This window comes from Pteronotus mesoamericanus, unplaced genomic scaffold, assembly GCF_021234165.1.
Source record: "Pteronotus mesoamericanus isolate MK-2021 breed Mesoamerican mustached bat unplaced genomic scaffold, CSHL_Meso_final contig_46, whole genome shotgun sequence".
NCBI lineage: Eukaryota > Metazoa > Chordata > Mammalia > Chiroptera > Mormoopidae > Pteronotus > Pteronotus mesoamericanus.
Genome location: NW_026555170.1, coordinates 2,222,257 through 2,288,245, shown reverse-complemented (window position 1 = coordinate 2,288,245; position 65,989 = coordinate 2,222,257). Strand labels below are relative to the sequence as shown.

Sequence of the window (65,989 nt, the reverse complement as noted above, 5' to 3'; positions counted from 1 at the left end):
AATGAATTTGGCAAAACTGCGGGATGCAAAGTTAATATTCAGAAATCAAAGGCATTTTTGTACACCAACCGTGAAATATCAAATCAGAAATCAGGAAACAAGTCTCATTTGCTATAGCAACAAGAGACATAAACTACCTAGGAATAAACTTAACCAAGGAGATAAAAGACCTGTACTCAGACAACTACACAATGCTGAAGAAAGAAATTAAGGGAGATGCAAATAATGGAAGCATATACCGCATTAATGGATTGGAAGAGAATTAACACCATCAAAATGTCCATACTACTCAAAACAATTTATACGTTCAACACAATCCCTTAATCGTTATTACAACACCAATGACGTACTACAGAGTTATAGAACAAACATTTCAAAAATGTATATGGAACCATAAACGACCTTGAATAGGTGCAGCAATTTTGAGAAAGAACAAAGGAATAGGGATCACAATACCTGACATCAAACTACACTACAAGGCCACTGTAACCACAAGGGCCTGGTACTGGCATAAGAATAGACACATAGATCGATGGAACAGAATAAAGAGCCCAGAAAGTAACCCATGTCTCTATGGTCAATCAGTATTTGCCAAAGGGAGCAGCACGAGCATACAATGGAGTAAAAATAGCCTCTTCAACAAATGGTGTCGGGCTATCTGGACAGCTACATGCACAAAAATGAAATTCAACCACCAACTTCCACCATACACAAAAATACAGTCAAGGTGCATAAATGACTAACATATAATCGTGACACCATAAAAGCCCTAGAGGAGAACCTAGGCAGGAAACTCTCAGATATTCCACACAGCCAGATTTTCACCAATATGTGCCCTAGAGCAAGGGACATAAAGGAAAGAATACACAAATGAGACTGCATCAAAATAAGAAGCTTCGGCATGACTAAACACCAGCAAAATGAAAAGGGAACAAACCGTATGGGAAAATATAATTGCCAATGATACCTCAGACAAAGGTTTCATCTCCAAAATATATAAAGAACTCACACAACTCCACTCCAGGAAGACAAACAATCCAATTAAAAATTGGGCAACGGACGGACCAGACACTTCTCCAAGGAGGACATACACAGGGTCCAGAGGCAGATGAAAGGATGCTCAGCATCACTAGCCATCAGAGAGGTGCAAATGCAAATTAAAACCACAATGACATCCCACTTCACACCAGTCAGAATGGCCATCATAAACAAATCAACAAACAACAAGTGCTGGCGAGGTTGGGGAGAAAAGGGAACCCTAGTACACTGTTGGTCGGGAATGCGGACTGCTGCGGCCACTCCGGAAAACAGCATGGCATTTCCTCAGAAAACTAAAAATGGGACCGCCTTTTGACCCAGCGATTCCACTGCTCTGATAATATGCTAAGAATCCTGAAACCCCAATTCACAAGAACCTATGCACCCCAAAGTTCATAGCAGCGTCATTTACAATAGCCAAGTGCTGCAAACAACCGAAGTGCCCATCAGTAAATGACTGGATCAAAACATAGTGGTACATTTTCACAATGGAATACTACGCAGCAGAGAGAAAGAAAGAGCTGCTACCTTGCGTGACAGCATGGATGGAACTGGAGAGCATTATGCTAAGCAAAATAAACCAGGGGGTGAAAGACAAATGCCGAATGATCTCACCTATAAGTGGGACGTAATCAACAAAACAAACAGGAGAACCAGAGACATGGAACTAAAGAACAAACTGACAGTGACCAGAGGGGACTAGGAAGTGGGCTAATGGGGGAAATACCAAAAAGGGTCAAGTCTTGGAACTTGTATAAAGGACCCTTGAACAAAGACTGGGGCGGGGGTGAGGCTTGAACATGGGAGGTGGATGGTGGGTACGGCAGGTCAGAATAATATGGGAATAATGCGGACAACTACAACTGAACAGCAATGAAAAATTTTATTAGCGTTGTGCACACTTTAAAAAAGAAACAGTATTCCTTTTACCTAGTCATCAGCCACACCAAGAAATTTGGACCAGATTATTTTTTATAAGTTTGTTACACAAGACAAATCTCAGAAACAATACCGATTCGTAGCACTATTTGCGGATTAGCTTTTAAAATCGTGCATATGATTGAACAGTATGGAACCTTTAAAGCTAGCACATAGAATTACAATTTGCCACTGGAAGAATATTCTCCGGGTATATTTAAGTCAAAAGCAGGTTGGAGAGCAGTACACAGTCACGTGCAACTGAACGTCAGGGATATCTTCTGAGAAATGTGTCACGAGGCGGTGGAGCCTACTCTACACCCGGGCTATACGGTATAGCCTATTGCTCGTAGGCTGTACGCCTGTCCAGTATGTTACTTACAAAACAACACAGGGAAAATCGAGCACAAGGGAAAGTGATGCAACCAAGAGACACGGTAACAAGAGATGTATGAGGCCGCTGTTGGTGTAACACATGTACTGTTGTACAGCAAAATTTTGTTTTCATAAGTATAAAGAGTACATTCTAAACTAAAAGTAAGAAGTATAGTATAGTAAATACATAAACCAGTAACATTGTTGCTTCTTATTATTATCCAATATTGTGTACTGTACATAACGCCGTGCGCTATACTTTTATTCAACTGGTAGCTTTGTTTACACCAGCATCACCACGAACATGTGAATAACGCCTTGAGCAAGGATGACTAAGTCGGCACTAGGCAATAGGGATTTTTCAGCTCCATTACAATCTTATGGGACCACCAATGCATATACAGCCTGTTGTTCACCGAAACATTAGGGGTCTCATGATGTAAACAGACATCAAATTTTTATCATCCACTTATATTTTAGGCCACTTCCTTTTTCCTATGTGTCCATTTTCCTAATTTTTCTACCTTATTTATGTATTACTTATATATATGAAAAGCCTGTTTATAAATATGAATAAGATCCTAAAATGATATTAACAAATGGATTTTAATTAAAGGAGGGAAAGATTCATGTGGAACAACGTAAAATGTAGGGTTCAAAACTATATTATAAACACATCTATGTAAAAATGGGCATAGAAGAAAACTAATATGGGAATGCATGTGTTAACAGTAATCATTTGGGTAGTGGGATTCAGGCGGACATTTTCTTCTGCATTTTAATTCATTCAATACTCCATATTTTATAATAATAAAATAATTTTATTTATAAAAGTACTCCATGCCACAAAAAAGTAGACTTAAGTAAGTTCATACACATATTAGTTAAGATAACCCTAATGATTTTAGCACATGAAGTTTAGCATTTCCATGACTAATACAATAAAAGTCTATTCTTGCTCACACACAGTCCAAAATGAGTTTTCCTGTGAGTAGTCCCCGATTTACTCCAAGTGTCCCAGTTTGGACAATAAGTTACATGGTCAGTCCATGCAAAGGGACCCAGGATCAGTCCCCTAAAATAGCATCCAAGTTCCCCAGGTTCACCTGCATCAAAAACTGGAAGGGGGAAAACCGAGATGGTCACTAGAAGGTGCTCGTCTCATATCCACTCGCATCCCATTTGCTACGACAGTCACACAGCCACACTTGGCTTTAAGTGATGCTGGATAATGTAGTTCACCTGTGTCCCCTAGTAGAAGGAGGAAACTGTTTTTGCCAAACTGTAACTCCTGCTCTACCACAATGCTAATAGCGTTTGCTGCCTATAAGAAGCATGAGCCCTAAATAGTTTTCTGCTTATAAAACTAACGTGTCCATTATAGGAAAAAATTGGTAATATAACGGTGAAGAATAAGAGTCACATAAAATAGTTTTCCTCGGTGCTGTCCTTTCCAAATAGATTAGTATTCACTGGTACACACTATTTTACATTTAACTTTTTCCACAGGACATGAGATGATACAAGCTGCTGCGTGCCACAAACCAGCCTTCTAAAACTTGATGTTTTTAAGTAGCTGGATGACATTTCATCCCATGAATACCTCATGACTTCTGTCACCATCTCCTACTGTTGAGTGTTTCGGTAATCTGAGCATCTTTGGAAGGAAGTCTCAGGGAATGTGTCCACCTCCACCTCTTTCTCACATTTACCCAGGGCCCCAGGGTCAGCTGCTCGGTCTCAAAAGGAAACTTTTCTGCCAGGAACACTGAGGGCCTTGAACCTTTTGTTAAGTCTTCCTCTGCCACCTCCAGAGTTTGCAGTTCCCTCTTTCCCCCTAAGTGCGCTGATGGCAAGGTTGTACGCAGATCCCACTCAACTCCCTTTGCCACCTGCTCCTCCCTACCAGGAAGACAGCACAGGCCAGTTCTTGGCAAGATAGTGTCTCAGTGGCGCTGGCACAGCCTTCTCCCAGTACTGACGCTCCATGAAGTAATCACAAACTTATCAGTAGAGACAGACTTCCCAAGGAGCTTCCAAAAGTCCTTCGAAGAGTGACATTAAAGCTGCCTGAAGATGTCCTGGACCCCTCAGTAGTACGTGGCTTCCCACAGAGCCAAGAGCAACTGGACTGGTGACTGACTCCAGCAGCATGAAAGGGGGAAGTGGCTCAGCACGGGCTTGGCAGCTGCCTGCCCAGAGCAGCTGCATCGTTGGTGGCTTATGGGGCCCAGGGAAGAGGTGGCAAACGGCCTGCTTCTGTGTCCCAATATCCCAGAGGAGCAAAGAGCTGTAACTGACGGATATGTAATAAAGCGGTCCAAAGCAGATGTAACCAGCTATGGATATTGTGAAACATACCGTTGTCTTATTAGAACAAATATTAAACTTTTTATTAAAATTGAAAATAAAAGCGTTAAAAACTTGCATGACCTAACAACTCTCATGTTCCCCTATTTGTCCAAATGTGCTCTCTAGTCCACACCGTCTGGCAAATAGGCTACAAAAAAAATTTGTTGCAAAATATATAGACATGAATAGCGTGAATAGCCCTATTTTTGTACCTTTCAATTTATGCTTCTTAACCCTGCCCCATTTCCCCCAATCTCTGCCTTCCCTTACCTCCCACCCCGATAACCCTCCAAATGATCTCCATATCTATGATTCTAATCCTGTTCTAGTCATTTGCTTAGTTGAGTGTGGTTTTGTTTTTCAGAATCACTTGTTGATAGTTGTTAGTTTGTTGTCATTTTAATGTTCATAGTTTTGATCTTCTTTTTCCTACATAAATCCCTTTAACATTTCATATAATAAGGGCTTGGTGGTAACGAACTCCTTTAGCTTACCTTGTCTGGGAAGCACTTTATGTCCTTCAGTTCAAAATGACAGCTTTGCCGGATACAGTAGTCTTGGTTGTAGGCCCTTGGTATTCATCACTTTGCATAATTCTTGCCAGTCCCTTCTTGCCTGTAAAGTTTCTTTTGAGAAATCAGCTGATAGTCTAATGGGAACTCCTTTGGATGAAACTCTCTGGCTTTCTCTTGCTGCTTTTAGGATTCTCTCTTTATCTGTAATCTTTGACATTTTAATTATGATGTGCCTTGGTGTGGCCCTCTTTGGGCCCAACTTGTTTGGGACTTTCTCTGCTTCCTGTGCTTGTATGTCTATTTCCTTCACCAACTTAGGGAAGAGTTCTTTCCGATAAAGTTTTCAATTTCTTGCTCTTCCGCTTCTCCTTCTGAAATCCCTATGATTCTGATGTCGGTGCGTTTGGCGATGTCCCAGAGTCTTCTTCAACTCTGCTCATTTCTTTTGAATTCTTGTTTCTTCATTTTGTCCTCGTTGAATGTTTATTTCTTCCTTACGTTCCAAATCATTGATTTGAGTCCTGGATTCCATCCATCACTGTTTGTTTCTTATGAATTTTCCTTTATACCCCTCAGTAAACCCTTCATTCTTTCCTTATGCTTTTGCTGTATTCGGTGAGATCTTTGAGCATTCTGACCACCGGTGTTTTGAACTCTGCATCTGATAGGTTGGCTATCTCACCATCGCTTAGTTCTATTTCTGGGCTTCTGTTCTCTTTCTTCGTTTGGTCCGTATTTCTTTGTCTCATGATTTTGGCAGGCTCCTTCTGTCTGTGTACTAGGTACAGCTGCTTTGATTACGTTTTAGTGCACCTGTGACGTTGTATGGGGCCGAGCGTCGGGTTCTTGCCAGGACTTGGTAACCATGGCTCCACGTTTGGGGGAGGGGTCAAAGAGGTGACAATGCCACTGTTTGCTGACCTCTGGGAACTTTCCTGTCCCTTGCCCCATTTCCAGTCACTTCACCCACTTTCCGTGAGTGACTTGCGCCCGTCCAGCAACTGTTCCGGTTGTGGTTCCCAGGGTAGGCGGATATACGAATGTTCTGGGACCTCCTGAGAGACTAGCAGTTTCTTCTGATGCCCCAACACCCACAGGGTTGACAGCCAGAAGTTAAGGCTTTCCTTTTCCTGGAGCTGGAGCTATGGGCTCATGGTGGAGCGTAGTACTGGGCTCGCTTGCTCAAAGGCTTATCCCAGGCTCACAAGGTGTCTCCCTGATTTTTATCCACCACACATGAATGTGGGGCTCCCTGTTCCACCAGCCGCCATTGCCTGGTTGCCACTGACTGGCCGCCTCTCAGCTTCTGGCCCACCACCACCACACCAAGTCCTCTCTACCCTGATACCCAGTCTCCGCCCCGACTCCCCGTCTCCACCCCTCCTACCCGTCTGGATGAATATAGCTTCTTTAATTCCTTGGTTGTCAGACTTAACGTACAGTCCTGGGTGTTTTGCTAGGTGATTTTCTGGCAGTTCTGGGTGTTTTTCATGTTTAAGTCAGTTGTGTTCCTTCGTATGGTAATGCAAATAGGTAAGGTGTGTCTACCTATACCGCCATCTTGACTGGAAGCCTGGTATGTCTCGTTTTAAAATGTCATCTTCCCTGCAGCCCTTTTAAACATTCTTTTTATTCCATCATACTTGTTTTGTAATACATGTGACATCATCCCTATAATATATCCCATGGTTTCTTACTCATGGTGTCATTTTTTTCCTTTGCTTGTTAATCTTGTTTACCTTCGACAATTTAATTGTTATTATAAACAAATATAATTTTTATTTTTTTTACTTTGGCTTCCCCATCTCCTAGTACACAAGCCCACAGACACAAGAGGGCTGCCAAAATCATGACACAGAGAAATATGGACCAAACAAAGAAAGAGAACAGAACACCAGAAAAATAATTTTTAGGTGTGATTCAAATCTGGACTTAAGTGAATTTCCCCTGGAATTGCCTCGGATTCTGCCAGCTCCTTAGGGACACATCCATACTCACGATAGTGCAAGTTTAAGGTCTCAGATTCCATGAAAAGTTCAACTACTTCAGATCCTTCATGAATTGCTTGCAAGGACTAGGCCCTTACTTTTCTTTGTTCATTTGAGGGTGCTGACTTTTCAGGGCCCAGCTTCCTGTAGGGACCGGCTCTAAGTGGACCTTGGGTGAATTTCGTTTTGTTTTCTCCTGTTATTGCTTTATTTGGTCATCAAACCAGGGGCTCCAGTTTTCTGGGTTCAGCAGTGCCCTCAGTGAAGTAGCTTCCTAGCTGGACTCCCATTGTCCTTTCAGTTTTGGCCTGATAATCACTCCTGTAGTGGCAGTTATTTAAGGCTCTGAGGGTTTTCAGACACTTAAACGGCTTTGTTTTCTGCTGTGTGTAGTGGGAAGGTGGCATGCAATCCTAGGTCGCTGTTAGTGAAATCACCGCCCCACTTCTCTATTCAGATCATTGGGCGCATAGGCTTGACTCCCCTCTTTCACAGGTGAAAGCTCTCTTTATCCTTCTGTTTTTAAGTTAGACTAACGTTTTTAAAACAAAATTAAGTGTTGAGAAAAACGAAGTAGCAATAAATTAAAATTACTGGAAATAAGGCACCAATAAATCTATTACAGTATTTTATCTTTCTACTCTATTTTCTGCATATCGCTTCTGAGATGTTTTAAAAAATTCCATGATGCTGCAGTCATAGAGCAAGTATTAGAGGAGGGATTGAATTTCTTACCAGTTTAAAAACAAGTGAAAGCATGTGTATATTTATATATAAGGAGAGGATTTTAACTTACACAAGATTTTCAAGGGGGCTTATCACGAGCCTTAAAAGTTTAAGAATTGCATTACTTTTCAATTCTGATATAGCTTTGCAAACATTATGCACGCTTATAATGTCTTCCCGAGTATACACAAGTGTTCCAAATAGATTTAAGTGTGTCTCACAACCCACTGTGTGATTGTGCAGTGTTCTGCCTGGTCTTACTATCAATAATGAATGAATAGTTCCAGTTCCCTCCACCCTGGGCAGAGAAAGGGGATTTGGCTGACAGGTCTCTTAAATCCTGGATGAAATGGGAGCTTATACATTTTCCAGCCGGGCTATGACAGTCTCCACAAAATCAACTCACAAGGCCTTTTCTGCTTGCAGGAACCTTCTGCGACACAAGGGACTTCATCCTGAGTATGCAGCAGGCATATAGAAGTCCACAACCGTGTGATAACTTGTAGTGCAAGCTTCCCTGGGATCAAGTGACCTCAGGAAGTCACCATCAGAGGAATAACCATGTTCTCCCATTTTCCTTCTCTCTCAGCGCCTTCGCTCGTTCAGGAGCGAGACCTACTCAACCTGCCTGCAGAAAGCTTCTAGAAAGAGGCGGGAACAGCCAGGGTTTTGGCAGGTATCCAGGGCCCAAACACTGAGCACGGGCAGGCTTCTATCGCCGAGCAATAAAAAATGGAAGCTGTGGGGAGCTAGCAGCGTTCATGCCTTGTTGACACAATCTTGAATTGCGTGGGTTTGGGCTTCTGAAACACCAGCCCCAAAGCTCCTCTCCTTGCGCCCTGGTTCCCACTTCCCCGGACAGCACTGACTCAGCAGCTGAGGGAGACGCGCTGTGGGCTTGGATCGCTCGCTCTTTGCCCAGGCCACTGGCAGTTGGTGGGCCAGCCTCCTGGCCAGCCAGGGGTGATGAAACCTATCACACCCAGTGAAGAATGGGACTGCGAACCCCCTAGTCCCCACCCCACCCTTCCTTCCTCTCTCGGGGGGCTAAAAGTCTGCCACGAGGAAACCCCAGCAGCAACGGCCGGACCTGGCAGCCTTCCCTGGGAGATGCAGCTCCTCCTCGTCCTGGTGGCCCTTCTCCTGCCCCCTGCGGCCAGAGCAGGTAAGTGACCGGCCAAACCTTCAGAGGCCCAACCCCATCCCACAGACTCTGGACACAGGCTGCCTGGTCACTTCCAAACTCTATGTCGTTGGGTACATCATTTGAATTCACACTTCTCAGGTTCCTCATCTGTAAATAGAAATAATAACAACACCTACGCCATAGAGTTGCTATGACAGTTACATTAGTTAATGTACATGAAACTCTTGGATTGGCCCCTGGCATGCAGTATGTGCTCTGTAACTCTGCTCTTTGAGTTCATTCTGCAGCCCGTGTATCAAAACCTAGGAGACAAGGAGACAGCAATAACAGTCCCATCAACTCATGTCTAGGTCTTAAAAACAGTCCATGCTGCTCATGCTCTGGTCATGAGTTGGTCAAACAGGGAAATGGAAGCTCCTTGAAAAAGGAAGTTTAGGTAGAAGCAACTCAAGAAGGCTCTGGATCCGAAAAGAGACGTCTCCATATGTGAGAGGCTTAAGCTGGCGTTGCCTGCAGCAAGGGTTGTTCTCCTTTGGGGTAGATTAGGGGCCTGGGCTGGGGAGCCAGCACTGTTCCCTGCGGAACCCTGGAGTCCTCTCCCATAACGTGGTACCTTGCACACCCCAATTCTCAACACCAATCCTCCCCTCCCTGCGTCATCTCTGTAGCCTCCCTATCTTCTAGCCTTTCTGGAGCCACCAAGCTGTGAGTTCAGTGAGCACGGTAATGACTGCTGAATACTTCTTTCTAGCGGAGATCATCGGGGGCCGAGAGGCCATACCCCACTCCCACCCCTACATGGCATATCTTCTCGTTGAAACACCACCACGTCAGAGCTTTTGTGGGGGGTTCCTGGTGCAAGACGACTTTGTGATGACGGCAGCTCACTGCTGGGGAAGGTGAGGAATTAAGAAACTAAAGGCGGTCAATAAGGCAGGTCCAGAAGTATTCATGAGAGCATTCTCCTCAAAGTATGGTTCCAGCAATGAAGGGGTGAAGAGAGACTAGATAAGTCTTTCAGAGCAGGGACCAGGCCAGTGTAAATGAGGACAAAAGGAGGAAATGAAAGGCATACATTAGTGCTCAAAGGACGAATTCAAGCTATTTCTCAATTTTTTCTAGAGGAAACAAAACTAGGGTCACTTAAGCAGACGGCACAGAGATCACTGTCCCCGAGCCCTCCTGTCCCCTTACTTCCCTCAGCTGCTGTCTTGCTGTCCTGGGCTCTGCACCCACCCTGCAGACCTGATGAATTTTACCTCATCTGGCTCATATCTACCTCTAGATCTCATTCCTTTGCAGCACTATAAGAGTCACCCTGGGGGCCCACAACATCAGGGATTTTGAAAGCACCCAGCAGCGCCTGTCTGTGCTCAGAGCCATCCGCCACCCTGGGTATAATGAGCAGAACAACCTGAATGACATCATGTTACTGCAGGTACCACTTGTTTGACCCCTTGGTTGTCCACCTGAGCTGACTCCTTTCCAGGTCGGGGCTTCACCTTGTTCTGGGACCATGGAGAAGGGGTGGTGGGTGGAGTGCTGCAGAGACTTCCTCTGAGTGCCCACACTCTTCCTGACAGCTGCAAAATAGAGCCAGACAGAATCGATTCGTGAGGCCAGTGGCTCTGCCTCAGTCTCGGACCAGGCTGAGACCTGGGTCCCAGTGCACTGTGGCTGGCTGGGGCCTGATCAGCGAGAACTGGCGAACAGACACACTCCATGATGTGCAGCTGAGGGTGCAGAGGGGTCAGGTGTGCAGCAATCTCTTTGATGACTACAACGACCAAAGGCAGATTTGTGTGGGGAACCAGACCGATGAGAAGACCACATTCCGGGTAAGGCCACAGGCATCTGCCACACTACCTGAGACAGAGGGGTCTGGGCAGAGCTGGACAGTGGGAACAGACTACATCTCCATGGTCTCAGCCTGGGGGCCAGACCAGAGCAAAGTGGGGGCTTTCACCCATCAATCCAGTCTCTGACGAGGGGAGGAGTGCCCAACACTCAGCATGCATATGCAGTGTTTCCATGGGAAAGGGGAAGGTTGAGTTAGAGACAGTACCCACAGCCAGGGTTGAAGACAACAAAATAAACGATGCTAGAGCTTGACTTCTACACTCGCATCACCTTCCCATTTCACAGAGAGGGCCAGGCCTTAGGACAAAAAGAATGGGGAGGTGCAGAGTGCCAAGGCCTGGCTTAGTGTTTCTTTCTCTCATCACCTACAGGGAGACACCGGTGGCCCCCTTGTGTGTAACAATGTGGCTCAGGGCATTGTTTCCTATGGAAGAAGCACTGGGGCTCCTCCAACAGTCTTCACCAGAATTGCTCGCTTTCTGCCCTGGATAAATAATACACTGAGACAATTTGAACCTATGGGATCACACTGAGACTCCCCTACTGAGACTCGCGGGTACTGGAGTCTAGGTAGCAGGTGACTGTTTTTTATGATGGAAGCCAACTCCAGTGGGGTTGCCAGAGCCTTAATAAATGTCCATGTCTAGAGTGCAAAAAATCAATTTCTCATGTTATAAACATCATTCTGCAAATGTATCCAGGACTGAGCCTGAGCTCCTCCCGGAATATGGGGTCTTTTCTTTCCCCAGAACAAATGAACCTCCCACAATCTATCTATGGGGACAGAATGCGCTACTTCCCTTCTCAAAGTCATCCATTCACCATTTCCTCTCCCCACACAGCTTTGGGGGTTGATAGAAGGCCACCTGTCTCCCCAGGGCAAGTCTCTCTGCCTCCACCCTACCAGCTGTTAAGGTACACCCTAAACTCTGTGCCACTGGTGTGTGTAGCACAGACCTACCAAAGAGAAAAAATTGAAATTCCATTCAAGGTTCAATTTTTTTAATGTTTTTATTGTTGTTCAATTACAGTTTTCCCCATTTCCCCCCCATTACTCTCCCCTGCCCTACCCACCCCCACCTCCCACATTCAATCCTCACCCCTGTTGTCTTTGTCTATGGGTCTTTTATACATATTCCTTGACTTGGTGCTTCCCCTTGTTTTCCCCATTATCACTCTCCCTCCTCCCCTATAGTTGCTGTCAGTTTATTTTTTAATTTTTTCATTTTAATATTTTTATTAATTAATTTTTTATTGTTCAAATACATTTGTCTCTGTATTCCCGCCACCACTCTCCCCTGCACTACCCATCTCCAACTCCCACCCTCAATCCTTCCCCACTTTGGCTTTGTCCATGAGTCCTTTATACATGTTCCTTGACTTGATCTTTCTCCTTCTTTTCTCCGTTACCCTCCTCACTCCTCCCCTCTGATTACTGTCGGTTTGTTTTTTCTTTTATTGTTGCTGGTTATATTTTTTCTTGCTTATTTGTTTTGTTGATTAGGTTCCACTTATAGGTGAGACCATATGGTATTTGTCTTTCACCACCTGGCTTATTTAGCTTAGCATAATGCTCTCCAGTTCCATCCATGCTGTTGCAAAGAGTAGTAACTCTTTCTGTCTTCTACTGCGTAGTATTCCATTGTGTAAATGCTCCATAGTTTTTTGATCCACCCATTTGTTGATGCGCACTTAGGTTGCTTCCAGCACTTGGCTATTGTAAATTGTGTTGCTATGAATATTGGGGTGCATAGGTTCTTTTGAATTGGTGTTTTGGGATTCTTAGCACTTCGGGATTCTAATCACAGCAGTGGAATTGCTGGGTCAAAAGGCAGTTCCATTTTTAGCTTTTTGAGGAAATTCCAAACTGTTTTCCACACTGGCTGCACCAGTCTGCATTCCCACTAACAGTGTACTAGAGTTCCCTTTTCTCCACAACCTCACCAGCACTAGTTGTTTGTTGATTTGTTTATAATGGCCATCGTGACTGATGTTAAGTGATATCTCATTGTTGTTTTAATTTGCACCTCTCTGATGGCTAGTGATGCTGAGCATCCTTTCATATGTCTCTGGGCCCTCTGCATATCCTTGGAGAAGTGTCTGTTCAGGTCCTTTGCCCATTTTTTAATTGGATTGTTTGTCTTCCAGGAGTGGAGTTGTGTGAGTTCTTTATATATTTTGAAGATCAAACCCTTGTCTGAGGTATCAATGGCAATTATATTTTTCCATACGGTTGGTTCTCTTTCCATTTTGCTGATGTTTTCTTTAGCTGTGCAGAAACTTCTTACCTTGATGAAGTCCCATTTGTCTTTTCTTTCCTTGCCTTGCTCTGGGGGACATATTGGTAAAAATATTGCTGCATGGAATGTCTAAGAGTTTCCTGCCTATGTTCTCTTCTAGAACTTTTGTGGTGTTGCAAATTATATTTAAGTCTTTTATCCATCTTGAGTTTATTTTTGTGTATGATGTAAAATGGTGGTCAAGTTTCATTTTTGTGCATGTAACTGTCCAGTTCTCCCAACACCATTTGTTCAAGAGGTTATTTTTTCTCCATTTTATGCTTCTGATCCCTTTGTCAAATATTAATTGATCATAGAGACATGGGTTTACTTCTGGACTCTCTATTCTGTCCAGTTGATCCATGTGCCTGTTCTTATGCCAGTACCAGACTGTTTTGATAACAGTGGCCTTGTAATATAGTTTGATGTCAGATATTGTGATCCCTATTACTTTGTTCTACTTTCTCAAAATTGCTACAGTTTGGGGTCATTTATGGTTCCATATAAATTTTTTAAATGTTTCTTCTATATTTGTTTAGTACGTCATTGGTATTTTAATAGGGATTATGTTGAATGTATAAATTGCTTTGTGTAGTATGGACATTTTGATGATGTTAATTCTTCCAATCCATGGACACAGTATATGCTTCCATTTATTTGTGTCTTCCTTAATTTCTTTCTTCAGTGCTGTATAGTTTTCTGAGTACAGGTCTTTTACCTCCTTGGTTAAGTTTATTCCTAGGTACTTTATTTTTCTTATTGCTATAGAAAATGGGATTTTTTTCCTGATCTCTGATTCTGATATTTCATTGTTGGTATACAGAAATGCCTCCAATTTCTGAATATTAACTTTATATCCCACCGTTTTGCCAACTTTGTTTATTAGGTTGAGTAGTTTTTTGGTGGAGTCTATAGGATTTTCTATGTACATTATCATGTGACCTGCAAACAATGTAAGTTTTACTTCCTCCCTTACAATTTGGATGCCTTTTATTTGTTTTTCTTGTTTGTTTGTTTTTTGTCTGGTTGCTGTTGCTAGGACTACCAATACTACGTTGAATAGAAGTAGTGAAAGCAGACATCCTTGTCTTGTTCCCGATCTTAGTGGGAAAGCTCTTAGTTTTTGCCTATTGAGTATGATGTTGGCTGTATATTTTTCACATATGGCCTTTATTATTTTGAGGTATGCCCCCTTTACTCCCACTTTGCTGAGTGTTTTTATCATAAATGGGTTCTGTATCTTATCAAGTGCTTTTTCCACATCTATTGATATGATCATGTGATTTTTGTTTTTCCTTTTGTTTATGTGATGTATTACATTTATTGATTTGTGAATATAGAACCATCCTTGCATTCCTGGAATGAATCTCACTTGATTATGGTGGATGATAATTTTAATGAATTGCTGGATGCTGTTTGCCAATATTTTGTTGAGGATGTTAGCATCTATGTTCATCAGCGATATTGGCCTGTAGTTTTCTTTCTTTGTCATGTCTTTTTTTTTTTTTTAATTAATTTATTTACTTTTTAAATACATTTGTCTCTGCCTTCCCCCCACCACTTTCCCTTGCCCCCTCCCTCCTTCCCTCCCTCAGCTCTTCCCCTTTGGTTTTGTCCATGAGTCCTTGCTATATGTTCCTTGACTTTCCCCTTCCCTACCCTTTCCCTGCCCCCCCCCTTCCCTCTTGTCTCTGTTGATTTCTTTTCCTTTCAGTGTTGCTGGTCGTATTTTCCTTGCTTCTTTGCATTGTTGGTTAGGTTCCGCTTATAGGTGAGATCATATGGTATTTGTCTTTCACCCCCTGGCTTATTTCGCTTAGCATGATGCTCTCCAGTTCCATCCATGCTGTCGCAAAGTTTAGTACTTCTTTTTTTCTTTCTGCTGCGTAGTATTCCATTTTGTATATGTACCATAATTTTTTGATCCAGTCATCTACGGATGGGCATTTAGGTTGCTTCCAACACTTGGCTATTGTAAATTGTGCTGCTATGAACATTGGGGTGCATAGGTTCTTTTGTATTGGCGTTTTGGTGTTCTCAGGGTATAGTCCCAGCAGGGGAATCACTGGATCAAAAGGCAGTTCCATTTTCAGCTTTTGGAGGAAATTCCACACTGCTTTCCATAGTGGCTGCACCAGTCTGCATTCCCACCAACAGTGGACTAGGGTTCCCTTTTCTCCACAGCCTCGCCAGCACCTGTTGTTTGTGGATCTGTTTATGATGGCCATTCTCACCGGTGTGAGGTGGTACCTCATGGTGGTTTTGATCTGCATTTCTCTGATGGCTAGTGATGCAGAGCATCCTTTCAAATGCCTCTGGGCCCTCTGTGTCTCCTCCTTAGAAAAGCATCTGCCCAGGTCCTTTGCCCATTTTTTGATTGGATCGTTTGTCTTCTTGGAGTAAAGTCGAGTGAGTTCTTTGTATATCTTGGAGATCAAACCTCTATCTGATGTATCATTAGCAAATATATTTTCCCAAATGGTTGGCTCCCTTTTCATTTTGCTGATGTTTTCTTTAGCCGTGCAGAAGCTTCTTATTTTGATGAGGTCCCACTTGTTTATTCTTTCCTTTATGTCCCTTGCTTTAGGAGACATATCAGTGAAAAAATTGCTGCGTGGGACATCTGAGAGTTTCCTGCCAATGTTCTCCTCTAGGACTTTGATGGTGTTGCGACTTATATTTAAGTCTTTTATCCATCTTGAGTTTATTTTTGTGTATGGTGTCAGCTGAGGATCCAATTTCAATTTTTTGCATGTAGCCATCCAGCTCTCCCAACACCATTTGTTGAAGAGGCTGTTATTGCCCCATTTTATGCTTCTGCCCCCTTTGTCGAATATTAGATGTCCATAGAGACCTGGGCTTATTTCTGGGCTTTCTATTCTGTTCCACTGGTCTATGGGTCTGTTCTTGTGCCAGTACCAGATTGTTTTGAGTATAGTGGCTTTGTAGTAGAGTTTGATGTCCGGTATTGTGATCCCTCCTACTTTGTGTTTCTTTCTCAAAATTGCTGCGGCTATTCGAGGTCGTTTATGGTTCCATATAAATTTTTGAAATGTCTGTTCTATTTCTGTGAAATACGTCATTGGTATCTTAATAGGGATTGCGTTGAATCTATAAATTGCTTTTGGTAGTATGGACATTTTAAGGATATTAATTCTTCCAATCCATGCGCACGGTATATGCTTCCATTTATTTGTGTCTTCCTTAATTTCTTTTTTCAATGTTGCATAGTTTTCTGCATACAGGTCTTTTGTGTCTTTGGTTAAATTTATCCCTAGGTACTTTATCTTTTTTCGTGCTATATCGAATGGTATATTTTTCCTGATTTCTTCTTCTTCTATTGCATTACTGGTGTACAGAAACGCCTTTGATTTCTGAATGTTGACTTTGTATCCTGCTGTTTTGCCAAATTCACTTATTAGGTTGAGGAGTTTTTTGGTAGAGTCTACAGGGTTCTCTATGTACACTATCATGTCATCTGCAAACAATGATAGTTTTACTTCCTCCTTTCCTATTTGGATGCCTTTTATCTCTTTCTCTTGTCTGACCGCTGTGGCTAGGACTTCCAATACGATGTTGAAAAGAAGCGGTGAGAGCGGACATCCTTGTCGTGTTCCCGATCTTAGTGGGAAAGCTTTCAGTTTTTGCCCGTTGAGTATGATATTGGCTGTAGGTTTTTCATATATGGCCTTTATTACATTGAGGAATGCCCCATTGATTCCCATTTTGCTGAGTGTTTTGATCATAAATGGGTGCTGTACCTTGTCAAATGCTTTTTCTGCATCTATCGAGATGATCATGTGGTTTTTGTCTTTTCTTTGATTTATGTGGTGTATCACGTTTACTGATTTGCGTATATTGAACCATCCCTGCATCCCTGGGATGAATCCCACTTGATCGTGATGGATAATCTTTTGAATGTATTGCTGGATGCGGTTTGCCAATATTTTGTTGAGGATTTTAGCATCTATGTTCATCAGCGAAATTGGCCTGTAGTTTTCTTTCTTTGTAGGGTCTTTATCTGGTTTTGGGATCAGGGTGATGCTGGCCTCATAGAAGGAGTCTGGCAGTCTTCCCTCCTCTTGGATTTTTTGGAATAGTCTGAGAAGGACAGGGGTTAGCTCTTCCTTAAATGTTTTGTAAAATTCTCCTGGGAAACCGTCTGGCCCTGGGCTTTTGTGTGCTGGGAGTTTCTTGATTACTGCTTCAATTTCCACAACTGTTATCGGTCTGTTCAAGCTTTCTGTTTCTTCCTCCTTCAGTGTTGGAAGATTATACTTTTCTAAAAATTTGTCCATTTCATCAAGATTTTCAAATTTCTTGGCATATAATTGTTCATAATAGTTTCTGATAATCATTTGTATTTCTGTGGTATCAGTTGTTATTTCTCCTCTTTCATTTCTGATATTATTAATTTGGGTCCTCTCCCTTTTTTTCTTGATGAGTCTGCTTAAAGGTTTGTCCACTTTATGAATCTTTTCAAAGAACCAGCTTCTGGATTGGTTGATCCTTTGAATTGTTCTTTTTGTCTCTATGTCATTCAGTTCTGCTCTAATCTTGACTATTTCCTTCCTTCTACTTGCTCTGGGATTTATTTGTTGTTGTTTCTCCAGTTCTTCAAGTTGTAGTGTTAGGTCTTTTATTTGAAATGTTTCTATCTTTTTAAGGTAAGCCTGTATTGCTATGAACTTCCCTCTCAGGACCGCCTTTGCTGTGTCCCATAGGTTTTGGACAGTTGTCTGTTCATTTTCATTTGTTTCCAGAAATTTTTTGATTTCTTCTCTTATCTCATTATTGACCCATTCATTGTTTAATAGTGTACTGTTCAGTCTCCATGAGTTTCCAAGTTTTTGAAGTTTCTCTTTGAGTTTGATTTCGAGTTTCAAGGCCTTGTGGTCTGAGAAAAAGTTTGGTATTATTTCAATTTTCCTGAATTTACTGAGGCTTGCTTTGTGTCCTATCATGTGGTCTATCTTTGAAAAACTGCCATGAGCATTTGAAAAGAATGTGTATTTTTCTTCTTTGGGATGTAAGATTCTATATATGTCAGTTAAGTCTCTTTGATTCAGTGTTTCATTCAGCGCCACAATATGTTTATTAATGTTTTGTTTGGAAGATCTGTCCATTTTTGACAGTGGGGTGTTGAAATCCCCTACTATCAGTGTGTTGCTATCTATATCTTTTTTGAAGTCATCCAACAATTTCCTTATAAACTTGGGGGCTCCTATATTGGGAGCATATAAGTTTACAATGTTGATGTCTTCTTGATAGATTCTTCCTTTAAGTATGATAAAGTGCCCCTCTGGGTCTCTCTTTATGGCCTTTGCTTTGAAATCGACTTTGTCTGATACAAGTATGGCAACGCCAGCCTTTTTCTCATGTCCATTTGCTTGGAATATTGTTTTCCATCCCTTTACTTTCAATCTGTGTAGGTCTTTTGCTCTGAGGTGGATCTCTTGTAGGCAGCATATGTGTGGGTCATGTTTTCTTATCCATTCAGCTACCCTGTGTCTTTTGATTGGGGCATTTAGTCCATTCACATTGAGAGATATTACTGATAGAAACTTACTCATCTTTTCTCTTTGTACTTGTGTTCCTCTCTGTCTCATTCTTTTCCTTCATCTGCTTAAACCAGTCCCCTTAGCATATCTTGGAGTGCTGGTTTGGTAGAGATGTATTCTTTTAGCTTTCTTTTGTCTGGGAAACTCCGTATTTCTCCTTCTATTTTAATGGAGAGCCTAGCTGGGTAGAGCAGCCTTGGCTGTAGGCCCTTGCTTTTCATGGCTTGGAATATTTGTTGCCATTCCCTTCTGGCTTGTAGTGTTTCTGTTGAGAAGTCAGCTCCTAGGCGTATCGGGGCCCCCTTGTATGTTACTTTCTCCTTCTCCCTTGCTGCCTTGAGGATTCTCTCTTTGTCTTTGACATTTGCCATTTTAATGATGATGTGTCTTGGAGTGGACCTCCTTGGGTCCTTCTTGAGTGGGGTCCTCTGTGCCTCCTGGATCCATGAGAGTCTTTCTCTCCTCAAATTAGGGAAATTTTCCATCATTACTTTTTCGAGGAGGTTCTCTATTCCTTGCTCCTCTTCTTCTCCTTCTGGTATCCCTATTATACGGATATTATTGCGTTTCAGGTTGTCCTGCATTTCCCTAAATGCTTCTTCATTCTTTTTGAGCCGTTTTTCCATTTCTTGTTCTTTCTGGGAGCTTTTTTCTACCTTGTCCTCCATCTCACTGATTCGATCCTCAGCTTCATCCAGCCTGCTTTGGATTCCTTCTACTGTGTTCTTCAATTCAGAAATGGTATTCTTCATATCCTCTTGTGTCTTCTTGATAGTTTCTATGTCCTTTTCCAGGCTGATATAGTTTGCTGTAAGATCCTGATAGTTTCTCTGCAGTTTCTCATAGTTCTCTTTGAGCTGGCTGAGCTCATTGAGCTTCCTTAGAACCATTGTTTTAAATTCCATATCTGATAGTTCCCTTGCCTCTATTTCATTGAGCTCTCTCTGTGGGGAGTCCCCTTTTCCACTCATTTGAGGGGAACTTCTTTTTCTTCCCATTTTTGTGAGAGTCTGTTAAGTATTTTTGTCCTTTACTTTTCTTTCTGGGCTTGCCTCTGATGATGTCAGTTGTTGACCCTATAGGGCCTTGGGTTGTTTGTTTGAGCCTTTCAGGAGTCTAATGCCTGTGTCTGACTCCTGCTTGGAGCAGCTCTGTGACCCTTTTGGTCAGGGCTGGGCTATTTTTTGGGATCTCTCTGCGCTCTCACGAGAGCTCCTTGAGCGCGTTCCCAGCGCGGCAGGGTCCCCCACCTGCCTGGGCTCGCATGTGTTTGCCCCAGACCAGGGGGCTTATTCGCGACCTCCCGTGCTCATCTGGCCTCCCTGGCACGCGAGCTTCGCGGCACTGGTCAGTTTAGGGTCTTCTATTGTGTGTTTTCCCCGCTTTTGGCTCTTTGGGTGCGTTGCTTGCCCTCGCCAAATGGGGACTACGGAAATGGGAGGAAATCAGTTCTAGGACTCTCCGGTTAATCCTGTTTCTGGTCTCTCCTCCAGGGACTCTGGGCAGCTCTACTTATTTTGTGGGCTGCTCCGCAATTGCGGCGGGTAGGTCAATTTACGCCTGCCCTTGCCCCTCTGTGCAATCCCTCGCCGGCCGTATGGGTGCCAGTCTGTGTGAGGCCTTGCGGGTAGGTCCAAGCGTTCGCCAGCCCGCGTGGGTCACACACACGCTCGCCAACCCTCGCCGGTCACTCGGCGCAAGTGTGCGCGCCTGCTCTGGGTGTTTTGGGGGTGTCTATGTTTGCTTTTCGGCTTTTGGCTCTTTGGGGGTGTGGCCTCTTCCCGCGCAATGGAGACTACGGCAAGGAGAAGGAGTCGGGACTCCCCGTTCCTCCTCCCGTTCTTTCCCCAATGCCTCCGTTTCTAGTCTCCCCTTAGGGGCCTCTGGGCAGTTCTGTGACCCCTTCGGCCGAGGATCCAACCCCTGTGCGGACTGCGTTTCAATCGCAGGCAGTCTGGTTCATGCGCGCCCTGCTTCTGCCTCTTTGGGGTCGCGCCTTTCCAGCCCACAATGGAGACTACCGAACGGGGAGGGAGTCGGGACTCCCCGGTTCCTCCTCCCGTTCTTTCCCCAACGCCACTGTCTCCAGTCTCTCCTCAAGGCTCTCCCAGCCAGTCTGCACTCAGCCCCGTAGCTCAGGCGCGTACAAGCTGTGTGCGGAGCGCACAAAAGGCAGGTTAATTGATTCCCTTTTGCCTGAGCGAGATGGTAGCTGCAGAGTGGGAAGTGCGTTATCACCCGGGCTCCACCGGCCGCAGTGTCAGTTCTCTTCACAAAGTTTTCCTCACCGGTCTTTTCCCAGGCGCCAGCCCACCCTGCTGCCGCCTGTACCCAGCGATCAAGGAGGGTGGCTGCCGCTGCAACTTTTGCGTTTGCCCTTTAAATGTCTTTTTGCATCCCCAGCCACCTGTCTCTGGCAGAGAGCGCCCCTAAGCTTTTTGGGGTTGCGTTTTGTCTGTATTTTCTCGGCTTTAGCTGCTGTAGTTTAGGGGTTCCTGTTTATGATTCAGACCCCTTTCTTCTCGGGGGACGCTAACTGGCTGTTTCAATGTCCCTCTGGTGCCAGTGCCCGTGCGCACCCAGTCCACCCTCTCGAGCCTCCACCGCAATTCTCACCCGTTGGGATGTGTGAGAGTCGAATCCACTGTCCGCGGCACCCAGGCTCCTCTCCCACTATCGCTCCACTGCTTTCCAGGTGATTACTCCATTATTTAGTTGCAATTCCAGTTTGGTTTTGGGAGGAGGTCAGCGCGACTCCCTTTCACTCCTCTGCCATCTTTTCCTCACCTCCTCTTTGTCATGTCTTTATCTGGTTTTGGGATTAGGATGATGCTGGTCTCCTAAAAAGAGTTTGGGAGTCTTCCCTCCTCTTGTATTTTTTGGAATAGTCTGAGAAGGACAGGGGTTAAAGCTCTTCCTTAAATGTTTTGTAAATTCTCCTGTGACACCATCCTGTCCAGGGCTTCTGTGTGCCAAGAGTTTTTTTATTAATACTTTAATTTCACGGGCTGTTATTGGTCTGTTCAGACTTTCTGCTTCATTCAGTGTTAAAAGGTTATATTTTTCTAGAAATGTATCCATTTCATCAAGGTTTTCCATTTTTTTTGGCATGTAATTGTTCATAGTAATTTCTTACAATTCTTTGTATGTCTATGGTATCAGTTGCAATTTCTCATCTTTCATTTCTGGTATTATTTATTTGGGTCCTCTCTCTTTTTTTCTTGATGAATCTGCTTAAAGACTTGTCCATTTTGTTGATCTTTTCAAAGAACCAGCTCCTGGATTTATTGATCCTTTGAATTGTTCTTTTAGTCTCGATGTCATTCAGTTCTGCTCTGATCTTGATTATTTCCTTCCTTCTACTTGCTCTGGGCTTTATTTGTTGTTGTTTCTCCAGTTATTGTAGATGTAGCATTAGGTTGTTCATTTGAAATGTTTCTATCTTTTTTTAGGTAGACCTGTATTGCTATGAACTTCCCTCTTAGGACCTCATTCGCTGTGTCCCATAGGTTTTGGACTCTTCTGTGTTCATTTCCACTTGTTCCCAGAAACATTTTGATTTCTTCCTTGATCTCATTATTGATACATTCATTGTTTATTAGCATGCTATTCAGTCTCCATGAGTCTGAATGTTTTTGAGTTTTTTTCCTTGAAGTTTGTTTCTAGTTTCAAGCACTTGTGTTCCGAGAAAATGCTTGATGTGATTTAAATTTTCTTGAATTTGTTGAGGCTTGTTTTGTGTCCTATCATGTGGTCTACTTTTGAAAATATCCATAAGTATTTGAAAAGAATGTGTATTTTCCTTCTTTGGGATGAAAGGTTCTATATACGTCAGTTAGGTCCATTTGATCTAATGCGTTGTTCAGTTTCACAGAATCTTTCTTAGTGTTTTGTTTGGAAGATCTATCCATTATTGACAGTGGGGTGTTAAAATCCCCTACTATTAGTGTGTTGCTGTCTAAATCTTTCTTGAAGTCCTCCAAGATTTTCCTTATATATTTGTGTACTCCTAAGTTGGGTTCATATAAGTTTACAATGTTTATGCCTTCTTGGTGGAGTATTCTTTTGAGTATTATGAAATGTCCTTCTGGGTCTCTTTTTATGGTCTTTGTTTTGAAGTCTATTTTGTCTGATATAAGTATTGCTACCCCTGCTTTTTTTTTTTTTTTTCCTGTCCATTTGCTTGGAATATTTTTTCCATCCCTTTACTTTCAGTGTGTGTAGGTCCTTTGTTCTGAGGTGGGTCTCTCAGAGGCAGCATATGTGCAGGTCATGCTTTCTTAATCCATTAAGCTACCCTAGGTCTTTTGATTGGAGCATTTAATCCATTTACATTTAAAGTTATTACTGATAGGTACTTATTCATTCTTCCCTGTGTACCGGTGTTCCTCTCTTTCTCACTCTTTTTCTTCATCTTCTTAAAGCTATCCCTTTAGCATATCTTGCAATGCTGGTTTGGTGGAGGTGTATTCTTTTAGCCTTCCTTTGTCTAGGAAACTCTTTTTGTCACCTTCCATTTTAATTGAGAGCCTTGCTGGGTAGAACAGTCTTGGTTTCAGGCCATTAGTTTTCATTCCTTGGAATATTTCTTGCCATTCCCTTTTGGCTTATAGTGTTTCTGTTGAGAAGTCAGCTGCTAGCCATATCGGGGCTCCCTTGTATGTTACTACCTCTTTCTCCCTTGCTTGCTTTCAGATTCTCTGTCTTTGATATTTGCCATTTTAATGATGATGTGTCTTGGAGTGGGCCTCACTGGCTTCCTCTTGAATGGGACCCTCTGTGCTTCATGGACTTGTGTGACTTCTTCTCTCCTCCATCATTACTTTTTCAAACAGGTTTTCTATCCCTTGCTCCTCTTCTTCTTCTGGTATCCCTCTTATATGGATATTATTATGTTTCAGGTTGTCCTGCATTTCCCTAAACACCTTTTCATTCTTTTTGAGTCTTTTTTCATTTTCTTGCTCTTTCTGGGAGCTTCTTTCTACCTTGTCCTCCAGCTCGCTGATTCAATCCATGCTTCATCGAGCCTCTTTTGATTACTTCCACGGTGTTCTTCAATTCAGAAATTGCATTCTTCAATTCCTCTTGCCTCTTGCTGATAGTTTCTATATCCTTTTTCATGCTGATATAGTTTGCAGTAAGTTCCTCATAGTTTCCCTGGAGTTCTTTGTAGTTCTCTCTGAGCTCACTGAACTCATTGGGCTTCCTTAGAACCATTGTTTGGAACTCAATATCTGATAGTTTACTTGCCTCTATTTCATTTAGTTCACTTTCTGGGGATTCCTCCTTTCCCTTCAGTTGGGGGAGGAGGGTGTTTCTTTGTCTTCCCATTATTTATGAGACTCTCCTTTTTTGCTTCTGCTTCTTAAATTGATCTGTCTAGACTTCCTGACTTTGTGGTGTGAACTTCTATGGTAGGAGACCTGTGAGATTCAGTGATGCTATCTCCTTGATCTCCTGAACTTGATGCTCTTGGGATGCCTTTCATGCTGTTTATGTTAGTTCTCTGTAAGTAAATGTTTTTTGATTGTTGTTTGGTCATTCTTTAGTAGGTCCTACCCTCCAGCTTGTTGACAGAGGGTCACTCTGCCCACCAAGTCTTGTGTGTTTTTATGCCAGTGCTGCCATAATGAAACCACAAAGCCCAGGAAACAAACCCACATCTGCAAATATAACTTCCCCTGTCCTACTGTCAACAGTAAATAAACCAGAATTAGTAAGGCTGTAAAGAAATTAGTACTATTATAAGAAAAGTGAGAAATAAACTATTATTATAAAATCTAATGACTTAATATGCACAAACTGGATTGACCTGAAATGAATATTAAAAAGCTATGTAGTAAAGAAAATATCACAAGTCATGGAGAAGACCACAACGGATTTCATCACAGTAGCCTCTAGTATTTACCACTGTTTTTTCTTTCTGGGCCTGTCTCTGATAATGTCAGATGTTGACCCCATCTAGCCTTAGGCAGTCTGTTCAAGACTTCCAGAAATCTACTGTCTGTGGCTGTCTCCTTCAGTTGTTAATCCAGTCACTCTGTACTCAGAAGTCAGGTATAAACACCACAGGGTGGAGCAGAGTCCCTCCTGGGGGTGGGGCTATTGTGTCCTCTCACACTATTGCCACTCAGGGGAGTGATCTGCCTGATCAAGGTAGCTACTGCCATTTGGGGGATGACCCAGCACTGGGATCCCACCAGCTATTCCCTCAGTTCTCTCCCGAAAGCTTCCTTCCCCAGTCTCTCCTCAGGCATCTCGAGCCCACTCTGCCCTCACCTTTGCCAGATCCCAGGGTAAGTGCCTGCAAATAAAAATTTATGCATTTGCCCTTTAAACGGCTCTTTACATCTCCAGCCTCCCAACTCTGATAGAGAGCAACCCTGCCATTTTTTGCAGCTGGCTGTTATCTGTGTACTTTTTGAGCTCTGGTGCTGTAGGCTGGAGACCCCCGCTCTTCTAAGGGGGATCCAACTGGCTGTTTAAATACCCCTCTGGTGCTGCTGTCTGTGGGCACCCAGCCAGCCTTCTTGAGTCTCTACTGTACTCTTTACCACTCATGTTATGCTAAAGCTGCTTATTCTGTCTGTCTGAGGTTATAAGTCTTCTCTGTCATTATTGTTCAGTTTGTTTCAGGTAATTTCTCCACAGTTTAATTGTAATTCCAGATTGGTCCTGGAAGGAGGTCTTCCCTTCACTCCGCCATCTTGCCGTCCTCTATTCTTTATTTCCATGTCTCTGGTTCTATTTTGCTTGCTTGTTTTTTTTCTTGATTAGATTCCACTTATAGGTGAGATCATATGGTATTTGTCTTTCACCACCTGACTCATTTCACTTAACACAATACTCTCTAGTTCCATCCATGGTGTTGCAAAGGGTAGGAGTTCCTTCTTTCTTTCTGCTACATAGTATTCCATTTTATAATTGTACCACAGTTTTTTGATCCACTCATTTACTGATGGGCACTTAGGTTGCCTCCAGCACTTGGCTATTGTAAATAATGCTGCTATGAACGTTGGCGTGCATAGGTTCTAATATGTAGCAAGGTGGCATCTCAAATCATTGGGAAACAATGAACTTTTAATACATGATTTTAAAACAACTCAATAGTTTTTGGGGGGAATGGGGAAGTAAAAATAGGCATACCCCTCACACCATAATCCAAAATAACTCTCAAATGGATCAGAGATATAAATGTAAAATATTAGCTCTGGCCAGGTAGTTCTATTGGTGGGAGAATCATTCCAATGTGCCAAAGTTGCATGTTTGTCTCACATTAAGGCACATACAGAAACCAACCAATGAGTGCATAAATACTCATTGTGCAACAATGAGTGAAACAACAAAATCAGTGTCTCCCTGTCCCTTTCTCTCTCTCTCTCTTAAACCCAATATATAAAAATGTCATGTAAAAAAAAAAAATAAACCATACAAGTCCTAGAAAAAAAGAAAAAAGATCTACTTGCTTAATGAACACCCATATTCACCACAGCACTATTCACATACCAAGATATTGAAGCAACCCCAGTGGGCATCGATAGCCAGAGTCCTTCTCCCAAACCCCCATGCCACCAACCCCAACTTGGGTTCCGTAGACCAATGTCCTCATTTTCAATGTATAAGGGATCTGCTTCCTGTTTTCATCTCTAAACTTACACCAAACTCAACCCAAATGTTGACTAAAATAGCATGACTTTTACCCTAAATGTGAGCCCAGGACTATCTACATCAACATTATATTCAAACAAAAGATTACTGAAATCACATAACTTAAAATCATGCTTTAAACACATACTTAAGATGACTCTACAGAACGAGCTGGGAGGTTCTTCTACTCCCAACAAAATGTCAATGTTAAAGTGTGACATTTACCATCTGAACTCTGCATTTTCTGTGTTCTAATTGGAATTATCACTGAACACATATCAAATATAACTGGCTACAAACAGAAATGCTGTGGTAAATTAGACCTTCATTTTATTGGAATTTCTTATCAGAAAGTAATTTGTCTAATATTCAATGTAGGCCATTTATCAACAAAATTTTAACCAACAATGCATCTTAGACAATATTCAGTCATTCTCTCTGTACTGGCTACCACCTAACCACAGGAATTCTACTGTTGCATGTTCTGGGAGATAGCAGTCTCATTATTAATAGTTTGCATTGGCAAAAGGGAAGACTACTTGATGGTGGGCCTGGGGAAGATAGCGGTGGAAGAGTCCCCATCCAGCCCTTACTCTCTGTGACAAGTACTGAGAATCCAAGAGCACAACCCAGTCTCAGGGCCAGTCCCCAGGAAATACCCAGGGCAGACTCATCTCACTTCCATGTCTTTCCCGGACATTCATCATTTCCAAGGCAGCCTTCAGCTTCCCTACTGGAAAGGTTTCTACAGACCTCACAGTGCTCACTTCCAGAAGACAATACCTTTTCTGACCATCTCAGAGCCAACTGCACCAGTTCCCACAGCTCTGCACTCCTCCTTACTCAATAGCCTTCAGCAGCAGAGATTTGTCAAGAAAGTGTTTTCAAGACACATTTAAACTAGTGCAAAACGACACAATTCCTCCCACTTTCTTTCTCCAGGTTCTGACTCTGTGCATTAGAGGCCTTATGACTTGACTGGAAAGTCATAAAACCACATAACAAGCTCTGGTGCAGGAAGCTCATGAGGAACCTCTCTCTCAACCCAACAGCCAAGGCAGACTTCCAGTCTACAGAGGCTACTGCCTCTGGTCCTGGGACAGAGCACCAAGGTCATGAGAAACTAAATCCTGGCTGTTTGTCACACTGTAGCAGAGTTGCAAAGATGATTAGCAGTGACATTGGTAATGGTGTCTGAATTTGTCTGGGGAAAATGTGGGTGGCCCTGGAGAAAGCCATCTGAACCTTGAGTGGAGCAACAGGGGGCAGCACAGGCCAGCCTCAAAAGCTCATAGAAACCATCTCCATTACAGAAATGGGAAAAAAACTATCAGAAGTGTATGGAATCTGCTAAACAAATTTTAAATGATTTCAAGATTTTAGGCAGAAAGACCCCCAGAACAATTAAGAACTCCATTAGCCTCATACCCTAACATGACTGCTTTTTCAAATTTCCACTGAATTTTCTGAAGTACAATTTTCCAAAGCTACTTTATGATCCTCTGTACAGCAAATTATTAAACCATTTCTATTAAACCCAGAAATTTTACAGTTTTAGGAGCTACTGCTACAACTTTGACTATTAGAATGGGCTTCAGAGGTAGCCAGCCTCTAATATGGCCTGAATGACCCCAACCTCCTGGTATTCACACGGGAGAGTGAAGGTTTTGCTGGCATGACAGTAGTCACTGAGACCTCAAATTCCCAGTGCAAGGTAGACCAGAATGACAAGAGAACATCAGGATAAACTGCACTGTCTTCATCTTTCTTACCCTGGGTCAACAGATGTTACCCATGGTGCCCACAACATCACTGAGGGGGAAACCACCCAGCAGCAGATCTCTGTGGGCAGAGCCATCCCAAATCCTGATTGAAACAAGAAACATGGACCAGATACAATGTAAGTGCCACATGCCTGCTTTTCTGGGTCAGCAGTTGGTCAGGCCCCAGCTCCACCCTGTCCTCCAGCCTGACTCATCTGCTAGATCTCAGGTCACTCAGGAGCAGGTACAGGTGCTGCAGGAGGGCTCAGTAAACATAGCTCCTCCCTAGCTGTAGAACCTAATAGAGAAAAGCAGATCATTTGCCATCTCTTGCCTCTTTCCAGCCATCTGACCACAAGGCTGAACAACTTCTGCTTGGAGGTCCTTCTTCTTGAACCAGAGCTGGAGCTAAGTGATTCAGGCGATGAAGTGCAGGGAGGCAGGCTGGAGATATCTGGATGAAGGCAACCCTCCAGACACACTCCAGGAAGTGGAAATGGAGGGACAGCAGGAACACAGAGCATCATCACTACAATGGCTCTGATCAATTGTGTGCGAGATGTTGCATGTGGGAAAGCCAGAAGGAAAGAAAGCTGTTGCAGATGTAAGGTGATAGATGTATGCCAGCAGCAACCCAAAGGCAAAAATGTCCTAGGGGCATCTGGGAAGACTATTGTTGCATAGGTGACACCTCAGGAGAATGCACCTGGAAGACCAGTTGAGCAGCATGAGGGACTTGCATGGGGCCAAAGAATATTTCCACCTCAGGAGAATGCACCTGGAAGACCAGTTGAGCAGCATGAGGGACTTGCATGGGGCCAGTGAGCTGGACTAAGGGACACCAGAGCCTAAGAGACCACCATCCCACCAGGACCACTTTTCTTAGAAAATCACCCACATATCTCTGGCCCAGGTTCCAACAGCTGGCCATTTCATACCCTATGGGAATCACCTGGATTCCTCTTTGTGGTGCCAAAACTCCTGGCAGGTCACCTGGGCTCTGGTCTGGTGCTGGAGGACAAGGTGGAAGCATCTGCCCCAACCTCAGAGTTGATCACTCAACAGCCACAGGACATTTTGGTCCAACACTTCTGGTCGCAACTGGCATTTTGGCTCTGCTCCTGCCATCCATCAATATATAAAAGATTAGTGAGGATCAGTCAACTGCTAGACAGGGTGCAGGGACCTGGAGATACAATGGTAAAAATGGCAAATGCCTAATGACCCAGTATCAAAGTGACCAGCATAGCCATTCAGCAAGAGGTGCACAGGAACAGGGCTTCCTTGTATCTCCACTAACAGGTCACACAGGAGATTTTACTCCTCACACTCCCTTCTCTCCAAAACTCTGGCCACATGGCTGTAGAGGATACTCTGACACCTCCTGGAGAGGATGCCTCATGTGGTACCATGCAGTACATCCCATCTCCTGTCTATAAGCTTGAATCAACCCCTCTGGGTTTCTAGACAACAGTATTTCTCAAGTAAGTGGTAGAATCTAAGTTACCTGAGTATCTTCTCAACTCCCTCTATTAGTGTCACTCATCAGGTTATTTAACCATCAGACCTGGATACTCAAGAAGAAAGTCTCACCAAGGCCTACATGACGGTCCTTAATTTAAGAAAGCAATCATGCATATCATCCTTTTAGCCCAACCATACTCTCTTCCAAGCTAATCACCTCCAGTTCCTTACCAATCCTCTTGAGGAAGTGAGAACCCATTCAACTCCCAGGATCCTCTCTAGTGCAAATTCTCCTTAGAGGATAAAGGTAGTATCTCCAATGCCAGATTCTCTTGAATTCTCTCCACTGTGCTGAGCTAACCTCTTACACAATGAATGAAGCTGGCCAATTTTGAGAAGACCCCATCCTCCACCACACTAAACTGTTTTGGCCTGGGAATGTGTTCTCAGGAGGGAAAGTGGACAGTATTTCCATTACACCCTCCATTCCTCTCAGGACACTAAGTGGAAAGAAAGGCAGGAAACAACACCCAGGTTTGGCCAGTCTCCTATAACTGGGACTGTTTCTTCTTTCCTTGGAAATTAAATGATACATACAACCAGGAATGGAGAGTAATTAGCTGCATAAATAATTGTCTCTATAACAGTCTTCAACGGGGCCCTATGACATGGATCTATGAAACAGGAGAGGTCAGACACAGGGAGGATTAGTGACAAAATCTGGTTTCACTTCATAGTTCTGCTTACATGTCCAAATTATATTGGCTTTGGAAACTGTGACTCCTTTCCAAGCATCATGATACTGAGAATAACACTGTCTTTATCAGGGCAACCTCAGACCACAGAGTGAACTCAAGAACATTTGTTTGGGATCCCTCCTCTGAAAACTACTCTTCTGGCCTGTCTTTATCTTCCTGGCACTCTTTAACATCTCATGTCTACTTCCCCCCCAAACTCCACACTGCACCTGCACCCCCAGGAATATACAATTGACTGGAACTACCAAGAAGTTGGATGACTGGACTCTTAACTAGCATGTTGCAGGTGAGACCAGTGCTTGGCACTTTTACACATAAACAAAAAAGCAGTTGGGTTGTTGAACAATGAAAGACTAAAAGGACAAGGATTGGGTCAGGTGTTGATATTTTAAGAAGTATGCAGGTGCTAATCACAAATGCAAGGCAATGTGGGATGATATTCAGGCTCTCTGACCACCAAGAATTCAACCAAGGAAGAGAATGACTCTCTTGGCTCATGTCAAAGTCCCCCAAAATCTTTTGAGAGCCTGGGGTTTCCCCCTGGTAGATAGTGTCATGCTATCTCAGCAACTGCCTAAGATGCAGTGCTTGGAACACCTTCACCACTTCCAGAGAACCCTAGCCAAACTATGTCTGTGACCCATCCTTGCCTCAGTCCCATCTAGGAATTTGCTAAACCAGATCTATTGTTGAAAACAATTTACTGAAAGGACAGAAATGAAAACTTCTCCCAACGGACAATGGAGGGCCCACTCACCTTTCACCAGGATGACTTTCTAGAAGTTTATTAGAATGCTGAAAATAGGGATAAAACTTTCCATTCTCTAAAGCTAAGAGTGGTTCTATATCCCAGGAGCTATCATCTAGGTCCAGAATGGAAGAGCTAGCTAATACTATACAAAACATTACAGCCAAACCTGCAGAATCTACATTCCTTTCAAGTATGTAGAACACTAATCAGTATTGAATATCTTGTACACCAAAGAATAAGTTGCAACACATTTTTAAGTATTGGATTCATACAGTATTGCTCTGACCCACAATGGATAAGCTATAAATAAAACAAAAAGTATAAGTAAAAATTAACCAATATTTTGGAAATAAACTCTAAATAATCCTTGGGCCAAAGAAAAAAACCAGTAAGAGGCATAGATACATGGGACAGAAAGCTGCCAGAGGGGAGGGGGAAAGGGAAGACTGAATTAAAGAAGGTGAAGAGCTCTGGCTGGTGTGGCTAAGAGGACTGAGAGCCGGCCTGTGAAACAAAGGGTCGCTGGTTCAATTCCCAGTCAGGGCACATGCCTGGGTTGCAAGCCAGGTCCCCAGTAGGGAGTACATGAGAGGCAACTACACATTGATGTTTCTCTCCTTCTCTCCTTCCCTTCCCATCTCTCTATAAATAAATAAATAAAACCTTTTCAAAAAATTTAAGAAAGAAGTGAAGAGATCAACCAAAGAATATATATGCATAACCCAGAGATACAGACAACACTGTGGTTTTGGCCAGAGAGTGGTTGGAGGGGGCAAGGGTGAAAGGAAGGTTGGCAAAGTGGAGGAAAGCAGGGACATTTGTAACAGTGTAAACAATAAAAATAAAGTAAAAAATAAATAAATAAAATGCACAAGGAAATTTTGTAAATATACAAGAAAAAACAAGAAATTAATAGAAAAAAGCAAAGAATGTGAATTTGTAATTCACAGCATGAAAACCACAAGTGGCTAAACAGTATGTGAGGAATGCTCAGTTATCAGAAGAAAATAAAATTAAAATAATCAGATACTATTTTACATCCATGGAGTTTTCATTCGTGTGTGTGTGTGTGTGTGTGTGTATGTGTGTAAATGTTATTACAGTTGTCCCATTTTTTCCTCCCCTTTATTCCCCTCTGCCCTGCATCCACCCTTAGTTCACGTACATGGGTCATACATATAAGTTCTTTGGCTTCTCTGTTTCCTATACTATTCTTAACCTCCCCCTGTCTATTTTTTATCTACTACTTATGCTTCTTATTCCCTGTACATTACCCCTCACCTCTCATCTCAATTTCTGTGATCCTATTCCTGTTCTAGTTATTTGCTTAATTTGTTGGGGGTTTTTTAGGTTCAGTTGTTGATAGTTGTGAGCTTATTGTCATTTTACTGTTCATAGTTTTTTATTTTCTTTTTGTTAGATAAGTCCCTTTAACATTTCCTATAATATGGTGATGATGAACTCCTTTAACTTTACCTTGTCTGGGAAGCACTTTATCTGCTCTTCCATTCTAAATGATAGCTTTGCTGGATAGAGTACTCTTGGATATAGGTTCTTGCCTCTCATGACTTTGAATACTTCTTGCCAGCCCCTTCTTGCCTGCAAGATTTCTTTTAAGAAATCACCTGATAGTCTCATGGAAACTCCTTTGTAGGTAACTGTCTCCTTTTCTCTTGCTGCCTTTAAGATTCTCTCCTTTTCTTTAATCTTGGGTAATGTCATTATGATGTGCCCTGGTGTGTGCTTCCTTGGGTCCAACTTCTTTGGGACTCTCTGAGTTTCCTGGATCTCCTGGAAGCCTATTTCCTTGGCCAGACTGGGGAAGTTCTCCTTCATTGTTTTTTCAGATAAGTTTCAATCCCTTGCTCTTCCTCTTCTCCTTCTGGCACCCCTATGATTTGGATGTTGGAATGTTTAAAGTTGCCCCCGAGGTTCCTATGCCTCTCCTCATTTTTCTGAATTCTTGTTTCTTCATTCTGTTCTGGTTGAATGTTTATCTCTTCCTTCTGCTCCAAATTGTTGATTTGAGTCCTGGTTTCCTTCCCTTTATTGTGGGTTTCCTGTATATTTTTCTTTATTTCACTTTGCATAGCCTTCACTTTTTCTTCCATTTTGCAATCATACTTGACCAATTCAGTGAGCATCCACATTACCAGTGTTTTGAACTGCACCTCTGATAGGTCGGCTATCTGTTCATCACTTTGTTCTGTTTTTGGAGTTTTGATCTTTTCTTTCATTTGGGCCATATTTCTTTGTCTCAGCATACCTGATATGTCAGAAGGGACAGAGCCTTAGGTATTCTCCAGGGCAGGGCAACCCACTTCACCGCATTGTGATGCTGTATGTGGGGGAGGGGCCAGAGAGGGAACAATGCTGCTTGACGTCTCTCAGCCAGCTTTCAGTCACTTCCCCTGTTACCCTCAAGCAAATTGAGCCATGCTAGGGCTGATTCCTGGGTGGGTGGGTATGTGTACGTTCTAGGACCCTGTAGATCTCTCCCAACAAACTCTTCTATGAGGCTGAGAGTTTCTCCCACTGCCACATCCCCCACAGTTTTTTACAGCCAGAGGTTTTGAGGTTTTCTTTTCCCACACTATAACCCTGGGTTGTTGGTCTGTCTCATTCCACAGCTGTTCCTTCCAGTTTATCTGCACACAAATGTGGGACCCCCCAGTCTGCCAGCTGCCACCTTGCTGCGCATCCTCTCTGCCCTGGCTGCCTGTCTCTGTCCCGCCTACCAGTCTGGATGAATGTTTTTTCTCTAACTCCTTGGTTGTCAAACTTCCATACAGTTCAATTTTGTGGCACTTCTGGTTATTTTTTGTTTTTAAATTTGTTGTTGTTTCTTTTGGTTGTGCAAAGAGGTAAAATGTATGCCTTCATCAACGCCAGAAGTCTGGAGTTTTCTTTTAAAAAAAATCATCAAGTGGTATACAGAATGTGAAAAATAAAAGAACTTTTTTGGGAAAAAAAGAATTTTTTTAATCAAAATACAAGAGGGTGAGGAGACAAATCACAAAGTAGGATAAAACATTTGCAATGCATATATTTGGCAAAGGACTCATATCCAGAATATATAAAAAACTTTTACAAACCAGTAAGCTAAATATGGACAATGCAACTTTTTTAATGAGCAAAATCTTAAACACACCCTTTACAAACCAGATATTAAATGGCCAATAAGCAAGTACAACATTTTTCAACAGTGTTAGTTCAAAGAAATACAAATTGAAAATCCATTAAGATACCACTACACAGCCACCAAAGTGGTTAAAATAAAAAGTTCTGACAATACCAAGCATTAACAAGTTATGCCATCAATGCCAAAATTTTCATAAACTACTGACGGAATTGGGACAATTATTTTGGACCATATGCTTACGTTGAGCACAGCAATGGCATTTTAAGCATACATACAACAGAAATGCATAAATTTGTGTACCAAATGTATGAATATGAAAGTTCATAGCAAACTTATTCCCAATAGCAAAAACTAGAAATAACACAAATTCTAGTATCTAGCAAAATACACGTATAAATTGTGGAATAACAACAGAACACTAATCAGCAATAAGAATGAAGGAGCAACATGCCACACAACAACACAGATGAGTCTTTGAAAACTTCAATGAAAGAAGCCAGACACTAAAAAGTATATACTGATTGACTCTATTTATATAAAGTTTTAAATAAATAGGCAAAATTAATCTAACATGATGGAAGTTACATTTACATAAATGCAAAGGTTACATTTAGGGAAAAGAAAGGTAGTCTCTGGAAAGGTCACAAAGAAGCTTCTGGGACACTGGCAACAGTCAATATTTATGCCAGTACCATACGGTTTTGATTACTGTATCTCCTAAGATACTTTCAAGTCAGAAATTGTGGTGCCTTCAACTCTGTTCTTTCTCAGAATTTCTTTAGCTATTTGGGATGTTTTGTAGTTCCATACAAACTTTAGGATTGTTTGTTCTATTTCTATGAAAAAAATAATTGGAGTTTTGAGAAAAATGCCTTGAATCTATAGAAAGCTTTAAGTAATATGGCCATTCTAACAATATTAAATCTTCAAATCCATTAACATGGGATAATTTTTCATTTGTTTGTCTTACTTTCCTATAAGTCTTGTTTTCATTGTAAGGATATTTCACTACCCTGGTTAAATATATTTCTAATAAACAATAAAAAAAGATTTTATTGTTTTTATGCTATTGTGAATGGATAGTTTTCTTTATTTCTTTTTCAGATATTTCATTAGCATACAGGAATTTATGATAATGTGAGTGAGTGAGTGAGCGAGTGAGTGAGTGACATTTTATCTAGACACCCAGGGGCTGAGAGGAATGCAGAATTTTGATATCTAGGCTGACACAAGTGTTGTCATTGAAAGAACTCATATGATAGTAGGTGAGAAGGAATAAAAGCTTGAGACTGGGAAAGATAGTGCCATTCATGTTTCATGTCATTATCAAGAATTCAGAATAAATTAAAAAGGGGGAGGGAGGGGACCATAAAATCAGGGAGGAGTTGAACAACTGGAAGGACACACAGAAATAATTGCACATGAGGTCCCAGAACACAAAATGTGGATGCAATTAACCACCCCAGCCCTCAGTTTCCTGAGTATAACACAAACTGCAGCATAGCATTCAACAAAGCTGGGAAACTGAGGGCTCAGACCCACTGCTCCTCTGGAAACAAAGTGGAGGGCCTCAGAATCTCTCACATATTATAATAGGATTGGGGTAGGTGGGAGTCTGTTCTGGAAGTGCTGGGAGGTGCTCTTTAGTTCCTTTGGCTATTTAGAGTGCTAGCACCACTTAAAGGAAGACAATTCTGGTTAACAAACTTCTGGAAGAAGTAAGTGATCTTGGGGGCTAATAATACTAATAGTAATTAACCTTCAGTACTTATTACGCCTGACGCTCTACATAAATAATTCTCTTATCTAATCCTCACCATTCTCATGCCCATTTTATAAATGAGTGGAGAGAGGCCTAAGAGATATGAAGAACCTTGCCCAAAATCACTAAGCTAATGAGGGATGGCACAAGAATTCCAACACAGTCTGATTCCAGAGCTCTTGACTATGTATTTAATCCACCTATCTGTGCATGGTATAAATTAGACTTCTGTTAGAAGAGCACCACTATTGCCCAAGCCTTGACAATGTGAGTTTTGCATTTAAGTCAGAGATATTTGCTCTGGGAGATCTACCTCCTCTTCCTTTCATGACATTCACCTTACGAGCACTGAATAGTCAGTCCTTCACAAGAGACCTTGGTGCTTAGATCCCTCCGCCATAGCAGCATCAATAGACAAGCCAAATATTCTATTGTGATTATATCAACCATAGATAGCATCTAGGAGAAGGAGAAAGTTATTCTCAGATGGTTGTGTTAAGATGTAAGGTAATACAGGAATAAGGAGCAATTTAAAAGGAGAGTCATTACCTAGGAAAACATTGGTTTCAGAACCTGAAGGCTAAATGAAGACTATTGAATAACACAGCCCTCCCACCCACCCCCACCCCCCCGCCATTAATAGAAACCACAGATGGAAGTGCATAAAAGACATCTTGGTCCAGGGCCCTCTGACTCTTGCCACACTGGATCAGAGCAGCCACCCCACTCCATTCCTGGCAGCAACCACAAATCAAGCTATTTCTATGTAGGCACATGAAAAGGAGAGTTGGTGTTACACAGGCCTCCTCCAATATCCCACCAGATATGAGAAGATTGCCAATGACAGATTTGATTCTAAGATGCATAGAGCTACCTGTTGCAGGCCAGCCATGCTTTTTGCTGGTAGAGAGACTGGCTGCATCACAAAGGATTGTGAAAAATAAGAAAAGTATTCCATATTTAAGGGACTTTACCCAAACCCATGGGAAAAGGATGGCTTGACAAATGCCTAGCGTGGCTCCTGGACCAATGGAAAGGCTGCTGAAAGGTGAGACAGAACAGTGAACAACACAAGGCCAGCTGTCGTCAAACCTGCAAAGAGCTTAAAGGAGAAGCCAGAAAGCAAAACAAGAACCCGTGCCCTGCCATCTCTCACCGCCAAGAAAGTGGAATCCACCTCCCCTCAATGTTTTTCTTCCCTGCTACTTTATTCCTACCACCTTCAAGCAGGAGCACAATTAAAACAAACAAACAAACAACCAAAAAAAAAAACAAGATGTCCTCAGGCATACAGGAGAGGGCCCAGAAACCCTAAAGACTAAGTACAATGAACATCAAAGCAAAGCAAAATTTTCGAGGAAAGCTGAATATCAGAGAACTTCAAATGGGCTCCAGCTAAAGAACGGAAGAAACGAATTGTCCATTCGCTATCCTATGCAGTGTTCTTGGGAAGCCTTGTTAATACATGAAACCAGGTATCTGGTGTTCTGCTACGTGCCAAAATAAAATTCAGGAAGCAGAATTAAAACCACAAAGGTATATACATATATAATGTATTGTTTCTACACTAGTAAAAAGAGAAAGGAAAACATTTAAAAACTAAATCACTTACAAAAACAGACAGGAAACAAAGGGAAAATGCAGAATATAAAATCAGTTAGTATAAATAACTCAAAATATAACAGCAGTTAAAGAAATTGTAAATGACTGAACACTTAACATAAAAGATAAATATCATCAGATTTGGAGAATGAATCCAAGTAAATATTTGCTTACTCTTAAGAATATTAAAAGATTGGAAATAAAGGGATGAAAAAAAGATATACCTGGTAGACACAGACCAAAACAGAGCTGATGAGATCATATTAAAACCAGACTTTGTTTCTCTAAAAAGCATTATAGGGGATTGTTTCCATATACAAAGATAAAAGTTAGAAATCTCTAGGAAAACATAATTCTAAATATGCCTCTATAAAAATCAATAACTCAAAATAGATAGATACATCAAAAATTAGGAAAAAGTCTCAAATCAATAATTTAAGAAAGAATCCATCATATGAAACTATCAAAACAACCCAAAGTAAGCAGAATGAAGAGATAATGAGAACAAAAAAACAAGAATTAAAAATTTAAAAAACAATAGAGAAAAATCAGTGAAGGCAAAGTTGTTTATTTGAGGTCAATAAAATTAATAAACCTCTAGGCAGCCTGATCAGGAAAACAGAGAAAGACAACCCAAATTACCAGCATCAGCAATGAGAGAAGCAACATCACTACAGATTCTACAGCTATCAAAAAGGATAATATGGGTCCTGGCTGGCATGCCTCAGTTGGTTGGAGCATCATCCCATAACCAAAAGATTGAGGATTCGATTCCTGGTCAGGGCACATGCTTGGGTTGCAGGTTCCATTCCCCATCGGGCACATACATGAGGCAACTTGTTGATGTATCTCTCTCTCTCCCTTCCTCTCACTCTAAAAAGCAATGAAAAAATATGCTCTGGTGAGGATTTTTTTAAAGGATAGTATGGTAACATTATGAATAACTTTATGCTGTAATTTTGACATATTAGGTGAAATGGACAAATTCCTTAAAAGACACAAACTATCAAGTTCACTCAAAAAATGTGTTCTTTAGAGTACTATATCATGTAATTACACTTCTTCCTTCAAACAAAGCTTCAGACCCAGAAAGCTATACTGGTGAATTCTATAAAATTTAATTTTTTAACTTCTAATTTAACTTCTTTAAAAACAGAATAAGAGAGCTCATTTCCCAAAACATCTTTTGAGGTCAGTATTACTCTGATACCAAAAGCAGATAAACATATTACAACAAAAGGAAACAGACAAATATCCCTCATGACCATGGTATTAATTATTGCTGCAAAACAAGTTACCCCAAAACCTACTGACCAAAGGAGGTCTGACATCTCAGCTTCACTCAGTAAAGGTCTATAATTCAATTCAACCAACTAGGCAAATAGTTAGAGCCACTTCAATATGCTTCATCTAATACACTGACATTAGAATCTCTACTTAGTTCATCCAATCAACAAAGTCATCCTGACCCAGTGTTACTACTTTCCTTCTACCCTACAGCAACACCCTTAAGATCCATGCCCATTCATGTTTCTGTTGATATAAATTAGCAAAACTGTTGCAATTGTTTCGGTGTTCACTGAAGTTCCTCATGGGCCACACTTACCTGTGAGACCTACTGGGACTTGAAACTGGTTATAGATCTATTGGAGAAGCAATAAAGAAGGGTGGAGAGGAGGGTTCAGCACTGCCCTGCAAAGTACCTATTTCAGGGGACCCCATTACAGATTGTTCAAGCCAGGGAAGATTAACCTCCTCAGACTGGAAAAGGTGGGTTGCTGCCATGGCCGAGGAGGAGTGGAGAAATTTAGGGATTCAAGGTCCAAGTTTCATCAGAATCTCCCCCAAGTATGTACCTAAACCAATTTTCAGAGAGCCAATTGATACTTAATTTTATATAAGAGACCCTGCCAGGCTGGGAATTCAAAATGTGTTGCAAACGACCCCCAGGATTACACATTGATTTAAATTTAGAAATCTCAGATATGAGGCTACATGAGATAAGAGTTTCTTTTATGGAAATTATAGAAGATTTCTGGGCCCTTATGTAGAACGTGATTTAAAGCCCAAAGTTCATTGTTGTCTTGTCCTAAGTTCTTCAGTGCAGTTAGAAGCAATCAACCCCATTAAAATCCTTATTTACACTAATGATGTTCTATACCAGCAAATACTTGGTCACCTAAAGTCTTGCCTGTGTTTACAGATATCTACAGGTAATAATTTAAGTAACAGGTGCGCTACTGCATGCCATAAATGATCACATACAACTTGCAACTAATATTCTTTACCACTTACAAATAGGATAATGCATTTAAATATAGAATGGTACCACAGGACTTATCGTTAAATCGTTCCAGAAGTCGGAAGTCAGGATGAGGGCCAAAACCAACAAGCACCAAATGATGAAGCATTTTTCTCTTGTGGGGTGGCATTATGACTCATACAAATTCTAGCAGGTGCGATGGGTCCCAATCAAGTGCCAAATGCTGAATCATTTTTTTTTTCCCTCATAAAATGCAGCGAGTATAGGGATTTACAAGTTTTGAAGCTGGCAAGTACCAAAGTGTGACTGCATGCAAATTAGAGAACCAATAGGAAATAGCACAGGCCAATTTGTAGAATCTAAGTTTAGGTTCTCCTGAACCCACTTCCAGTGCTAATATTTCTATTACTTAGAGTTCAATTTGGAAAGCAGAGCCACTATGAGTGATGTAAAGTAAGGAAATTATTATAAGGATTATATCTTATAAAATTGTAGGAACTGGTGAAGAAATCCTCTTTTTTAAAAAAAATTATTTATTTATTTTCAGAGAAAGTGAGGGAGAGAGGGAGAGAAATATCAATGTGTGGTTGCCTCTCACACACCACCTACTGGAGACCTAGTCCACAACCCAGGCATGTGCCCCAAATGGGAATCGAACATGTGGCCCTTTCGTTCATAGCCTGGCACTCAATCCACTGAGCCATACCAGCCAGGGATAGTGAATAAATCCTCTTTACATTCTTCTTCTTTTCTTTTTTTTTTTTTTCGTTTGTTTGTTTTCACCTTCTAGGAAAGCAGGATGTCATACGAAAATATCATATTATACAGTCAAACAGATCTGTGTTTGACACCTAGTTTTGATATCCATTGGCTAAGAAATCTTGTCAAATGACTCAAATTCTCTGAACCTCAATTTCCTATTGGTGGAATGGAAACAACAGGACCTCTCAGAGTTAATGTGAGGTTGAATGAAATAAAACACATCCTTGTAATATGCTATTGATTGTAATATCTCATTGATTCCAAGGTGCACGATACTTCACATTTTAACCTCTTTATAGCAGGAGTGAATCCTGTAATCACTGGCATGTTATTGTCTAATTGAGAACAATTTTTTCCTTTCTCAGTGCATATAAAATAATGAGAGCCCAGATAACACCTCAAATAATAATTGCAGATATCATTTTATCATCAAAACAAATGTGACTCTCATTGCACAAGTGGAAAAGTCTAGAAACCTCTAGAGAACAGGTATTCTCCTTCACACATTCCATTCCTTTCTCCATTTACTGTACAAACCCTTAATCCCACACCTCTTATTATTCAGTTTAGTGGAAGGGAAAAGTATGAGTTTTAGAATCTGACATATTGTTTTCAGTCACACGGCTATGTGACATTCTGAGCATTAGTTGAGTGCTCCATAACTGTGTACAATAATGCTTACCCCAAAATGTTAAAAAGTTAAATGAGAATGCATGGAAAGCCTTCTCAGTGTGAAACATATTGTAGGTATTTAATATCTAATCTGCTGATTATTTGTTTTGAAAGAAAGGCTGATCTTCTAGATGGGGAAGTGGGGCAAATTCTGGCCCTCAGGCCAAGTCCACCCACCACATGTTCTTTTAATTTTTTAAATTTATTTTTATTGAGAGCTCCCACCATCAGCACAGCAGCCACCCACTGTCCTTGGTCCTGAGGAATGAGTGAAACCCACACCCAAATGGAATGATGGGACAAGCTGCATACAGAATTCAGGAGGGAGCCCACACAGGGGCTCTTCATCCTGAGAGGCAACCTGATGGAGCAACCCTCCTGCTTTCTCACTGGACCACTGGACTCACCAAGTTCCACCCTTCAGGAAAGCAACAGCCTGGAGTTAAAACTCTGGCTGCCCCCACAATGCAAGCTCCAGGGAAACCCCAATCCCCCTTGTGCTTTAAACATGGGACAAGGAGAAATCAAGATGGCAGAGCAGTGAATGGAAGTCACACTGATCTCATCCAAGGACCAATGTGGAATTACAACTAAATTGGGGAGAAATCACCTGGAACAAACAACTGAACAATAGTGAAAGAGGAGCCTTTTAACCTCAGACAGACAAAAGAATCAGAATTAGCACAACCTAACTGTCACTTACACTGGTCTCTGGCAAAAGTGAGGAAAGAGTGGGCTAGAGGTGCCTGAGGACAAGCTGGGGAAGGCGGCTTTGAGGAGAGAACTGAGAGAGTAGCCGGCGGGATCCTGGTGCTGATTCATCCCCCATACAGCAGCAGCCATCCTGCTCAGGCGGACCATTCCCCCGAGTGGCAACAACGTGAGAGGACACAATAGCCCTGCCACCAGGAGGGATTCTCCTCTGGCTCAATGGTCCTAAAGCCTGACTGCTGAGTACAGAGTGTCAGCCACAGACAGTAGTTCCCTGGATAATGGGGGCACAGAGTGGTCTAAAGACACTTGAGAAGAGACTGGAGAAAAAAGCTTTGGGGAGAGAATGGAGAGAGTAGTAGCGGGATCCCGGTGCTGCCTCCTCCCCCAGACAGCAGCAGCCATCTGGCTCAGGCAGACCACTCTCCTGAGTGGCAGCAGCATGATAGGACACAAAAACGCCACCCTCAGGATGGACTCTGCCCTGTCCTGTGATGCTTAAGACTGACTGCTAGGTACAGACTGACTCAATTAACAACTGAAGGAGACAGCCACAGACGGTAGATTCCTGGAAGTCTCAAACAGACTGCCTAAGGTCACACAGGGTCAACATCTGACATCATCAGAGGCAGATCCAAAAAAGAAAAAAAAGCGGCCTCCTACCATAGAACTTCACACCACAAAGTCAGGAAGTCTAGACAGATCAATTTAAGAAGCAGAAGCAAAAAAGAAGAGTCTCACAAATAATGGGAAGACAAAGAAATAGCTCCCACTCGAAGGAAAAGGAGGAATCCCCAGAAAGAGAACTAAATGAACGAGATGCAAGTAAACTATCAGATTGAGGTCAAAACAATGGTTTTAAGGAAGCTCTATGATCTCACTGAGCTCAGAGAGAACTACAAAAAAACTACATGGAAACTATGAGGAACTATATCAGCATGAAAAAGGACATAATCTATCAGCAAGAGGCAAGAGGAAATGAAGAATACAATTTCTGAATTAAAGAATGCAGTGGAAGGAATCAAAAGCAGGCTAGATGAAGCAAATGATTGAATCAGTGAGCTGGAGGACAAGGTAGGTAAAAGCTCCCAGAAAGAGCGAGAAAATGAAAAAAGACTCAAAAAGAATGAAAAGCTATTTAGGGAAATGCAGGACAACCTGAAATATAATAATATCCATATAGGAGGGATACCAGAGGGAGAAGAAGAGGAGGAAGGGATAGAGAACCAGTTTGAAAAAGTAATGATGGAAAACTTCCCAAATTGGAGGAGAAAAAGTCACACAAATCCAGGAAACACACAGGGTCCCATTCAAGAGGAACCCAATGAGGCCCACTCCAAGACACATCATCATTAAAATGGCAAATATCAAAGACAAACAGAATCCTAAAGGCAGCAAGGGAGAAATAGGTAGTAACATACAAGGGCACCCTGATACGGCTAGCAGCTGACTTCTCAAACACTACAAGCCAAAAGGGAATGGCAAGAAATAGTCCAAGGAATGAAAAGCAAAGGCCTGCAACCAAGACTGCTCTACCCAGCAAGGCTCTCAATTAAAATGGAAGGCAAAAATAAGGAGTTTCCCAGACAAAAGAAGGCTAAAAGAATGCACTGCCACCAAACCAGCATTGCAAGATATGCTAAAGGGACAGCTTTAAGAAGATGAAGAAAAAGAATCTATGAATACCCAGTTCCTTTCACTGTCACCAATACTTGATATTACCTATATTTTTAATACTCATTAATCTGATTGAGACAATGATGTGTTATTTTAAGTGTTACTTTATTATTTGTTGAAACTAAACTTGTATTGTATATTTCTTGCCTATTTCCATTTTTTTAAAAAGCTTTAAATGACTTTTTGGTATTTTTTATCCATTTTTTGACTAAATGTTTGTAGAATTTTTTCCCTTAAAACAAAAACTATAAACCCTTTTTTAGATGTGTTGCAAATACTTTCCTATCCTATCATTTGTCCTTTCACTTTTTTATATGTATATTACTGTAAAGTCTTAAATGTTTAATATAGTCATATTGTCAACATTTTATTTTATAGCTTCTGGGTTTGAATATGTTACGTCAGGCTAAGAAAAATATTATTTTGTATTTTTTCCAAAAACTCCTTAGATTTTACATATCAGCTTTTAATTCACCTGAATATTTCTTGTATAATGTGTGAAATAGGGTTCTATATTTGTTTTATTTGAAGTAATAATGGTCCATGCAAGTTATTTGTTGAATAAGCCTTATTTTCCCCATTAATTTGAAATATCAATTTAATCATATATTACATTGTTAGATATATACGTTTGTTTCTGGAATGTTCATTTTATTTCATTGATCTACTTGATTATTTCCGTGCTGGTGTCATGTTGTTTTAGTTGCTGAGACTTTATAATGGATTTAAATTTTTTAATATTTAAAATGGATTTTGACATTTAAAGAAATAAAAAATGAAATCAATCTGCATTTAGATTTAAGAAAAAAAGAAGAAAGGAAGGAAGAACTCCTACCTTTTGTGACATGGATGGAACTGGAGAATATTATGCTAAGTGAAATAAGCCAGTAGGTGAAAGACAAATACCATACGATCTAAGCTATAAGTGAAATCTATTCAACAAAATAAACTAACAAACAAAATAAACCACAGGCATGGAAACACTGAGCAGACTGAAAGTGACCAGAGGGGATGGGGAAAGAGGACAATGGTGGAAAGAAGGGGAAGGGACTAGACAAAGAACATCTATGAATGACCCATGGACTTGGATATCAGTGTGGAAATTGACTGTGGGAGTGGGGTGGGGTTGGGGGGTGGTTGGGATGGGTGGAGAAGGGTAAAGGGGGAAAAACTGAGACAATTGTGATAGAATAAACATTATTTAAAAATTAAAAAACAAAATAAAATAAAATTTTACTTTTTATTGACTTTATTGAGAGAGAGAGAAACACCAATTTGTTGTTCCGCTTATTTATGCATTCATTGATTGATTCTTGTATGTGCCGTGACTGGGGACGGGGCATTGAGTGCATCCTTGAAGTAGGAGTGTTACCAAACAAGGATTGGGGTTCTACTGCTCATCGTAGGCAAATTCCAGAGGCAGAGGTTTGGTGAAAAAGGAAAGGGGTTGTTTATTCAGAAACTACACATTTTGGGAAGAATGGCAGGCTTCTGCCTCAGACTCCATCCCCTCCAAAACACCCAGAGGGAAAAAAACACCCACCCTCTGCCAGAAAAACTCAAGGCTGCACACAGAGTTTCTTCTCCCACTTAAAAACACTATCTTTTGGGAAACTGCAGGCAACCGCTGCATGATCATTGAAGCTGACCATCACTGTCAGGCCTCAGACTCCTTTCTGGAGCTTGTGAGCATGGCTTGTACTGCCAGCCACCACCACTTCCCACACCAGGGGCCCTGGGGCCTGCTGCCTGGCCACACATCTTCCAGGGCCTGCGGTCCACATGTGCTCTGGCTCACACATCCATGCTGTGGATCACCAAGGAAGAGAAGGCATGGTCTGGAACCATCCATGCAGCAGCAGAAGATGCCCCAGCATCCCACAGGCCACTGCCAGGGCACACATCCTGGAAGTGTGGCCCAGTATGCACAACTTGGCCTCAACACAAGCCAGCCCAGGCAGGGCAAGAGAGGGGAAGAAAACGCATGCATTTCCCCTTCCCTCCATTTAAATCTCCATGCCCAAAATTCCATGCACTGTGAAAGGGTTCAGCTCCCCAGCCAATCCTGTCATCCTAGAAGCAAGGGCACTGAGGCTCTGACCACAACTTCAACAGCAGCAGAGCAGAGGGGAGAGCTGAAAGGATATCTGATGAGGAAGATAAGCCAGGCCAGAATAAATGACAAAAATATGCTTTCTGTGGTTTCCAGCCCTCCCCCTCCTTGTACGACTGGGGTTATAAAGCAGGGACAAGAGAGGAGAGTGACAGAAGTAGCTTACCTTGGGCAGTATCACTGGGAAAATACAGGCCCTACTCCTTTGGTTGGTCTTTCTCTTGCCACCTGAAGCTGCAGCTGGTGACTCTGGGGTGTAACTCCCTGTTCTCTGGGTCCTCAGCCGTTATTCCAAGCTTACTGACCTGAGTCAAATAAGATCCTAACGTGAAAAAGCAACAACTCATTCCAAGTGTTCCAGGGGGAAATCTCTATGTGGAAGAGTCAAACTCTTTCCCAGCAGTTAATAACAGTTGACTTGGCAAAAGAAGTCTTGGATGGAGGTAGAACCAGAAAACTGGCTTGGGAAGTACCTCTTAAGCTGCTTTCCTCAAAATATCCACAATTCTGATTCATGGTCATTTGGCTTTGCTCTCAAATGGAGGAGATCAGAATCAGGACATGAAGAAATGTTTCAGTAACAACTCAGAATCAAGACTAGACATTGTGGTCTACAAAGTAGGATAAGGATTGACAGGGTGAATTGCGACAGGAAAAGCCAATAAAAGGGATATATAGTGGGGCTGAGCCACATTAGAGGTAAGGGTGAGCCTGGAGGTGGGGAGTTGCCTCAGCCTTCAACTCATGTTCCTCACCCAGTGCTCTGTCTGAAGACTCAATTAGCCTATGTTGGGAACACGGGTTCTTCTGTTTCAGGGGAGATCATCAGTGGCATTGAGTCCAAACCACACTCCCACCCCTACATGGCCCATCTGGAAATCATCACTGACCAAGGTGATGTTACAAGCTGTAGTGGGTTTCTCATAAGTCAAAAATTCGTGGTGACAGCTGCTTACTGTAAAGGAAGGTAATAAAACTTTGACCTGTTCCCTTTTCATGTGAGGAGTTGTAGGAACCAGAGTTAACACAACTTTCAAGTGTCCTGAGGAGAAATTTTCATGCCTCACCCACCTCAAGATGATCAGTGATGTATATTGGGATGAACCATTCCCTTCTGATTAGTCATCTCCATCTCCAGAGGCCCAAGATTTACTGTAGGCATCCCAGGTCCAGAAAGGCCAATGTTCCTCTCTCATCCTTGGGCCAGAGAAGCCATCTCAGTTCTGTGTCCTCTCAGAAGCTGGACCTTCCTGAAAGAGCTGTGACCCCAAGCAGGAACACCTGTTCTCAGTAAGATATGAGTTCCTCAGCTGGGTCTACATTGAAGAGGAGGGCCTCGTGTCACTTTGTTCAGAATGCGCCGCTCTCAGGAGACCAGCACCTTTTCCTGAATCTCTCTTCCCTCTCAACAGAAAAATTACTGCCACTCTTGGAGCTCATGACATAAAACAAGAAGAATCCACATGGTAGAAGCTAGAAGTCAAAAAACAATTTGTTCATCCACAATACGACTATTTCACCAAGCTCAATGACGTCATGTTACTGAAGGTGCCATTCTCTTTCTTGGACTTCTCAGCCCCTCTTCTTAATCCTTCTCCTAACCTAAACCTAAACCTTTCTCATTCTCTCTTTAAACCTACTTTCTTGGGGACCACTCCCACTCCATGCATCACCACCCCATTGGGGAAATATTCTAGGCCCTGCCCAGGGAGCCTCTATCACACCACACCCACCACTTTCCCTGAGACAGGCAACCATCTACTCTTCCTCCCTCATAGCTACAAAAGAAAGCCGAGCTGAACCACGCTGTGTGAAGACAATCCCCCTTCCCACCCAGTCTACCTTAATTCAACCTGGAAGAGTATGCTGGGCAACTGGCTGGGGGAGAACAGGAATGAACAAGCCAGGATCAGATACTCTCAGAGAGGTGAAAGCTGAAACTCATGAATGTTGAGGCCTGCAACCACTTTCACTTTTATAATGATAACTTGCAAGTCTGTGTGGGCAACCCCAGGAAGAAAACATCAGTATACAAGGTATCACATACTTACACTTCCTCCTCACAATCAGTCCCTGGGAAACAAGGTTCTCCTGCAACAGGGTGGGTCACAAAGTCCCTGGGTACAGTGACTGGTATCTGCATTCATGGGTGTCCAGGACTGTGAGAACTGTAATCCTTCTGGGTTATATCCCCCCATGCTCAAGTCCTGACTCTAATCCTCCCAGAAAAGTCTCCATACAGGGATCTAGGAGAGAAACTACAAGAAGATGGAGGGGTCAGGATCTAGAGTTGTGTGATTCTGAGCCAGAAAGAGAGAGAGAACATTAAACGTATGAATTCTAACTTATGACTCCATGAGGAGTCAGGATTCCGGGCCCAACTACGGGGTATCTTGGGGCTTCCCAGGGTGCTGATAGAACCAGGATGAGGTAACAGGAGAGAATGATGATCTCTGCTCATAGTCTGCTTTCTCTAACCCACAGGGGAATTCTGAGGGCTCCCTTCTGTGTGCCAGTGTGGCCCAAGGTGTTGTGTCATATGGACATCAAAGTGCACAGTCTCCTGCTGTCTTCACGCGAATCTCCCCACATGTTCCCTGGATTAATTCGATCTTAGAGAGCAAGTAGCCACAGAAACCTGGCCAGCATCAGGGAAAATCCCAAAGCCAGAGCTCTCCCTGGGTAGCCCCCAGGTTCCACAGGAGCCTGGCCCCAGCCCAAGCCCAGGGAGACTTCCAAAGGAATCCAAAACCCCTGCTGATTGTATCTCCAGCAAAATCCAATAAAGATGCTGCCGCCAGCATATGTGTGTGAGACTCTTTATCCTCTAGAGCTCCCCCACAGCTGTTCTGCTCCACAGGGAGTAATGCAGATCCTCCTCTCTAGTTTGAATGAAGAATTGCACTGGGCTCCTTTCTCGCCAGATTAATAATCAAGCCTACCAGTTTCCATGTACATTGTGTGGTGTTGTGGATTATTAAAGAAAATGTTTTGATCTGCTCAATAGGATTTAACATCCAGAGTAATATTGTCACTGAATGACCTTCTTTCTCCTCTGTCCCCTCTTCCTCTTCCTACTCCCACCTCCCCCCTACACACACACACACCACCATCACTACCTCTTCTCCTCTCGCTTCTCTTCTTTCCTCAAATTCCATGCCTCAGCCACTGCAATTCAGGGCATAAATGCTCCATAGCAAATTCCCCATGACTGTTTCCAAAGATGGCCCCAGGCCTGGGCTGTTGACACCTTATGTTCTCACACCCCCTTCTGCCTCATGATCTTCCCCCTCAATAGTGTGTCTACAGCTACAGAAATATCTGCCAAGTGGGAAAGAAGAAAATTTTTCAAGCACAAGAGCTCAGGATAGTGGGGTGAGGAAGGGATGACTCTTGGAAGTCCTCAGGACAACTATATCTATTGCAGGAGTCACAACAGAGCTGTACATGCCTTAGGGCCATTCTAGCCCAGGATAGGGATCCCCAAGAGCATTGGAGTGAGCCTCATCCCTGAACTATCTCAGAGCCACCCAAATTCAGCTGTCTAAGAAAATCTCAAAAACAAGAGACCACATGCAAGAATGCTAATTTGATTTTTTTCTATTTATCTTAACTCATGTTTTATATTTGTATAATTAAATAAGAATTTTTAAATGTGAGATACAAGCAGCACAGACACAATGTATAATGTTTGCTTAGGAGACCAGAACACACACTGAGTTGCAGCTAAATCTCCATCCACCTTTGATCCCCAGGCCCTAAGGGCAGCGCATCCACAGGGAAGCCCTCTTCCCTGGAACAGGAGAGTAGTCAGCCTGTCCTGCCAGCCTGGCCCCCAAGGAGCAGCAGGGCTGGCGGAAACTGTGGGGAGCTTGTCTGCACCCATGGACTGAAATGGACCCAAGAGGTTGACAGCACTGAGTCTGGCCCAGCCACCACAGAAGACCAAACAAGCATCACATGGACCCTTAACATGGAAAAAGCAGTTGGTGGCCATCACCCAGAGAAGATAAGCACACATCATCATTATCAAAGTGTTCTGCTACGCGGAGGGTAAGTCCAGAGTGAGTCTGCCTGACTGACACCAAAAGTGATAAAGTCTCAGCATCACAGGGTCAGCAGGAGAAACTGTCCGGATAAAGAGTGCTTTGCCCAAACTCATAGGAAGAGGGCCTGTGGACAGCTGAGGTAGCACACAGAGAAGTAAGTGCTAAACAGTTAGTTCTTCCCAGGATCATGGTTGCTGGGGCCCAGGTCCAAAAGTCCAACAAGAAAGAATATCTGCTCCTCACACCCTACCCCAATGTCAGGCCCTCCGCTGTGAACCTTGGGACCATTCTCCTGCATCCACAGTTTCCTCGGCAACAGTTACCCTCATATAGTCATGCATGGTGTAATGGTTTGGCATGTATATATACTGAAGGAGTTGTTATAGGCTGTATTGTGTCCCTCAAAAAAAGAAAATTGAAGTCCTAGCTCCCAGTGCTTCAGAATGTAACCTTATTTAGTAAATAGGGTTGTTGCAGAATTAATTAAGATGAGGTCATACTGGAGTCGGGTGGACCCTTCATCCAACACTGGTGTCTTTATAAGAACAGGAGAAGGCCACACACAGGGAGAAGGCCATGAGAAGACAGAGTTAGAGATGGTGTGATGCATCCCAAGGCCAAGGACCACCGAGGATTGCAGCTGTCACCAGAAGCTAGAGGAGAAGCATGAGACAGATTCTTCCTCACAGCCCTCAGGGAGAACCAACTCTGCCAACACTTTGATCTGAGACTTCCAGTCTCCAGACTCTGAGAGAATAAATTTCTCATTTTCAGCCACCTAGTTTGTGGTACTTATTTTCTTCTTCTACATTTCTCCCAAATATGGTTAGACAGAAGCACTACTGAAAACTCCCCAAATGACACCTGGAGGATTGGCCTTACTTTATACAGTTGAAACTCTACACCTCCTGTCTTAGTCTCACATAACTTGCCCATTCACTTGTCCCCAATAGCTTTACAAAATCATATCTGCAGTTGGGCAACATTTTCCATTAAGTAATCAAAATAATGTTCTTGCAACCAAGAATGCAGGATGTGGAAAAAAGACTAGGCAGATAAGATACCCTTATAGGCCTACCGCATAATAAAGCAATCCCAGTAGAAGAATATCAGGCTGTTCTAGATCTACTAGAAGATAAGCCACTCCCGATCCAGGAACTATACCCTGACAGGTAGCAGGAATGGAGACTGTGAGGAGGGGTGTTGAGCCTACAAACACTGACTTCACCATTGGCAGCAACCACACATCAAGCACACATTATATGATCGCCTGAAATGGAAATAACAGTTGTCTCTCCTGCAGCCCACCAGAAAGATAAGATTATCATGGTTATTAGTTCTGAGGTGCACAAGATGATGACCCAAGGAGCTGGCCGACCTGACTGATGTTGACAGTGATAAGGGGAATAGGAGGATCACAGAGTCTGTAGGAGAAACTGCTTCACCAAACTAAAAGAAGGAGCACTCTAGGACTTTCCTTCTCAAGTACTAGCCTATTTCAGGAATGATAAATGGAAACTAGAACTATCAGGGGGCTCCCAGTCAAGAAGGCAGAGTAAGTAAATGTACTCGCCTCCTTCGATGGCCACACAAAAATTACAACTAAACTGCAGAACAATCATCATTGAAAACCATCTGTAGACTAGCTAAATTGAACTCTTATAACTAAGAAGAAGCCACGTGGAGACCGGTAGGAGGGGCCAAGATGCAGAAGCAGCTGCTCCCACGTCCACATGTGGTGCTTAAACATCAGGAGGAATATCTCCACTGTCGAGTTAACCCTGAGGAGGCAAGAATCCCAGCCTTACACCAGGCTTCCCTGGATTTCAGTGCCAGAAGGAAAAGTTCCCATAACTCCTGGCTGTGAAAACCAGAGACAACTGTGGCACATTGAGAGGGAGGGCCTTTAGATTCCTAGGTGTTCTGCTTAAAGGACTAGTGCATGTATTTACTAGCTGTAAATACATGCACTAGTGTATTTACACTACTCTGAGCTCCAGTGCTTGGATAGCAGCTCAAAAGGCAAGAGGTATACTCAAGAATAAACTGAATTGTCTGGCTGCAGGATGAAGGCTGGAGGGACAGTTTCATCCCAACAAAAGTGCTGGCAATGGCTATTATTCCCTTGCTGAGCCCTCACCCTGAAGGCACAAGCAGACGCTATATTTGAGTCTCCATCAACCCAGATAACAGTGTTCTCCCCACCTTGGTGATTGATTCCCTGAGACCGTGTCCCACCCAACTTGAGGATCCAGCCAAGCCACTTCCAGTGGCTTTTCCATACAAATGGACTGTCTTGGCTCATGCTGTGGACTTTCCTAAAATCTCTCTAAGTTTCACAAATCCCAAACAGACAGTATCTGGCCTCAGCATGGCCCCTACCTTTTGCTAAACAGCCCAAAGCATAGCACTAGAAGCACCTGGCCTCAGTTCATAGCTTAGCCTCTCCTAGGGACCTCCAAGCCCAACACAAGTGACAACCATCTGCAGATCATTTTGCAGCTCATACCAAGTGGTCCCAGGTAGGGTACAGGCATCAGCTGACCTTGGCCTACACCTCCCAAGAAGCCCCAGAACCAACACACCTGGCAACCAGCTTAAGGCCATACCAGAGGACCATCCAACCACACCCACAAAAACACACTCGAAGTACAGACTTGGCAAGCACTAGGGCCCTGATAACACCACTCTTGCTCCATAGAGTAACCCCTGCTTAACAGCTCCTCAACTATAGCCATGGGCAATTCTTACAATCATTCAACCTGAGAGGGTCAGTCTCTCCCGCTGAGATGCCAATAATAATCAAGGTTCAGCTATAACAAGAGGACACACAAAATGCACACAAGGACACACCTGGAGCACCCAGTTAAGGTGACCAGGGAGACTGCACCACTGGGTCTCAGGGGACTCTACTGAGTCCCTCTCTACTCTACTATATAAGGCCGCTCTACTAAGACTGGGAGACACAGCAGCTCTTCCTAATACACAGAAATAAACACAGGGGGGCAACAAAAATGAGGGAAAAAAAACATGTCACAAATGAAAAAACAGAACAAAACTCCAGAAAAAGAACTAAACAAAAATGCAGACAAGCAATCTACCAAATGCAAAGTTCAAAACAGAGGTTTTAAGGATGCTAACCAATCTCAGTTAGAACTTCAACAAAGAGATAGGAAATACAAAAACAGATTAAAAAATCATAAAAAAAGAACTAATTAGAAATGAAGAATGCAATAACTGAAATGAAGAATACATTAGAAAGAATCAACAGTAGAGCAGGTGAAGCAGAGGATCAAATTAGTGACTTGGAAGATAAGGTAGCAGAAAACACCCCATCAAGGCAGCAAAAAGAAAAAAAGACTCAAAAAAATGAGGATAGTTTAAGGAACCTCTGGGACAACATTAAGTGTAACAATATTCACATTATGGGATACCAGAAGGAGAAGAGAGAGAGCAAGGAACTGAAAACCTATTTAAAGAAATAATGATGGAAAAGCACCCTAACCTGGCAAAGGGAATAGACATACAAGCCCAGGAAGTGCAGTGAGCCCCAAACATGATGACCTCAAAGAGACCCACAGCAAGGTACACCATAATTAAAATGCCATAGGTTAAAGACAAAGAGAAAATCTTTTTCTTTTTCAGCATCCAAAATCTTTTGAACAACAAGGTAGGATCTGAGGTTAGTTTCTGTGGCCATGGCTGGCCCATGGGCCTCTTGCTCACTCGGACTTCTGGCACTTGGATGTACATAGATTTTGGTGTGGCTGTGACAGGTTCACAGGCTTTGTAAAAATGCCTATACACTTCTCTGCCTTTGCAAGAACTAGAAAGCAAGATGGTGCCACAGCCCTTAGGGAAGTCCAGCGCCAGCTGGTCAAAGGCGAAGATATTGCTGCCGGCCTTCAGGATGCAGCTCAGGGCCTGGCTACTAACACAAAGTGCATATGCCTTCAGGTTGGGCACCTCCTGGACATGCACGTCATCGGTTACAGTTCTTACAACTATAGCAGTTTTGCCCTCCTGCCCAGGAAGCTTAATCTTCTGGATCATCCAGGAAAGGGATGGAGGCAGCCTCTTGGTGTGACTCATGAACAACCTCTTCAACACCACTTGGATGAAGATGGAGTTGGTTCATCTGGCCAGAAATGTGTATAGCTTGACCAACAGCCTTAGGTAGATGGTCTGGCTCTTGGGTTCCTTGAGCCAAATCTTTCAGTCTTTGTTGTGGCAGATGTCAACCCCCATGATGGAACCTTCTGCTCAACCAGGTCCAAAAAGGTAACAAAGGGAGAATCCTAAAAGTGACAAGAGAAAGCAGTTAGTTACCTATGAGGGAGTTCCCATAAGACTGTTAGTTGATTTCTCAACACAAACTTTGCAGGCCAGGAAGGACTGGCACAAAATATCCAAAGTGATGAAAAGCAAAAACGTACAACCAAAATTATTCTACCCAGCAACTAATGCTGAGAACTTAAGGAACTGTCCTAAATCAGAGAGATAGTTAAGTGGAAGAAGCAGGATAAAAGCTCACCCCCATCTACCTGCAAAAGCAACTGAATGCCTCATATGTCAAAGTGAAAAATGGCACAGATAATAAATGTTTCAGGAACTCAGAGAAGGGATGATCCCTCTGCATTATAGTGGCTAAGGAATCACTACCATCAAAACATCAGTGCTTTTACATCAATCCCAAACCTCTCCTTTCCACTAATTATCAATCCTAAACAAGACTCCATGTAACATCTACTTCAAGTATCTCCAGCAAATAGGAAATCACTTACCTCCCCTAACTACATAATCAAGTTGTAACAACTGATTATTAGTAAATTCTTCTTTATACAGATTCATCATCTACTTGCCAAGATGCTGCAGTGTTCAATCTGGAAGCAACCTGACCAGAAACAATGACTGAACTATACCATGAGACTGTTCAGCAAAGTTTTCACTGGCTGTTGACTTGGTCCTGACACTGTAGGCAGCACTAGATACCTTAACCATGACTAATTCCTCCCCTGACCAGATCCCTCTGCAACTCACCTTTACCAGAAAAATTATAATTCCACATAATACCTGCTACCTTGTTACCCCTTCTAAGTCAAATTTTAATGCACATTCATCTGATTGCAGTCTCATCACATGGCCCTTGATGCAAGAAAATCAAAGAGGACTTCCTGTCAAAATGAAGGAAAAGGTAAACATGGCTCACCTTCTCAAACAACAACATCAAAATTACAACTAAACTACAGAACAGCCATCACTCAGAACCACCAGAAATCAGGATGAATGGAAGTCTGACAACTACAGAATTATAGAAACCACAGCCATCCAGACTTGTAGGAAGGGTGGAGATGCAGAATGGGCTAGGCTTACATCCACCTGTGGTGGATAAAATTTGGGAGGTATATCTTGAGACTGAGGAGTCCCAGCCCCAAACCAGACCCCGCAGCCCAAGCTTCCAGTGCCAGGAAAATAAGTGACCACAACTTATTACTGCAAAAACCAGTGGGGATTGAGTGAGTGGAAGAAACTTTTAGAGTCCCAAGCAAGCATCTCCTCTTAAAGAACCCACATATGAGCTTACTCAGACTCACTTCCTCTGCACTCCAGCACCAGGTAGGAGTTTGAAAGGCACCAGCACATACAGGGAGGAACTGAAGTGTCTGACATCAAGGTGAGAGCTGGGGGACAGCTTTTTCCTAGGCAGAAAGTTGGGCAGAAGTCATCGTCCCTTTTCTGAATCCTTGCCCAACAGAGCCACAGAGCCAGTAGATCCCCCAGCCCAAGAGATCCTCTTGGGCTCCATCAACCTATCTGAGACTCCATCAACCTAACACTGTTTGCCCCAACCTAGAGATCCTCTGAGGCTATAACCCACCCCATGGGCCCTCCCAGGCTGTTAACAGTGACTTTTCCATATGAATGGCTGGTCTTGGCTGATGCCTCACAACTTCCTAAATCCTCTCAAACAAGCACCAGCTGACCTCAGTGAGCCTCCAACCACTGTACCTCTTACTAAGTGGCCCCAGGCCCAGCACTAACAACAGTCAGCCTAGATTCACAGCTTTGCTTCATCTGGGAATCTCCAAGCCTCCAGCACAATTAGCAACCATCTCCTATTGCTTTATAGCTCAGGCAGGGTGGTCCTGGGCAAAACACAGGTGGGAACTGCCATTCACCTGCACCACCTGGGAAACCCAAGAGCCTGCACACCCAGTGGACAGCTACAGACCATGTTGGAACACCATCACCATGCCCCTGCACAGCTGATCCTCTACAGAGAGCAGAGGTTGGTGGTCAATAGTCAATGGTCATTGCCAATCCTTGCAGCTGACTGGCCTGGGTAAATCTCTCCCATTGACCTGCCAACAGCAATCAATGCTCAACTACAAGAGAAGGGTGTACTCGATGCACACAAAGCATACCCAGCTTGAGTGATAGGGGAGGCTGTGCCACTGGGCCCTACAGGACACCTACTACCACACTACCAAGTCAGGGAGTCACAGAAGCTCCACCTAACACATAGAAACAAACACAGGGAGGCGACCAAAATGACGAGACAAAGAAACATGGCCCCGATGGAAGAACAGATCAGAACTCCAGAAGAAGAACTAAAGGAAATGGAGATAAGCAATCTATCAGATACAGAGTTCAAAACACTGGTTTTAAGAATGATCAAGGAACTTAGTGAGGACCTCAACAGCATAAAAAAGATCCAGTCAGAAATGAAGGATACGCTAATTGCAATAAAGAACAATTCACAGGGAAACAACAGTAGGGTGGATGAAGTTGAGAATCAAATCAATGATTTGCAACATAAGGAAGAAAAAATCAACCAATCAGAACAACAAGAAAAAATAATTCAAAAAAATGACGATAGTATAACTAGCTTCAGGGAAAACTTCAAGCACTCCAACATTTGCATCATTCAGGTACGAAAGGATAAGAGAAAGAGCAAGTAATCTATTTGAAAAAATAATTTTAAAAAACTTCCCTAATTTGGTGAAGGAAATAGATACGCAAGTCCAAGAAGCACAGAGAGCCCCAAACAAGATGGATGCAAAAAGGCCCACTCAAAGACACATCATATTTAAAATGTCAAAGGTTAAAGATAAAAAGAGAATCTTAAAAGCAGCAAGAGAAAAGAAGTTAGTTACCTACAGGGGAGTTCCCATAAGACTGTCAGATCATTTCTAAAAAGAAACTTTGCAGGCTAAAAGGGACAGGCAAGAAATATTCAAGGTCAGGAAGAGCAGGGACCTACAGCCAACATTGCCCTGTCCAGCAAAGATATCACTTAGATATCTTTAGAATCAAAGAGCAAATAAAGAGCTTCCCAGACAAGAAAAAACTAATGGAGTTCTTCATCTCCAAATCATTATTATATAAAATGTTAAAGGGATTTTTTTAAGAAAAAGAACAAAATCAAAACTATGAACAATAAAATGACAAAAAATACATATCTATCAACAATTAAATCTAAAAAAACCAACTAAGCAAACAAGAAGAACAAAGACAGAATCATGGATATGGGGAGCATTTTGATGGTTGCCAGATGAGATGGGGATCCGGGGGAATAGCTGAAGATGTGAGGCGATTAAGAAGTACAAATAAAGAGTTACGGAATAGTCATGGGAATGTCAAGTACAGTATAGGAAATGGAGTAGCCATAGAACTCATATGCATGACCCATGGACATGAACAATGACGTGGAGATTGCCTGAGGGAACGGGTGTTGCTGGGTGGAAGAAGGGAAAGGGGGGAAATTTGGACAACTGTAATAGCATAATCAGTAAAATATAATTTAAAGAAAATCAGAGAAAGGAAGTTTGTGGATTCTACCTTAGAAAGGCAAGAATCATAATTGAGAATTCTCTTAATACATGAAGGACGTTCAAAAGACACTAAGGATCCACCACATACATGGGAAATGTCCACTACAATCCATCATTTGGCTGCCCAACATGAATGTGCACTTAATATTCTCCAAAATAAAATTGTTCTCATTGATCTTAACTGTCACCATCTTTTGTCCAAAGGAAAATGAGGCTTGGCTCTCCCCAGAAATGCAGTAACTCAATCTCATCAGTTACTGCTTTCTACTCCAAGTATAGGAACTCTACATGATATCCATTCCATTTCTAATTTAGTCACACTCCCAAACTGATATTCTGAAAACTAGAGGCTAAACTATAAACTTCACCACCAACATACACATATAAAACAGCAGAAGGAAAGCAGAGAAGAGAGAAAAAGGAAATCTGTTGAACTATGTAAATACACACATGACATAGCAAGGCAGAAATATGGTCAGATTGTTTAGTTCTCGTTTCAGAAATTGGTCACCTGACTGGAGCTATACCTATTCCATTCCTTTGCCCTCAGCCAGTGTAAGTGAAACAAAACTTGAGTCTTGATAGATCTGAACCTTAATGATGTTGTGGAGCAATCACACTAGCCCTGGACTCCCTACCTCTCAACTTCCTATTACATGAGTGGAAAATGGATGCCCTTCATTTGTTTATACCTCTGCTTTTTGGTCTAACTGGTGCAGGGCTACAGGATAAAACTTCTCCAACTCCAGATTCTTCTCTGCTCTGCTGATGGTAGAATGCAGAGTCAGTTGCTAGTTTTAGCAAATAGAAATACAGGACTCTCAGTTAAATTTGAATTTAAGACAATTTTATTATGTCTTAAGCAACATTGGGCACACTTGTACTAAAAAGTGATTTGTTATTCATCTGTAACACAAATTTCACTTGGCATTCTGTATATTAAACTGGCAACTCTAGAGAGTGAATGAATTAGGGCAAGGACTCCTCAAACATTAGGAAAATGTGTTAATGTTCTATCCTAGACAGGGTCAGAACTAAGGACAACAGAGGACTCAGACAGTATATACTAAGAATTGTAACACCCCAGTTACAAGCCAAAGCTGAGACTGAGGTCATGATAGGATGATCTGGGGAGGTATATGTCACCTGTGCTTCCCCATCTCTGAACCAAATATCTTATAAATCTCCAAGAGAAATGACATGCCACCATGTTACCCAACTCTTCTCTGGACTCCCTGCTTCTACAACTCTGGGGAAAACAACAGATATGCACTTGAAACCCAGTTATGATAGTTATGACTTGTGTGATCTTGGTCATGTTAATGTGTCTGAGTCTCAATTCTACATCTGTAAAATGACAATAATGGTATTTCCCAAGGTTGTTACAGGAAAAAAAAAACTCAGATACATCTGTGTGTATATATTCTTTTTCAGCAAAATAAGCTTGATTCTTAATGTGACAGTAGGAAATGCCAGCCCCCCAGAAGCAATCATCCTTCTACATCTATACATCACCACTGGCAGTACTCAACTTCTCTATTTCCCTTTAGTGGCAAAGCAGAAAGGGCCCTTATTTTGGAATCATTTAAGTCTAATTTTCAACCATAAGCCTGGATATAGATAGATAAAATTGAGATAATAGAATCTACTTCACAGAATTGTGATGAAAATATATCATAACAATAAATGATATACATAGTCTCTCAAAAACACTAATTCCAATTCCATTTTCTCTTGTGATAATGTGTATTAAGTCTTAAAACAAAATAGGCTCCCTTCCCCCATTTCCTCTCCTTGGATCTTGCTTTTCTTCTGCCAATGAACACTTGATTCAGAGGATGAGAGAGATCCAGATTAATGTTTTTCAAATTGCAGGCAATAATCTTTTAAGTGGATGCTACTCATGTTTTAACATGGAATAGAATGGAATGGAATGGAATGGAATGGAATGGAATGGAATGGAATGGAAAACCAACAGAGAGCACTGTACATGATAAGTATTGTGAAATTTTTTACTCAATTGTATTTGTGTGTGTTTGTGCTCATGTACTGACATACAACATTATGTACGGCATTGAGTCTTCTTGCAAAATGCATTTCCTATTATGGGCTATAGCCATAAAAGTGCATGTGCTTCTGAATGCTCAGTGTAACAAATCTCCCTCACTCATGTTTCTGATAGGTCTCTAACAAACTGCTCTAACTGGGAAAGACATGATCCCCTCCACCACCACCCCCCTGCCCCACTGCCGGTAAGGCACCATGATGGAGAGTTCATCCTGAAAGCCAGGACTTCAGAGTACAGGCCTCAACTTTACCTCTAGCAAAACAAAGGGCAACTCTGGGGAAACTTTTGTTTTAATTTTATTTATTTTTTTAAGAGAGGGGAAGGGAAGGAGAGAAACATCAATGGGTGAAAGAAGCATTGATCAGTTGCCTCTGACACGCCCCATACCGGGGACCTGTACTGCCACCCAGGCACGTGTCCTGACCAGGAATCAAACCACAACCTTTCAGTTTGCATGATGATGCCCAAACCACTGAGTCACACTAGTCAGGGCTGGGGAACTTCTGATCAAAAAGACAGCCAGCTTAGAATGAGAGAGAAAAAGAGAATTAAAAAAATAAAAACATGACCACCCAGTTCCTGTAGTTACCAGCCCTGCCCTTTCCACTCTTGCTGGGAGTTACAAAGCCCAAGAGTGAAAGGCAGAAGCAGCACCTGACATGGGCAGGCTCTCTGAGAAGATGAGCCATCTTCCTCTTCCCCTGCTGTTCCTCCTATGCTCCAGATCTGAAGCTGGTGAGTCTCGGGGTCCTTCCCTCTGGAAGCTTCAGGATCAGCTTCTCAAACAAAGTTTTGTCTGAATATAGATGACTCTTAAACAGGAGAGGAGCAGGATCTCTCTCCCCAAGAGTCCAGAGTGAAGCTTCCACTTGGGATGCACCCACCCATTCTCTGCAGCCTATGGTAGTCCCCAGGAACAAGGAACTCCACATTGACTGGGGGAAAGCCCAGAGGAGCTGGGAGGAAGAGGAGATTCTTCTCTAACATGTGTGAACATCTGTATAAAATCCTATGTTCTCTTCATCATCTGAGATTTGGGGCTACCCATTAGCTTATAATTTGGTCCTTTTGTGACACAGCTAATGGGCTGTGGAGAAGTTCAAGACACGAACCTGGAGAGCTTGTCCTGCATGGTGAGAGGAGGGTTGAGGCAGGGGCAGAATAGGAGTGGGGGAAATCTGAGGGGGAAATGCCTGAACAGCATCTGAAGCTAGGTGGCTATTGTGCCTAAAGAAAGGAATGAGAATTTGTGTAGGAGGTTGTGCCTGGGGAAAGCAGATACTAGAGACACCTGAGAGGGAAGATGGGCAGAATTTAGGGTGAGGATGAGATTCAAGAAACGCACTCTCAACTTTAACCTAACCTGTGCATTCTCTGGAGTGAGTACCAATGCCTGTGTTCAGACCTTGTGGTTCTCTATTTCAGGGGAGATCATTGCGGGCACAGAGTGCAAGCCTCAGTCCTGCCCCTACATGGCCTACCTGGAAATTGTCACTGCCCAGAATAAAGTGGCACGTTGTGGAGGTATCCTGATAAGACGGAACTTTGTGCTGATGGCTGCTCACTGTGCAGGAAGGTGACACAACAGGATCCTCTTTCTCTCCAAATGGGAGATAAATATCCAGGGTAGCAACCAGAGACACACCCACAGAAGGGCCTGTGGAGGGTCTCCTGGGCCTGGGTCACTTTAAGGAGAGGCAAGTTGGGCTAAGGAAATTGTTCTCGTTAACTGAATGGATGCCTTGATCCTCAGTCACTGGGCACTTAGCTCTCCTACAAAAGAATAGGAGACTCCAACCAAATATCCCTCCTCTAAAAGTTACTCCTCCTCTCCCCCACCCCAACACATAAGATTCTCCACTCCTCAGGGCCCCACCAGTTCTCTGGACCACTTCCTCTAAGCTCTTTCCAAGAACACAGGCCCTTAGTTCTCAGGGACCTGAACCCATTCTTTCCATGGGAGGCAGGAAACAGAGTCCACTTGAGACTTCACCATGTCTTCCTTTCTCTCTGTTTCTTGCTCCAGAGGGCTGGCCCTCATAAAGGGCTCCCTGATACAGGAAGTGCTAACCCTGTCCCGGGGTCCTCCATGGCCTGCTCAGCCCCCGGCAATTCCCAAGAGACTTAGAAATTGTCTCTGTTTCCTGGGAAAAGCCTTCCCTGAGTAAAACCTGAGCCCCACAAATGCCACAGTGGTCCAGGAAAAGGGGAGCAGATAGTGACCTGTGACCTACTGAGAGACTCCAGTCCCCGTCTCTCAGATAGGGTGCATCTCAGGAGAAACCCCAAACTGTCACTGCTTCTCTTTGACCTTCCTTCTCTCTCAAAACAGGTCTATAATGGTCACTCTTGGAGCCCATGACATAACAGAAAAAGAAAACACATGGTAGAAGCTTGAGGTCACAAAACAATTCCCTCATCCAAAGTTTGATTACACGCTTGTCCATCAAGACATCATGTTACTAAAGGTGACAAAGCTTTCTCCGCCTTTACTTCTTATTCTCTCAGGCTTCTCTTTCAGGTCCTCATTGCCCTGAAATTTTCCCAACCTGTTGCTGGACTGCACTCCCACACATAACTCACCGCTCTGAACGTGGCTCTAATATAAAGCAATGTGCAGTCTCCCTCCCTGATTACTTCCAGCAGCGTCCTAAGCCATTCCTAGCATTGCAAGCTCCTCATTCCCTTCACAGTTGAATGAGAAAGCCAACCTGACCCTGGCCAAGGGGACACTCCCCCTTACACCCAGTTAAACTTCATCCCACCTGGGAGAATGTGCCGGGCAGCTGGCTGGGGAATAACAGAAGTGGGGATATCAGGCTCCAAAACTCTGCAAGAGGTAAAGCTGAGACTCATGGATCCCCAGGCCTGCAGACACTTTGAAACTTTTGACTCCAATCTCCAGCTGTGTGTGGGCAATCCCAAAAAGACAAAATCTATATTTAAGGTAATCCTTAGATGAGGGTTCTTCTCCACAAAGCACTCTTCAGGGTCCAGGCATCTTCTAGAATAAGATGGGGTTAAAAAAATTGTCAGCCAGTGGCAGGGCTTGAGATCAAAGGACTGGGGACACTGATATTGTCCCCCTGTGGATCCATTCTCGCGTGGCCTTGTGCAATCTCTAACCATCCCTCTCAGTCTGCTAAACAGGACACATGGGGTAACAAGAAGGAAAATAAAAAGGGACATCAGACTAAGATGTATAATCCTATGAGGAGCCAAGGTTCCTGGATCTAACCCTAGGTCTGACTGTGACTCAGAGTTGGAACCCACAGGCAGGAATGGATAACTTCCCTGGCTCACCTTCTGCACTTGCTCTCTCTCTGTCTCTCTCCCTCCCTCCCTCCCCCAAAACCCCACTCAACCCAGGGAGACTCAGGGGGTCCTCTTCTTTGTGCTGGGGTGGCCCATGGCATTGTCTCCTATGGAATGTGGAATGCAAAGCCCCCTGCTGTCTTCACCCGGATCTCCCATTACCGGCCTTAGATCAAGAAGATCCTGAAGGAGAATTAACACTGGAGCCTGGGCCAGCCCAAGAGGAAATCTTAACAGGATGGTTCTCTGTGCCACATACTCCAGAGCTGCCTTTGGTCCCTGTGAAAGTCCTGACACACCCCTAACCCTCGAGAAGATTCCTCTAGGTTACAAAACTCTCAATAAACCTCAATAAAGACTCAACTTCCAGACATGAGTGTGTGTCTTCTCCCTCTAATGCTCTCTTCTTCCTGCACATAGCAACCTGATGCCCAGACCAGGCAGCCTATAAGCTTTGAAAGAGGTAGGTGTATAGGTGTGTAAGAGAAAGACAGAAAGACAGATAAAACAGTGAAGAAAAAATAGGGAAAGAAAGAAGAGAAAGGGATTCCTTGACAGACAGGATTCATATTTCCAATTTAAACTAGAAATTACACCAGATCCTTTCTTGCCTTAATTATCAACCCTATACTAAGATTTATCTTTAGTAATATTCAGAAAGCACTAAGAACATTTTAATTGCAAACAAGATGTACAATGTTGCCTTGACCAGTGTGGCTCAGCTGGCTGGGCATCATTCTGCAAAACGAAAGGCTACCTGTCCCATTCCCGGTTGGGGTACATGCCTGGGTTACCGTTTGGTCCCCGGTAAGAGCATGTATGAGAGGTAACCAATTGGTGTTTCTTTCTCACATTGATGTTTCTCTCCATTTTTTACTCTCTTTCTTCCTCTCTCTCTAAAAATGAATAACTAAAATATTTTTAAATAAATAAATAGGTTTACAATGCCTACGGCATCCCTGACCTTTTCCCACTTCATGCCAGTAGGAACCCCCTCCACTGCCATGTTGCAACAACCAAAAATGTCTCCAGGCATTGCTAAATGTCCCCCAGGGGGTGGGAGGGTGCGGAGGAGGGCAGGAACCACCCTCAGTTGAGAACCACTGGTTTATATACATGACATAGAAAAGGTAGTTAGTACCATAGAGGGCTTCCCTTGCAGTCCACCTCAGTAAGAAAAGATCATCCATCATGAAAGAAGTGGAGCTTTCATCTGAGATGTAGATTACCTCTCACTTGTTGCTGCAAAGCAGATACCTGGAGCAGATAAGGGATAGCATCACAAGTTCTGCAGGAGCAATATCCTGCTACAAAGGGTTACACCCAAACCAGCAGAAAGGCGAAAGCCTAGAGCCTGCTCAGCACAAACTCTTGCCAGCTGAGGGACTGGCTGGAGGAGAGAAAACAGGGCAGGACAGGGACAGGCACCACAGGAGACTGCAGCTGATAGTGCTCCTCTCTTCAGAGGGCACGGCAAATCCCTTCCATCAAGTGAACTCTTTCAAGGAACTTGTCTTTAAGAAATAATCAGAGATACACACAAAGAGTCATGAATAAAGAGTTTAACCTTAGTGTTCTTATTAATAAACAAACATGAAATTCTACAAACAACATCAATACAAAGGAGTAAAAACCATAGCCTCTGCATTCTCTATAGGCTCTCCAGAGAGATCCTAAGCAGTGAAATCTTAGTGTTGTGATGTACAGAAATAGAGAAGAATACCAAACCATATTTAAGAATTAAACAAGAAAAAGAAATTCTAGCCATGGGACATGTTTAAATGGTAAACTCATATGACTGAATATTGTTAATTCATTCAAAAATTTATTTTCAAAAACACTTAATAACGTTGGAAAATTCCATATAATGTAATGCTTTTTAAAAGCTATATAAAGATCTCCCTCAATTTTGTAAAGGCATATTTTGTGCATGCTTAGAAAAAAACATGGAGAGCACATGAGCCAGAAAGACCTTCCCAGAAGGCTGTAGAACCAGAGCACATATGAGCCAGATCTCCAGGACAGAAAGTACAGGAGAGACCCATGACCCTCCATACCCAGGGTTGGGGGAACCACCCATGGTGGCAGCTGTCAGAGGACCCCAAACTGGACACTGCTGAGCCTTGCCACCCAGGACCCAATGCCCTGATTAAGCTTGTGGCAGTGACACCCCTCCCCCCACATCAAACAAGCTCCATATGGGTCTGTAGTCAGGAAAGACAAGAGCACGCAGCAGTAGAAATTTGATTCTGAGATCCTGGGGTTGTTGCTTGCTGCTCGCTCCTGCCTAGCTGGCATTTATCACCAAAAGCAAGGACTTGCATGAGATTCGTCTCTCAGCACAAGAGGCTTCACCCAGTACACGGGAAGGGCACTTCCCAGGCCTGCCCAGCACACACACTGACCCAGCTAGTTCCCTAAACTAAGGGAAAGAGACAGCAGCTAACACTGCTCAAGTCAAAACACACTGAGTACTGACTACGTGCCAAGACACAGAGCTGTGTGTTTAATGTAAGGGGGGTGATCTGTGTCAGTACAGGGGCTCTAAGGCAGGATTGTTTTTCCTGGAAAGACCCTGGACATTTCCTCTTTTCACTGTAAAAAATGACTGTACATCCCACTTCAGTCCCCCAGGTCAGAGAGAGATTAAGGAGAAGCTAGCAGATCTCTGCCCAGATTATGTGCTTTGCGGTTAAGTTCATTATTTACTGAGTCTATGTTTTTGATTAAAAGATGAAAGGCTTCTGTCCTTACTTGACCTTTCAGTATTTTCAGTGTATTTGGATAGTTGAAGTATTTGAAGTTTTTGGTTTTGGTTCCATAACATGGCTTTAGGGCTATCAGACACCTTGGCTCCCCAGAAGAGGAGTCAGCTG

At 42.7% G+C, this 65,989-nt stretch overlaps 1 protein-coding gene and 3 pseudogenes across 1 annotated transcript; 3 read left to right on the top strand and 1 right to left on the bottom strand.

The window, feature by feature from the left end:
- Window positions 1-8,878: 8,878 nt before the first annotated feature.
- LOC129074070 (cathepsin G-like) lies at window positions 8,879-11,452 on the top strand. Its single transcript, XM_054577766.1, has 5 exons — window positions 8,879-9,077; window positions 9,811-9,958; window positions 10,362-10,497; window positions 10,643-10,897; window positions 11,291-11,452. Exons 1-5 carry the CDS (start codon window positions 8,879-8,881, stop codon window positions 11,450-11,452), a joined length of 900 nt encoding a protein of 299 aa, XP_054433741.1.
- A 33,912-nt stretch (window positions 11,453-45,364) lies between these two features.
- On the top strand, window positions 45,365-48,474 carry LOC129074113 (mast cell protease 4-like; annotated as a pseudogene).
- Window positions 48,475-53,578: 5,104 nt separating this feature from the next.
- Window positions 53,579-54,143, bottom strand: LOC129074069 (60S ribosomal protein L18-like; annotated as a pseudogene).
- A 6,335-nt stretch (window positions 54,144-60,478) lies between these two features.
- LOC129074068 (chymase-like) lies at window positions 60,479-63,311 on the top strand (annotated as a pseudogene).
- The last annotated feature ends 2,678 nt before the right edge of the window (window positions 63,312-65,989 follow it).

Excerpts from the sequence above, each read along its gene's own strand:
- LOC129074070 (XM_054577766.1), top strand. The coding sequence starts at position 8,879 with ATGAAACCTATCACACCCAGTGAAGAATGGGACTGCGAACCCCCTAGT. Across the intron at positions 9,959-10,361 it reads GCAGCTCACTGCTGGGGAAG|CACTATAAGAGTCACCCTGG; the intron begins GTGAGGAATTAA and ends ATTCCTTTGCAG. Across the intron at positions 10,898-11,290 it reads ATGAGAAGACCACATTCCGG|GGAGACACCGGTGGCCCCCT; the intron begins GTAAGGCCACAG and ends CATCACCTACAG.